At 35.4% G+C, this 72,089-nt stretch overlaps 3 protein-coding genes and 1 pseudogene across 3 annotated transcripts; 1 reads left to right on the top strand and 3 right to left on the bottom strand.

The window, feature by feature from the left end:
- Nucleotides 1–4,646: 4,646 nt before the first annotated feature.
- On the bottom strand, nt 4,647–8,281 carry LOC124982900 (olfactory receptor 12-like). The gene is made up of 2 exons (XM_047549779.1): nt 8,175–8,281; nt 4,647–5,613 (listed from the first exon to the last, which is right to left on the bottom strand). The coding sequence occupies exons 1-2, from the start codon at nt 8,279–8,281 to the stop codon at nt 4,647–4,649; spliced, it is 1,074 nt and encodes a 357-aa protein (XP_047405735.1).
- A 23,596-nt stretch (nt 8,282–31,877) lies between these two features.
- LOC124983996 (olfactory receptor 9K2-like) lies at nt 31,878–32,884 on the bottom strand. The gene is given in 2 exon segments (XM_047551735.1): nt 31,878–32,673; nt 32,675–32,884. Coding segments are annotated over 2 exon segments (939 nt in total). The 5' UTR covers nt 32,818–32,884.
- Nucleotides 32,885–44,138: 11,254 nt separating this feature from the next.
- Nucleotides 44,139–49,694, bottom strand: LOC124982899 (olfactory receptor 9K2-like). Its single transcript, XM_047549777.1, has 2 exons — nt 48,783–49,694; nt 44,139–44,321 (listed from the first exon to the last, which is right to left on the bottom strand). Exons 1-2 carry the CDS (start codon nt 49,692–49,694, stop codon nt 44,139–44,141), a joined length of 1,095 nt encoding a protein of 364 aa, XP_047405733.1.
- Nucleotides 49,695–57,309: 7,615 nt separating this feature from the next.
- Nucleotides 57,310–62,408, top strand: LOC124982898 (RNA-binding motif protein, X chromosome-like; annotated as a pseudogene).
- Nucleotides 62,409–72,089: the final 9,681 nt, after the last annotated feature.

Here is a 72,089-nt window from a genome sequence, read left to right as displayed (position 1 = left end):
CGGTAGGGGGCAGGGGAGTTGAGTCTGAAACAAACAGATATAAAATGCTATATTAACAATTAAATATCAAAGTTTTAGCAAAAGCATGGTGCTAAGCAACTCAGTGAGACCCTGTCTCTAAATAAAATACAAAATAGGGCTGAGAATGAAGCTCAGTGGTTGAGTGCCCCTGAGTTCAATCAGACCCCATACCAAAAAAGAAAAAAATCTTTTAATAAAATATGCCACACAATATTTTTTAAATTAGTTAAGTATCATATTGATATTCAATAAAGTAGAATTCAGTCTAGTACACTTATGATAAGGAAATGTATGTATAGTAATAAAATACATAACTAAATGGCATATATTAAATAATAAGGTGAAGCAAAGAATTATTACAGCATAGATGATCAAAAACATACAAATAATACTTTAGCACATTCAGCTTGTGACACATCAAGAAAGCAAAACATTAATAAAGTTAGAGGAATTTTAATAAAATTCTAAATACATTTGAGATAACAAATCCTTTTACAATCCACATAGAGGATAAAATTTTGTGAGCCACTGCCACATAATTTTTATCTGTGTAACCTTTAGAGTAAAAAAGTTCTGTATTCCTGTCAGTCCTGACCATTTTTGTTACTTTATTAGACCCATAATAAATTTTTTCTGGGAAACAATTAATAAACTTGTAAAATATATCAATTTAAAGTATTCACTTAATATACATGATATTGACTTTACCATAAGTGTGATTTGAAGATTAAGGAACTATATATGCACTTAATATAGTACCTGGCATACATATAAAGTATTTTTAATTTATATCAACTCTTTGAAAAAGTGCCAAAAAAAGTCTTCAAAAATTAATGGTTTACTTAGGTTTTAAATCTGATACTTTGTTGCTGGCTCTTTGCAGTACCAAATCCGTGGATATTTGTCACTGCCTGCAGCAACAATTTGCATGGGTCTTTATGGGTGGTGGACTGGAAACTAGCTACTTCTATTTCTGAGCTGCTTTCTTACTTGCTTGCTTATTTATAAAGGATAGATGAAATGAGGTTTACTTGCTTTGAGAGGAGAGAGAGAGGCTTTGTTTATTGGAGAGAAAGAGAGACTTTGCTTAAGAGAGAGAGAGACTACACTTTCAGAGATCCATGTCTTCTTAGTTCTGCTGCTTCTTCTTAAAGGTGCATCCTGCATCCTGTGAACTAAGGGTACATCTACCTAAGGTGCTTTAGTGATGTGTCCCGCGTACTGCCATCTGTGATCTGCAACCTAAAGATGTGTTCTCAGTTCTCCGTTCTGTGATCTGCCTTCCGCCACTGCCCCTACTCGCTGCTTCTATCTGCTTGCCGCTTCTTCTTCCTTTCTGCTAATGGCTTCTCTGCTTCTTTCTGCTAGCTGCTGCTCTTCATCTTCCTTTCTACTGCCCACTTATATTCCCTCCAGGAGGTGGAGGGCGGGGCCACGCCAGTTGAGATCAGGCGAGGAGCCAGCTGTCCAATCAGGAGCAGGCGCGAGCAGGAGCACTAGGAGGTACACCTGTGCACGAGTACCTCCTATGTGATCAAAACAGCTTCTGGCTGGCTACCAGGCGCCATCTTGGCGCGCACGCATGGCATAGCCCCCAACGATACTTAATTTTAAAACTCTAAAAATGGAATGAAAGTTTATTAAACATGTAAAATAAATATATAGTATTTTTTAAGGTTTTCTGTGTCCAATAATTATTTATTAGAAAATAGAAGCCAATAACACACCAATAAAAAATTTTAAGAAAATATGAGCTAGTAAAGATGTTTGTAACAGCAACAAATATATAAAATGTGTAGAAACATGTTTGCTAAAAATTGTGGCTCTCAAATATATAAACTCCATGACACCGATAAAACATAGTAATATTAATTAAGAAATTTTTGAAAAAGATGTAGCTCTTTCAGTCATTAAATCCCATTCTAACAAGTACGTAATAGCAGCATAAAGACAACCACTCAGTTGGAATAGCTATAATCCAAAATAAAAAAAAAAAAAACATGTGCAGGTGAGGAGGCAGAGAAAGGGGAAACTTCTGTGCTTTCAGTGGGAATGCAAAATAATATAGTCATTAAGGAAAATGCAATGAGAATTTTCACATAAAACTAAAAATATGACACCATATAATTCAGATACTCCTGCTGGGTATATAGCCAAAGAAAATGAAATCAGCATATCAGAGAAATATCCACACTCCCGTGTTTACTGCAGCACTATACACAGTGGCCAAGATACGAAGTCAACTGAGGTGTCCATTAATGTACAAATGGATAAAGAAGACAAGTAGATATAAACAATGGCATATTATTCACACATTAAAAAGATTAAATCATGTCATTGGTAGCACTACAGATAAAACCAGAGGACATTATGTCTAGTGAAGCAAGTCAGGCTTGGGAAGACAATACCACATGTTCTCATTCATGTGTGGGTGTGCTAAAAATATTGAGTACATTGATGGTCACTGGAAGTCAGGATGGGTAGGGGGATGAAGGTTAGAAGTAGGTTGGATAATGGGTACCAAAATACAATTAGACAGCAGGAATAAAGTCTATTGTACTGAAGAATAGGGTGACTGCAGTGCACAACAATGTCTCATATATTTTATAATGATATCCAGAAGGGAAGTATTGAAAGCTTCCCAACACCAAGAAATGACAACATTTCTCTACAAAGAGAGAAATGCTAATCCTGACATGACCATTACACATCACACACATTTATCAAATTTCCACACCGTACACTGTAAATATGTACAATTATTTTGTCAATTTAAAATAAATATATATATGCATATATATATATAATACAAGCAAAACAATAAAACAAACTCCAAATACAATCTAGTTTGTATAAAAATACTATATGATCACAATAATAAACTTCATAAACCAAAAAATGATGATTAGGATACATTAGGAATTTTGTTATAATTTAAACCTTATTTACTAAGAAGACCAGTAACTTCTTCATCCTGCTTTAGCATGACAGTCCTTCCTATATGAATTGGTTTTGAAATTTATCTGCCTGAAATAACAATAAAAATTGAAAGTATGATATCACTTCATTTTAATTAGCTGGAGTTAAGTGTCAAGTTGAACTAGAGTATTTAAGGAACTCATGAAGTCTTGGGAGTCCAAGACTTCCTCTTCTACCTAAATCTAATCATTGATACCAGTTAAGAAAATTTTTAAATCCTGCTACAATGGTATTAGTTATAACCCACATTTAGAAGAAGAGAAATTAAAAAACAAATTTGCTGACCTGGTCTGATATAGATGTCAGAACAGTAACATACTATGCTGAGTATATTTTTAAAGCAAGTGACTTTATATAACCAATACATCTGACTCTATTAGGTGCCTAGATTCTTATTTAGTGTTCATACACCTTTAAAGAAACAAAATAAAAGCACAAAAAGTAGGGCAAAATCTTTCATTTCTTCTCTCTGCTTTAGAAAAATTAGCTAATAATGGGAGGCCCTTGAGATAGGGCCTCTATCTAGATCATGTAAGAAAAAAAAAAAACCTTTTTTATTAACTAAAACTTAAATATAACATATAAAAACATTAATATTAAAATGTTCTGAATTTTATTGGATAGGTATATGTAATAAATATTACAAAGCCAATAAGCAAAATTATATTCAAATATTATACTGCTCCATATCAGAATTAATTAAAATGTTAAAAAGAAAATAGAAAAAATATTTTTACTAGCAATGACAGAAGATGGATTAAATTTGTTACATTCCCGGACTGATCTTACACCTCCATTCAAAAATGACTGTTCCTAGGACATACAATTACAATTTTAAACTATTCCATTTGCAGTGTAATATGCATTCATATTTGGATATTAAAAATTTTGGAGCCATACTGGTGTTGAGTTTGACTCCATCAAGCTACTTAAGCTCCTGGAGCCTCAATTTCCTCATATAAAAATGGTGATAAAAACCATCTATGGTATATATTATATCTTCTTCATATATGAGCTTTCATTATATTGTATTTTATATTTATATTTTATTTTATTATATGATGCAATAATTTATATTAGAGAAAATTAGGGAAATAAAACTTAGCAGAATATTGTTGTCACAATGTCTATGTTAAGAATGGCTATTTGAATGATATAGTCAAGGGTCCCTTTTTTTAGAGACATAGTAACTCTCTGCATGACAGTCCCCAGAATGTATACCTTAATTTTTGAGAAACATTAACACTTTAACTCAAAAACATTCTTTGTAACCTCTCCATTTTCCATTTTGCCCTCAATACAATATGCTTCATCTTGTAAACAAGATTAAAAAAAAACACACAGAGATTGACTATTATGTTAATGCTTATATAGTGACAATTTCTAATATTTACTTCTTAAAGTAAGATTAAAATGAAAGTTTAATTAGCATATCATGAAATTAGAACATAAATGCTTTTATATAATCTAGGTAGATAAAATAATGCCATGTACCTGTATCATTAGAAATGTTATTTTATCAAACTTAGAACATGATATTTTTTTCTGTATAAAAATACCTTTGACATACTGTCATTTTACGAAACCAAGAGTAATTAGAACCGTTAGAAAACAATTTTGTACAATACATGATGGTGTCCCAAACATCACAGAAAAGACCATTTCCCACATAATATTCTTTTCATTGCATCTTTCACATCTCTGTTTCTCAGACTGTATATTAGCGGGTTTAGCATTGGTGTTATAAGAGTGTAGAATACAGCTACAATCTTGTTTTGCTGTGGTGAGGAGATGGCTCCTGGCTGGGCGTACATGAAGAACACAGATCCATAGAATAAACTCACCACTGCTATATGGGAGCCACAGGTGGAGAAGGTCTTACTCCTGCCCTGGCTGGAGGGGATCTTGAGGATAGTGGAGAGGATATACCCATAGGAAACCAGGATGACGCTGGTGGTGGTGATAATGATGAGCGCAGAGAGAACGAACAGCACAATCTGGTTCACAAAGGTGTCAACGCATGCGATTTTGATCAGGGCCGGGACGTCACAGAAAAAGTGGTCCAGTCTGTTTTCTTGACAGAAACGCAAACTGAAGGTGAAACCTGTTTGGATCATGGAGTTGATGCATCCGCAGACGTAGGAGCCAGTTACCAACTGAACACAGACTTTCTGTGACATGTGCACAGGGTAAAGGAGAGGGGAGCAAATGGCTGAGAAGCGATCAAATGCCATCACAGCCAGAAGAAAACCTTCAGTTGTGACAAACAGGGCAAAAAAGAAAAATTGGGTTGCGCAGCTGTTGTATGAAATTTTCTTGTCGCTAGTTAAGATGTTGGCTAAAGTTTTGGGAGCAATGACTGTGGAATAGCAGACATCTAAACAGGACAAGTTTCTAAGGAAGAAATACATAGGAATTTGAAGTCTGGAGTCCATCTTAATGACCGCTATCATGCTGACATTCCCCACCAGGATGACCATGTAGATCACCAAGAACACTAGGAATAAGAGGGTCTGTAAATGTGGAGGGGTTCTGAATCCCAACAGAATGAACTCGGTCACCTGGGAGGAATTCCTACGCAGTTCATCCTTCAGAGCTGAGATATAGGCAGAACTGGAGGAATGTTAAAAGTGAAAGAAATGAGTGATCAATCCATGAACCATGGAAGAAAAGTTGCTTTATCATATTACTCCCAATATTTCATAAAACATGAGTGAACATAAAAATTAGATTACAGTTGAAAATAGTTTTATTGAAGAGTTTAATCTGATTGGTAAACTTTTCCAAATACACTTACCTGCAAATATTGGAGAATGACCTTGTACTTTGGGAAAATAGTGACTCCATGAAAATGTCTAAAACCAAGAGAGGGATGGTTTGGAATTTTGTTTTTACTTGATTTTTCCCCCTTGATTTTTTCATCGGTTTACTTTCATTAAAAGTTGCATCTCAGTGGAAGATATTTCTCACAGATATTATTATAATCTACTTCAGAAGATGCAATCAGCTGAAGATATTATAGTATATAATTTTAGAAGGAAACATCATTTCAATTGATAGTCTTATTTTATTTTTAATGGTTATTTGGGATTTTTTTCCAAATTTGCTCCAGTAGAGTAGCACCTAACATTAAATCTGTCTTCTTATGTAAAAAGGAATTCTCAAGATTCTGGCAAAAGCTTCATTCTCTTGCACATTGAACTCATATCATTATTTCTTCCATTATTTTTATTCCCCTGATGACATAAATTCTTAGTGGGACAATATATCTGCTAAGAACTGAAAGTTTTACTTGTATTTCTTAAACACAAGAAATTTTAATTTTACTTTTCTTCCTCCCTTCCTTCCTCCTTCCCTTTCTTCTTTCTTTCCTTCTTTGTCTTCAACCTTTCTTTCTTCTTTACTCTTTTTGAACAATACAAGTGGAAAAATTTTAGAACTTGAACAGAGTTAGTTCTTTTTTTTTTTTTTTTTAGGAGAAACCTAATTACAAATGCACATAGAAAGTAGAAGGCACACAGAACTAGCTAAGACTCTACAGATGAAAAATACAAAAGGAAAAAAAGCATATTTAAACAAGCTTCATTACATTTATTTAGACATTTACTACTATGACTATAAAATATTCTTCAATACAGTGGAGGATAGAGAAGGAAAGAGATTTTAATTTTAATTTTATGATTGCATAAACTAAAACATTAAAAAGCAGATTTAAGTGACTTAGAGTTATACTAAGATTAAGCAGCATAGTAGTTTACAATTTAATAATCTATCATGAAATGGAAAAGGATACTGACACTAAAGTCAATAAATTACATACAAAGAAAATGCCTTTTGTAATTGTATAAATGTGTTTATATTAACCATAATTGTAATGAACAAGCTAAATTATAAATTTGTAATTATAAAATGTATTTTATAATTTTATTGCATTGCTGGTGGTTTCATTAAAGTTGATGTGGTTTTAAGGCAGATAGGAACTTTGGCCTCAGTATGATAGTCTACATTCTTAAAAACAATAAAAGATTATCAATATTGACCAATGAATTTTAGAAGGAAGAAGAAAAGTCAAAATAACCTTTGACAGGGCAGATTAACCACAGAATTGCATGTTTTCCTTAAATTCATAGTTCACATTAAGAAGCTCCTGGTTTCAGCAGAAGTAATAAAAAGAAGTAAAACATGTAAAGTTTCCCTTTTCTATCCCTCCTTTAAAAAAAGGCTGTGGAGAATAAGCAAATTAATTATGATGTATTTTCAAGAATGAATACTTTTTTAACTTTTCTACCTTAGTGAACACTACATTTATATGTAAGATTGAGTATATTCACAAAGAAACAAAACATGAAAAGAAAGAAGCAAACCTTTGTTTGGCAGGAAGTTTTTCTGCAACAGATTGCATTTCTTTGCTGTTCAGATCATGACTCAAACTTGATAACATGAAAAAAATACTAGCAAGAAATTGCAACTTATCTCTTATTATTATGTTTAACTTCACTGCACTTTGTCATTGGTTAAACTAACAAATAAACTTGGAAGGGATCCTAATAGAAATTCCCTCAAGGGGAGGGAAAAAGAAGTGGTGGGCAATCCCTGTACAAAATAATCACTGGGGATTAAAGGTCTCCCTCTCATGGGTAAGATATTCTGTGCCATAATGCAAAAAGATAAAAAAAGAGAAAAAATTATTAACTAGCAAAGTTATCAAACCTTTGGAAAGTTAAAGGGACTTTCTAGAGAACATGAGAATTAACCTACTTACAGAACAAAATAGTAAAGCAGCACATTTGGATGAGAAATTGATTTTTCTATTTTCAAGATTTACACAGATGTTGAAATTTTGATGGATTACAATTCTTGCTTTTAGGGACTCATTTCCTACTGTATTGCAAATACATCATGCTAGTATTAAAGGAAAACTAACACAGAGCATAAATAACAGTCAATAGAAGCGCTGGAATAAAAAATGGGGAAAGTAGCATAGAAGCTAACAAGAGAAGACAGTCTTACCACTACCAGTGATTTCAAGATTCAGACAGAAGTGTAATTGAAAGAGTCTAGAATCCCAGTGATTGTGAGAATCACAGTGGGGTTTGCCCACCAAATGTAAAAACCAAAAAAGAAAACACTCCAAAGCGGAAAGTCAAAGAGAAAGAAGGACCCTATCTTCATACTTCCTCAACTGCATTTGTAGGGTAAAAGCAGCCATGGCCAATAAGAAATGAGCAAGTGCTTGTGAAAACTGAGGGGAGATCAGTGGAGTAGAGGAAGGGTACCCCATCCGTAAGGACAGGAGGAAAAGGGGAAATGCTGGGGAACGTCACCAACAAGTTAGATTGTTCACATGTACAAATATGTAATAATAAATCCCACAATTATGTATGATTGCAATGCACCAATAAAGAATATGGGGGAAAAAGAAAATGAGTAAGAGCATAGTTTGCTGTTACTGCAGAATACACAAAGATTATACAAATAGCATTTTGGGAAAGAAATTAACATAAAATTTTTTCAAGACTTTCCACCATTAAATTGTGTGATTTCATAGAATTTTGACATTTTTTATTGTATTGGCTCCCAACTAATAACAGAATAAGTTTAATTTGTCCTGAGTAGTTTGCATGTTAAAACACTATAAAATATTGTATAATAACATTGTTCTACAGTGATATCCAATGAGAAGATAGCAGGTTACAAAAACAAATTTATAACAAATACTGATCTTTAATTGAACAAACACAGAGCAAGAAGGTAAGTCGTTTCAGTATAATTGAATAAAACATAACATTTTTATGATTTGATGATTCCTCAAATATTTACAGATCCAGTGTTTCTTGATTCTTTATATAAGTTCACTCTCTCATACATTAACATGATGCTATACAAAATCTCTTATATTTTGGACAAGTGACTTTTAAAAATTCTGCAAAAAAAATGAATAATTCAACAAGTAGTTCATAGTAATGGCATCCTAAAACCATTCTGCATCTCCTATATATGAATCAATGACAAAACAAGTGTTACCATCTCAATTTGGAAACATTCAATACTCTTATGTTTTAGAACTGTTTAAATAAATCCATTGAATTTTGCTACACTTAAATGTATTATTGTTATATGGTTAGTGTAGGACTAAATATATACTCCTAAGTTTTCACAAACTATTTGTGTTAGTAGTGCATAACTTCATGTTAACTACAGAAACCTCTCAGCTTTATAGGTGCATTATTCATATTGCCACTGTCTTTAAGCTACAATTGCCATTTGTAGAGCTAGATAAATTATAAACTCCAAAACACAGTTTTAGAGTTTGGTCATTAAACAGTGATAAGCATTTTAAAAAATGAAAGAATTCTGAAAGTTTATATAGATTTTCTCAAATTTCAAAGCTTTTCAAAATATTCTTAAAGATCCTAGTTTATGCTGGTAGCATTTCATTTAGCTAAAATAAAAATTCCATCAACATTTCTTACAGCACAGAAGTGACATAATGCATTCTCTATTTGATAAATGATGTGATATAAAAAAATACATTCCAGACTGTGCTATATTTCAATAACATTTTTCCTCAGAAATTTAGAGCTACACACTGTACTGTTAAAATTTAGGGTGTATGCATTCAAAGAAAATTTTTAAATTACAACAATGCATTTTATAATTACCATATATGAGCCATTTTCATTTCTTTTCATCCCTTTGTGTAGATCCTACTTCTAGGCTATATACATTTCCTTCATCCTGAGGAACTTTCTTTAATGGTTCAGTTATGCTAGTCTAATGGTGACAGATACATACTGAAAGGAAGAAATAAAACTGTCTTTATTGGCAAATGGCATTTCCTACAAAGAAAAAAATCAAAGGAATATACCAGTCTTCCAGACTTGTAAATGAGTTTAGCAGAATATAACAACACACAAAAGGCAATCATATTTCTTTCTAAAAGCATTGATGCTTTCTAAAAGCATTGGAAGCTACAACCTGAGTATTTTATAACATGCTTAGATATAAATCTAACAGTAGACATGCATCACCTACAAAACGTTGATGAAACAAAGAAGACCACATAAATGGAGAGACAAGCTGTGTTCAAGCATTAGAAACCTTAAAAGAGCATAGATGCAAATTTTTCCCAAAAGATCTCTAAATTAAAAGCTAATAAAAATTCTAGTAAGACATTTCATAGATACAGGCAAATTAGTTATAAGATTAGTATGGACAAAGAAAGTAATTAGAATAGCCAAAAACAAATTGAAGTTTAAGAGGGAATGAAGAAGGAATTGAGGAGATATTGACCAAAGATACAAAATTTCACATGGGAGGAAAAGACATGAGTCTTGCAAAATAGTGACTATAGTTAATACGAATGTCTTGCATACTTGAAAACTGTGAAGACAGATTTTAAACACTCTCACAACAAAAGATAACTGGGTGACAACTAGGATACAGATGACAACTAAGGTAACTAGGTGTGCTAACATGCCTTAGCACACGTTAGTTTGATTTACTTATTCACAGTATATGCCTATTTCAAAATATTATGTTGTCTTCCATAAACACATGTCTTATCAACCAAAATACATAATATGTTTAAAGAAAAAATATAAAATTATAATTTAAGGATCAAATGTACCAATAATACTTATAAAAATTTTAAAAATAAATGAAAAACAAAAAGAAAGAAAATAAACAATGCGGGGAAATCCTATTACCCAATTTTATGGCTTACTTTAAATTGGCAATTTAGTATTAGGAAAGAAAAACACAGAGATCAATGGAATGAAGTGAGATCCTGACAAGACTCACAAAATTTAGCCAATAAATTTTAAACACAGAAAATTAAATTGATAAAGGATGCACTTTCCAATAAATTCCAATAAATTGAGTTATAACATTTAGAATATAAATGACTCTTACTCTAAATTTCACAACTTATTTTAAAATTGACAGAATGGATTATAGAAATAAATATAGGTGCTGAGTAGAGCTACTGTGCTGCGGGCTCCCCATCTACCGATGCAGTCGCCCACCATCACTGAGCTGCCTGCTGCACTGCCTCATCTCCCAATGTGGCCGCCTCCATCTTGATACACTGCAGCCACCCCCTTAGCCACCTCAATGTGGCAGCCTCCACCTTGGGACACCAGCCAGGGCCCTGAAGCCCAACATCAAGGTACCTACAGGTTTGCCACCACCACAGACACCATCTAGGTCTGCAGTGGCTTCCATCTAGGGACACCAGTCAGGGCCTGGAAACCCATCACAAAGGTGCCTGCAGGCTTGGTTACACCTGAGGTCTCCCTGCCGAGAGTGCTAATAGTCACCACCTTGCTGCAGAGGCAGGAGAGAGCCTTCCATGAGGCCGGTAGATTGGAAGAGGGTGTGAGGACATCTTGTTCTTGGCTTGCCCAGTCAACCAGTCGGGCGCCCACTGGGTTTCTAGAGCTACTAGGGCTGGCACTTGCTGGGACCTGACACCAGCCAGTGCCTGACTCCCTGGCCAATTCAACATTCACCTATCTCCTGGTCTGCCAGTTTGGCAATCAACTGGACCCTCCAGCTCCCCAATCCCCAGTCTCCCAAACCCTACATAGCCATCATCCCAAACCAGCACTCACAGGTACATAAATGGCCCACAGCTCTCAATGCCTGGTCCTGATCCACCCAATACAGAACAGCTTTCCAGGACAGGCACACAGGTCTCAGTGCTCAACCCTCAGGACCTCTAAGGAAAGAGGTGCCTGTTTGGGAAGTTGAAAAGGTGGGGGTGGGAGAGATACAACTTAGAGACTAAATTAGACACCAGGAATTGTGGTGTTCTCAAGGAACACAAAGGGCTAATATCGGGCTCCTACATCACACCAGTGGAGCCCCAAGAAGATTCCTGGAGTGCAGTCTTCCAAAGGGGATTGGCAGTTGCTATACCCCGCATCCAGAAGTTATGCCTATAAGACTAACCCTCCCACCCTAATAACCCTCACCTTAGTGAGGATGGATAAACATCAAACTCCAGACAACCCACCTGTCAGTTGAGAAGGGAAGCAGAGAAACTACTGAACTCCAAAAGAAACAATTGTTCAATTTTCCTTTGAGATTTTTTTCTTTTCTTTTCTTTTCTTTTCCACTTTCATATCCTCACCACCTTTGAAACCAAGTACTTTTCATGCATCAGGCTATTAAGGACTGGGATGTCTGAATAGCATATTATGGTTTTGTTGTATTCTTTTATTTTTATTTTTTCTTTTTCTTTTATTTTTTTCTCTTTTTTCTTGTTTATTTTAATTCATGTTTTTTCCTTTTCTTTACTTTCTCTCTGTATTTTCTTCTTATTTATCTGTTTCCCCTGATTCTCTTTCTCTCTTTTCTCATGCTAATGACCAACCTACTGATTTCTCTTTCACTCTTCCTATGATACTTCTATTTTCTCCCCAGCTACCTCATAAACATCAGCCTACACCACCCCTGTTCTCTCTTAGTCTACCATTAGAAATTATGGACACTTTTGCACACCTACTATTTATATTGTAGACAGTAATTGAACACATCATTTCTGCTTATTATGACAAAGTTGTAAACATCTTAATACGAGCTATTTGGTTTGAGACTGCATAATGTTTAAATTGGGTGTTGTTAATATTGATCTCCCCCTTATAGGGGTATTATTGGAAACCTGCAAGGGCACTATAAATCTGTAGGGTAGAAACTGTAATACCTTGAATTCCCACTGCTAGATGGGAAGACACACAACAACATAAAAAAAAGGGAAGAAAGCACCCCAAACGAACCAAGATTCTACAATAATGTAATTCACTGACAACACAGTAGAAGAAATGTCAGAGAAAAATTTCAGCATGTACATAGTTAAACTGATCTTCAAGATAAAGGATGATGTAAGAGAACAAATACAGGTAGCAAAATATCAATAAGGAGATATAGATTCTAGAAAAAAATAAAAAAGAAGCCCTTGAAATGAAAGAAACAATAAACCAAATTTTAAAATCAATAGAAAGCATCACCTACAGACTAGATCACTTGGAAGAGAGAAACTAAGGCAATGAAGACAAAATATATAATCTTGAAATTAAAGTTGACCACAGAATGAAGATGGTATGAAACCATGAACAGAACTTCTGAAAATTATGTTAACATGAAAAGACCAAATTTAAGAATTATCAGGATAGAGGAAGGCACAGAGATACAAACCAAAGAAATGCACAATTTTTTCAATGAAATAATATCAGAAAATTTTCCAAACCCGAAGAATGAAATAGAAAATCAAATACAAGAGGCTTACAGGACCCCAAATGTACAAAATTACAATAGAACCACACTAAGGGGCATTTTAGTGAAAATGCTTAGCATACAGAATAAGGGTAGAATTTTAAAGGCCTCAAGAGAGGCCTTTACTTATCAGAATTACATAAAGGGGGAAACCAATTCAGATCTCAGCAGATTTCTCAAACCTGACCCTTAAAGACAGGATGGAACAATACATACCAAGCTTTGAAAGCAAATGGATACCAACCAAGAATCTTATATCCAGCAAAATTATGCTTCAGATTTGATGATGAAATAAAAACCTTCTGTGATACACAAAGGCTAAAATAATTTACAACTAAATAGCCTACACTGCAGAACATTTTCAACAAAATACCCCCATGAGGAGGAAATGGGGAAAAAATTAAAAAACAATGAAAATCAGCAAGGGGAGAAACTACACTAAAGAAAAATCCAATCAAAGGAGAAACCAAATCAAGTTAAAATAAAAAATAAACCAAAATGACCGGGAATACAAATCATATCTTAATAATAATCCTGAATGTTTTTTTTTCTTTTTTTCTTTTTTTTTTATTGTAAACAAATGGGATACATGTTGTTTCTCTATTTGTACATGGCATAAAGGCATACCGTTTGTGTAATCATAAATTTACATAGGGTAATGTTGTTTGATTCATTCTGTTATTTTTTTTCCCTCCCCCCAACTCCTCCCACCCCTCTTTTCCCTCTATACAGTCCTTCCTTTCTCCATTCTTGCCCCCCTCCCTAACCCTAACTCTAACCCTAACACTAACCCCTCCCACCCCCCATTATGTGTCATCATCCACTTATTAGCAATATCATTCGTCCTTTGGTTTTTTGAGATTGGCTTATCTCACTTAGCATGATATTCTCCAATTTCATCCATTTGCCTGCAAATGCCATAATTTTATCATTCTTTATGGCTGAGTAATATTCCATTGTATATATATACCACAGTTTCTTTATCCATTCATCACTTGAAGGACATCTAGGTTGGTTCCACAATCTGGCTATTGTGAACTGAGCAGCTATGAACATTGATGTGACTGTGTCTCTGTAGTATGCTGATTTTAAGTCCTTTGGGTATAGGCCAAGGAGTGGGATAGCTGGGTCAAATGGTGGTTCCATTCCAAGTTTTCTAAGGAGTCTCCACACTGCTTTCCAGAGTGGCTGCACTAATTTGCAGCCCCACCAGCAATGTATGAGTGTACCTATCTCCCCACATCCTCGCCAACACCTGTTGTTGCTTGTATTCTTGATAATCGCCATTCTAATTGGGGTGAGATGGAATCTTAGGGTGGTTTTGATTTGCATTTCTCTTACTACTAGAGATGTTGAACATTTTTCCATATGTTTGTTGATTGCTTGTAGATCTTCTTCTGTGAAGTGTCTATTCATTTCCTTAGCCCATTTGTCGATTGGATTATTTGCATTCTTGGTGTAGAGTTTTTTGAGTTCTTTATAGATTCTGGAGATTAGCGCTCTATCTGAAGTATGATTGGCAAAGATTTTCTCCCACTCTATAGGCTCTTTCTTCGCATTGATGATAGTTTCCTTTGCTGAGAGAAAGCTTTTTAGTTTGAATCTATCCCAGTTATTAATTCTTGCTTTTATTTCTTGTGCTATGGGAGTCCTGTTGAGGAAGTCTGGTCCTAAGCCGACATGTTGAAGCTCTGGACCTACTTTTTCTTCTATAAGATGCAAGGTCTCTGGTCTGATTCTGAGACCTTAATCCATTTTGAGTTTAGTTTCGTGCATGGTGAGAGATATGGGTTTAGTTTCATTCTGTTGCATATGGATTTCCAATTCTCCCAGCACTATTTGTTGAAGAGGCTATCTTTTCTCCATTGCATATTTTTGGCCCCTTTGTCTAGTATGAGAAAATTGTATTTATTTGGGTTTGTATCCATGTCCTCTATTCTGTACCATTGATCTACCTGTCTATTTTGGTACCAATACCATGCCGTTTTTGTTACTATTGCTTTGTAGTAGAGTTGAAGATCTGGTATTGTGATACCCCCTGCTTCACTCTTTCTGCCAAGGATTGCTTTAGCTATTCTAGGTTTTTTATTCTTCCAGATGAATTTCATAATTTCTTGCTCTATTTCTGTAAAACCCTGAATGTTAATGGCCTAAACTCATCAATTAAAAGACAGACTGGCAATCAAAATATATTGATGTCAATAAAAAGTAGATGGGCGAATTGGATTTTTAAAAAGAACCAACAATATGCTATCTTCAAGACAGTCATCTCATAGGAAAAGACATCCACAGATTGAAGGTGAAAGGATGAGAAAAAACATCACTTGCATGGAATACATAAACAAGCAGGGGATTCCACCCCCATATCAGATAAAGTGGACTTCAAGCCAAAGTTAGTTACAAGGGATAAGGAAGGACATTTCATATTGCTTAAGGGAATCATATATCAGCAAGACATAACAATCACAAATATTTATTCTGCAAACGATGGAGCATCTATGTAGATCAAACAAACCCTTCTCAATTTCAAGAATCAAATAGACAACACAATAATACTAGGGGACTAACACATCTCTCTCACCACTGGATAGGTCTTTCAAACAAAAACTAAACAAAGAAACTTTATAATTCAATAATACAATCAATAATTTAGATCTAACAGATATATATAGAATATTTCATCCATAAATGAGCAAATAGATTTTCTTCTCAGCAGCACATGATTCCTTCTCTAAAATAGACCATGTTATGCCACAAAGCAACTCTCAAGAAATACAAAAAAATAGAAACACTATCCTGCATTCTATCAGATCATAATGAAATGAAACTAGAAATCAATGATAAAATAAAAACTAGAAGCTACTCCAACAGCTGGAGACTAAACAGGATGCTATTGAATGATGAATGGCTAGCAGAAGAAATCAGAGAGAAAATAACAAAATTCTTTGAGGTAAATGAGAACACTGTTACAATATGTTAAAATCTCTGGGACACTAGGAAGGCAATATTAAGAGGAAGGTAGATTGCATTGAGCTCATTCATTAAAAGAATAAAAAGTCAACAAATAAATGACTTAACATTACATCTCAAAGTCCAAGAAAAAGAGCAAAGCAACACCAAAAGTAGTAGAAGACAGGAACATATTAAAATCAGAGTTGAAATCAATGAAATTGAAACAAAAGAATTCGAAAGAATGACAAAACAAAAAATAAATAAAATTGGCTAACCCTTAACCACATTAATGAGACAAGGAGAAAGAAAACTCAAATTAATAAAATTTGTGATGAAAAAGGAAATGTCACAATGGACACTACTAAAATACAGAAAATAATTAGAAACTATTTTGAAATTTTATACTCTAAAAAATAGAAAATCTAGAAGACATTGAAAAATTTCTAGAAACATATGATCTACCCAAACTGAATTGGGAGGACATATACAATTTAAACAGATCAATTTCAAGCAATAAAATATAAGACACCATAAAATAAAAACTAAAAAAGTGCAGAACCAGACATATTCTCAATCAAGTTCTCCAAGACCTTCAAAGAAGAATTAACACCAATATTCCTCAAATTATTCCATGAGATAGAAAAGGAGGGTACCCTTCCAAATTCATTCTACAAAGCTAGTATCATCCTAACACCAAAACCAGACAAAGACACATCAAGGAAAGAAAACTGCAGACCAATATCCCTGATGAACATAAATGCAAAAATTCATAATAAAATTCTGGCAAATCCACATACAAAAATATATTAAAAGAATGGTGTGCCATAATCAAGTAGGGTTCATCAAGTAGGGATGCAAGGTTGGTTCAATATATGGAAATCAATAAATATAATTCATCACATCAATAGACTTAAAGATAAGAACCAACAATGATCTCATTAGATGCAGAAAAAATATTTGACAAAATACAGCAACTCTTTATGTTCAAAACACTGGAAAAACTAGGGATAGTAGGAACATACCTCAACACTATAAAAGCTATTTTCAATAAGCCTAATACCAACATCATTCTAAATGGAGAAAAATGAAAGCTTTCTCTCTAAAAACTGGAACAAGACAGAGATGCCCTTTTCACCACTTCTTTTCAAAATAGTACTTGAAACTCTAGCCACAGCAAACAGACAGATGAAAGAAATGGGACATGAATAGGAAAAGAAGAACTCAAAACTATCACTATTTGCTGATGACATGATTCTATATTTACAGGATCCAAAAATTCCACCAGAAAACTTCTAGAGCTAATAAATGAATTCAGCAAAGTAGCAGGATATAAAATCAACACCCATAAATCAAATGCATTTCTATACATAAGTGATGGATAATGTGAAATAGAAATTGGGAAAACTATCCCATTTGCAATAACCTCAAAAAAAATAAAGTATTTTGGAATCAATCTAACAAAAGAGGTAGGTGAAAGACCTCTGCAATGAAAACTACAGAAAACTAAAGAAAGACATTGAAGAAGACTTCAGAAGATAGAAGACCTCCCATGCTCTTGGATAGACAGAATTAATATTGTCAAAATGGCCGTACTGCCAAAAGTGTTACACAGATTTAATGCAATTCCTATTAAAATTCCAATGTCATTCTTCATAGAACTAGAAAAAGCAATCATGAAGTTCATTTGTAAGAATAACAGACCCAGAATACCCACAGAAATCACTGTTAAGAAAAGTGAAGCAGGAGGCATCACAATACCAGACCTTAAATTTACTACAGAGTTGTAGTAACAACACCTGCATCATATTGGCACCAAAAAAGACATGTTGACCAATGGTAAAGAATAGAAAACAGAGAGACAAACCCACATAAATATAGTTATCTCATACTAGACAAAGATGCCAAAAACATATTGGAGAAAAGATAGCCTCTTCAACAAAGGGTGCTGGGAAAACTGGAAATTCATATGTAGCAACATGAAATTAAACCCCTATCTCTCTCACCCTGCATGAAACTCAACTCAAAGTGGATCAAAGACCTAGAAATTTTACCAGACACCCTGTGCTGATTTTAGTTCTTTTGAATATATACCAAAGAGGGGGATAGCTGGAATATATGCTGCTTTCCAAATTTGTACTACTTTGTAGTACCACCCACAATGTATGAGTGTAACTTCTTACCCACATTCTCACCAGCATTTATCATTATTTGCACTCTTGATCATTACCAATCTAACTGGAGTGAGATATAATGGGGATTTTTGTTTTTTTGGTTGGTATTTTTGTTTGTTTGTGTTTGTTTGTTTGGCACCCCAGGGCCCAGGGGTGCTTTACCACTGAGCAACATCCACAGTCTTTTTTATTTTTTATTTTGAGACAGGGTCTCAGTAAGTTTCTTAGGTCCTCTCTATATTGATGGCGCTGGCTTTGAACTCAGGATCCTCCTGCCTCAGCCTCCCAAGCCTCTGGGATTATAGGTGTGCACTGGTTTCAGTATAGTAGGATTTGCATTTGCCTGATTACTAGAGATGATGAATACTTTTTTATGTATTTGCTGGTCTTTTATATTTCTTTTCAGAAATGTCTGTTTAGTTCTTTTGGTCATTTATTTAAAGGACTATTTGGGTTTGTTTTTTGAGTTCTTTATATATTCTGGATATTAAACCCCTGTCATAGGCATATCTGGTAAAGATTTTCTTGTTCTGTGGGCTTTTTCTCCAAGCTATTAATCATGACCTTTGCTATGTAGAAGTTTTTTGAATTTGATGCCATTCACTTCTTGACTTATTGATTCTTGATTTTATTTCTTGAACTTTAGTTATCTAAAATTAAGGAAGCCAGTGCCTCCACCAATATGTTGGAAAGTTGAGCCTACCTTTTTTTTCTAACAGTTGCAGGTTTTCTAGTCTAATTTCTATGTTTTCGATCCACTTTGAGTTGAATATATTTTGCACGGTGAAAAGGTAGGGTTCTCATTTCATCTTCCTACCTATGGATATCTAATTTTCCCAAAACCATTAGTTTAAAAGGTTATATTTCCTCCAAAATATGTTTTGGGGACCTTTGTGGAATATCAGTTGACTCTCTGTATGGGCTTGTCTGTGTCTTCTTGTAGGGAACATTCCTCAAGTTTATCTGACAGCAGTTGCTGACACAATGGTCTAAGTAAGCCAAACAGTCTGGACAGAGAAACTGAGGTAATGGTAAAGACTCACCATGGAATGAAGGTCTTTGCAGCTGTTGAGGCTGAGTTAGAAGCTGAGGGGAGGCCTTGCTCTGTCAAGCATCCCAGCAAGTGTGATGTGATCTCACCTGCGCTGCCTTGCCTCACGCTGCGTGCAGCTTACCATTCCCCCAGCGCTTTGTCTCAGACCTGTTGCTGGGCAGAATTACTTAGGCATGCTTGGTTTGTTTACACTACCTTGATATACAGTTCACCTATAGGCTGATTCTGTTATGCTTTAATAAGTGTGTAACCTGATTGGATAATGTGCCTATATGTCTTGTACAATGCTAAGTAAAATTAAATCTGTGCCTTCAGAGCCCGGTCTCTGATGTCTGAATGAACTGGGTATACATCGTTGTCCTCACCCTCAGTGGGACTGCTAGCCACCAAACATCTACATCTTTTATTCTATTCCATTTGTCTTCAAGTCTGTTTTGAGGCCAATAATAGGCTATATTTTTCCTATAGTTCTGTAGTATAATTTAATAACCGGTATTGTGATACCTCCAGCATCACTCTTCTGATTCAGTATTCCTTTGTTGGCTATTCTACACCTTTTATTCTTCCAAATGAATTTTGGGATTGTTTTTTCTAGTCCTGTTAAGAATGCCATTGATATTTTGATGGGGATTGCATTGAATCTGTATAAAACTTTTAGTCATGTGGCCATTTTGACAATATTAATTCTGCCTGTCCAAGATCAGAGGAGAATTTTCCTTTTCTAAGGACTTCTTCAGTTTCTTTCTTCATTGTTCTGTACTTTTCCATGCAGAAGTCTTTCACTTCCTTGCTTAGACTAATCCCTAAGGATTTTTATTTATTGCGAATGGGATAGTTTTCCTGAATTTTTTCTCATCAGATTTATTATTGGAGTATAAGAAAGGTTTAGAATTTCTTGTCAGCAAGTCTAGGTGTGAGGAACTTTCTCAACTTTTGTTAATCTTGGAAAGATTTTATTTCTCCTTTACTTTTTGAATGAGAGTTTTGTAAGACACACTATTCTCCCCGCCCCCCCCCCTTGGTACGGGGACTGAACCAAGAGTGCTTAATCACTAAACCATATCCCCAGTTCTTTTTACTTTTTACTTTGAGACAAGGTCTCACTAGTTTACTGAGGCTGGCCTTGAACTTGTGATCCTCCTTCCTTAGCCTCTTGAGTTGCTGGAATTACTGGCATTCACCATGGTGCCAGGTCAAACATACTATTTTTTAATTGATGTCTTTTTTTTCAACACTTTAGATATATTATTCTTACTTACTTTTGGTCTATAATGTGTCTGCTGAGAAATTCACTAACAATCTTATGAAGGTGCCCTAATATGTGCTGAATTGATTTTTTTAACTTATGTTGTACTTTTAATTTATTCTGAAATTGACATACATACCATGTCTATTTGACTGATTCTATGTTGCTATGTTCTGGTGCTTAACATAGAACCTGACCCATAGAAAGGCTCTATGAACATTTGCTGAGAAAAAGCAAAAAGGTTAACACTACTTTTGAGTTCACATTCTATTGATGCTTTAAATTCTTTATGTATTTGACTTTTGAAAATTTAATTATATGTGTCTCAAAGTATATTGCTTTGAAATCATTCTGTTTGTTCACTGGAATTCTTGAATCTAGATATTCATTTTCCTCCCCAGAATTGAGAAGCTTCCTGCCATTATTTGTTTAAATAAACCAGTTTCTCCTTACACTACTGTCCCTCTTGAACTCCCACAATGCACATATTCTTCTCCTCAATGAAGTTTCATAAGTATTTTAGGAAGTTTTTCTCCTTTGGTTCTTATGATTACATAATTTCAAATGATTTATCTCAAAGTTTGCTAAAACTTTCTTCTACCCAACAGACTCTGCTGTTGAATTCCTGTAGTGATTCTTTCCATTTCAGTTCATTTATTCTTCAGTTCCAAAATTTCTGTTTTGCTATCTCTTCTTTATATTTGTCAACTCTATGTTAATATTTTTGTGCTAGTTTCAGGAGACTTATTTTGTTCCAATGATTAGGTCTTGTTTTTCAGTCTCCTTGTGTGTCTCATAATTTTGTCTTGAAACACATGCACCTCTCCCAGTCTTTACAGACTGATTTTTTCTGAGAAAGACCCTCACTAATCAACTGAACTATAGATTAAGTACAGATTTGGGGGAAATATGACTTCTCTAAACCTGTGCATGCACTTTGTCAGAAAGGTTTTTTAGAAGTTTATAAACACTTTCTCCATGTGCTGTTTGTCTAAAAAAATGCAAGTTCCTTAGTTTTCTTACAAAAAGAAAATCCCCTATTCTACTTTAATCCCAGCAATCACCATACAAATATATGTTGCTTCCCTAAGTAATGTGATACTGACACCCAGTCCGTCAGAACATCTTCCAAAAAGCAAAAGTGCTGAATGTCCACTCAACTCCTCTCCTTCCTCCAGAAATAGGAAGTTAAAATTATTCTGATTTCATCAGCACTCCAAATGTAGCAAAACACACATCAGTCCTTCATGTGGTCTTCTGAAAAGTCAAGCTTTGGATGTGACATTCACTCTCATCTCTCCACACGGGGTAGAAGTCGTGAGCCAATGTGCTTTCCTATGTCTGAACTGAGACATGCTGGGGAAGTATCTCACATAGAAAGAATGAAAATGCTCTTCTTACGCATGATAACTGTTCTTGATTTTATGGGTGTACTGCAACTTTCTAACTTGATTCTGGAATTTTCATAAAGTTATTTTGCTCCATATGTTATTGTTAAATTTGTGTTTCTCTAAGGGAATTGGGAATGGAACTTTTTATTTCATCATTTCCAATGTTGTGTTTTTAATTTCAATTCCCCTTGTTCATTGCTAATATACAGAAAAGAAATTAATTTTTGTATTTTAACTTTATGTCAAGAAAGCTACCTATAACCAATTATTAGTTTCATAAGATTATTCCTGTTGATGATGATGATTTTTTTGAGTTTCTATATATAATCATATTATATGCAAGTAAGAATAGTTTTGTTTTGTTCTTCTCAAACAGTATATCTATTTGCATGATTTTTCTAGGCATATCATAACAATCTGGATGTACTTAATAGCATATTTTATTTTCTTATAGTTTGGGAGGCTGAAAGTCAACACGAAGTTACCGTCAGAGTTAATTTCCTCTGAGACCACTCTTTTTGGTTTACAGATGACTGTACTCTTGTTGCTTCTTCCTATGTTAAAGTCTCTGTGCACATGGCACCTGAGGTGCTCCTCTGTGCCTCCTGTATTCTCTTCTTACAAGTACACCTGTGATATTGAATTAGGGCCCACCTATGATCTTATTTTAATTTTATTACATCTTTAAAAGGAATATCTTGAAATACAGTAATATTCTTCAGGAAAGGAAGTTAGGGCTTCAACATAAAAATTTTAAGGGAAACAATTCGGCTCATAAATTTTCTTGTATTGCATTAGCTAATGTTATCAGTTCAAGATTTAAAAGGTGTGAGAGATAAAATCCTTAGCTTATCCCTAATTGTAGAAGGAAATCTTTTAGCTTCTCACTATTAAGGATGATGTTAGCTGCAGATTTATAATACATGTTCTTTATCAAGTTGAGGCAGTTTTCTTATAATTTGCTAAGAGTTTATCTACTGTTCATCTGCTTTTGCCATCATCACAAAAACTCATTAAAATTTCAACAATGGGAAGATACAACTCCTGTATAGTTTTTGCTTATTAATCAGTTAATTTGTTTTGTATATACTACCTATAGGTTTTCAAATCATCCTTTCTTTCCTTTAACATTAATAGACTTTAATGAACTACTGTAGCATTTTCCCTGACTTTAAGTTTATTTTCTTCAAATGCAACTTCCACAAAGCCCAAGAAGAGTTTCCCTGATTACAGACCACTTGATGGCACTCCATGTTGCTATCTCTAAGAATATCTGCAGCATAGCCCTCTGCATTTTAATTGTCTGTCCAAAGATTTGACTCTCATTAACTTGTAAACTCCATGAACAATATAGTTATCTATTCATGAGCTCAGCATACCAGGACATTTATACAGGTAGCCAATAAAATTCATCAAATTTTTCAGAGTGGTATTTTCATAGTCATGTATTTAAAATACCTGATTATCACAGATACAATTTGTATTATGTGAAAAATCCATGCATATATTATTGAAGATTAAAAGCAGGGTTTCATGGAGGGTTTTGATTAAGGTTTCTTTTTCATGTCTGTCTTTAATCCTTTCTTTTGGATTAGTATTTATTCTTTGCCCAAAATACACACTCCCTTCCTATTAAAAAAAATCATCAAATTTAAATAAATATACCCAGAGGCGTAGAAGAGTAAATTTAGGATCACATTCTGTTTTGATGACTTCCTTGCTTTTATTTATTCACTAAATATTCCTCAGTGCTAATTAAAACAAGACAAATTGTAAAGATCTAGGTGAGGGAATGAGTACTCCCAAATGTTTGCAGTTGTCTATTTTCCACTTTAGTTCTTTGAGTAAGGATCCAGCAACCACCAATGCCTCAAAGCACTCCACAATGCTGACATGCTCAAAATATAATTTTCCAAGTTAACATACATAATGAAGACTATTTATTTCTGTATCATATTTATTGCTCCTCTCTGTGTAACACATACAAAATATTTGATCAATGTGAACATTTCATAACCATTACACATGTTAATGAAACTAGTCATAAAATTGGGAAAATATTCTATTTTAAAAAATGGACTTTGGGGCTGGGGATATAGCCCAGTTGGTAGAGTGCTTGACTCACATGCACAAGACCCTGAGTTTAACCCCAGCACCACACACACACAAAAAAAATGGACTTTACTGTCAATTGCTGATGATTACATGTGGAAGGGAAGGAAAACCCAAAGACAAACACTAGGCAAGGATTTGTTTGCTTTTATTTGCTCTTTTAGTTATACATGACAGTAGAATGTGTTTTGGCAAATTATACATACATAGAGTCTATTCTATGTAGGCTCCCATTTTTGTGGTTGTACAAGATGCAGAGTTACCCTGGTTGCATACTCAAATACAAAGCTAGGAAAGTTATGTCTGATTAATTCTACTGCCTTTCCTATTCCTCTCCCCACTCACTTCCCTTTGTTTCCCTTTATCTAATCCAATGAATTTCTAATCTTCCCCTCTCAGTCCTACCCTCCCTTATTTGGGATTAGCATCCACATATCCAAGAGAACGTTGGCTATTTGGGTTTGGGGGATTGGCTTATTTCTCTTATCATGATATTCTTCAGCTCCATCTATTTGTGACAAATGCATTATTTCATTTATCTTTATAACTGAGTAATATTCCCTTGTATATGTATATCACATTTTCTTTATCCATTCTTCTGTTGAATGACACCAAAGTTGTTTCCATAGCTTGCCTATTCTGAGTTGAGCTGCTATAAACATTGATGTTGTTGCATCACTGTAGTATGCTATTTTTAAGTTCTTTGGGTATAGAACAATGAGTGGGATAACTGGTCAAATGGTGATTCCATTTCAAGTTTTCTGAGGAATTGCCATACTGCTTTCCAGAATGATTGCACCAATTTGCAGTCCCACTAACATTGAACCTTTCTCCCCCACATCTTTGACAACTTTTACTGTTGTTGAATTCTTTATGATTGTCATTCTGATTGGAGTAAGATGGAATCTCAGTGTGGTTTTGGTTTGCATTTCTCTAATTGCTAGAGATATTGACCATTTTTTCATATATTTTTGACAATTTGTATTTCTTCTTCTGTGAAATATTTGTTCAGTTCCTTTGCCCATTTATTGATTGGGTTATTTATTTTTCTGGTGTAGAGTTTTCTGAGTTCTTTGTAAATTGAGGGCATTAATGCTCTAGCTGAGGTAAGTGTGGTAAAGATTTTCTCCATCTATAGGATCTCTATTCACTTTATTGATTGTTTCCTTTGATTAGATGATTTTCAGTTTGATACCATCCCATTTATTGATTCTTGAATTGACTTATTTGCTTTAGGAGTCTTATTAAGGAAGTTGGTTCCTAAGCTGACATAATGGATAGTTGGGCCTATTTTTTCTTCTACTAGGCAAAGTATCTCTGGTATAATGCCTAAGTCCTTGATCCACTTAGAGTTGAGCTTTGTGCAGAGTGAGAGGGGTTCAATTTCATTCTAAAACATTGATTTCCAGTTTTCCCAGCACAATTTGTTGAAAAGGCTATCTTTTCTTAAATGTATGTGTATAGTGCCCTTTTCTAGGATGAGATAGCTGTATTTAGGTGGGTGTGTCTCTGTATCTTCTATTCTGTACCATTGGTCAACATGTCTGTTTTGGTGCCAAGACCATGCTGTTTTTGTTGCTATAACTCTGTAGTATAATTTAAGGTTTGGTATGGTGATGCCTCCTGCTTCACTTTTTGCTCTAAGGATTGCTTTGACTATTCTGGGTCTTTTATTCTTCCAAATGAATTTCATTATTGCTTTTTCTATTTCTATGAAGAATATCATTGTTATTTTAATAGGAATTGCATTAAATGTGTATAGTGATTTTAGTAGTATGACCATTTTGACAATATTAATTCTGCCTATCCGGGAACATGGAAGATCTTTCCATTTCCTGAGGTTTTCTTTAAAGTCTTTCTTTAGTGTTCTATAGTTTTTCCTTATAGAGGTCTTCCATCTCTTTTGTTAGGTTGATTCATGTGGGGGCCTCCCTGCCACTTCCTACATGGATGAGAAGAGAGTTATCAGTCTGAGGAAGATGTTGGCTGTTTTTCAATCTATTTACCCAAAAACATATCTACTCAATAAACACACAAGAGCCAATACTCTTTTTAAATGAGAGGGAGCATGATGGGTCTGGCCATACCAGCTCTGGCCATACCAGCTCTGGCCGCTAACAACAACAACAACAACATGGAGTCGCCCAACTCTCTTTTACTTATGGACACACATGTAAAGGGGGCAAGACTGGGAGGAGTTTCTTCTGTGATGGACAACATAGGGTGGACTTAGGGGAGCCTTTCTCTCAGGGAGAATATTCTAGAAGAAGAGAAGGAACCACTCCCATGCAGCACCACATTCTTCCTGGCAATCTGGGACAGACCTCTGTGGCTGTTAGTTCCTAGAAGCCAGGCCTCTGCATCCCATGGCTCAACCTAGTCTGATTCTGCTAAATAAGGATGGCTTCCCACAAATTATGTTTATTGAATTCTGTATGTTGAACCAAGTTTGCATCCCTGGGATGAACCCCAATTGATCATGGTGCACCATCCTTTTAATGTGTTTTTGAATGCAATTTGTCAGTATTTTATTGATAATTTTGTGTCAAAGTTCATCAGGGATATTGGTCTGAATTTTTCTTTCCTTGATGTGTCTTTGTCTGCTTTTGTTATCAGGGTGATACTAGCTTCATAGAATGAGTATGGATGGGTTCCCTCCTTTTCTATTTTCTGCAATAATTTGAGGAGTACTGGTGTTCTTTGAAGGTCTTGTAGTGCTCAGCTGAGAATTCACCTTGTGCTGAGTTTTTCTTTGTTGGTAAGTTTCTGATGGCATCTTCAATTTCATTGCTTGAAATTGATCTGTTTAAATTTTCTTTGTCTCCTTGATTCAATCTGGATAGGTCATATGTCTCAAGAATTTGTTGATGTCTAAGATTTTATATTTATTGGAGTGCAGATTTTCAAAGTAGCTTATAATTATTGTCTGTATTGCAGTGGAGTCTTTGGTGATATTTCCTTTCTCATCACAAATTTTAGTAATTTGAGTTTTCTCCCTTTGTCTTTTTAGCGTGGCTAAGGGTTTATCAATTTTGTTTATTTTTTCAAAGAATTGCCTTTTTGTTTCATCAATTTTTTGAATTTTTTTGTTTCAATTTCATATCTGATTTTTATTATTTCCTGTTTTCTGTTTTTGATATTGGTTTGTTCTTCTTTTTCTAGGGCTTTGAGATGTAATGTTAGGTTATTTGGTGATTTTCTGTTCTTTTAATGAATGAGTCCAATGCAATGAACTTTCCTCTTAGGACTGCCTTCAGAGTGTCCCAGAGATTTTGATATGTTGTCTCGCTATTCTCATTTACCTCTAAACTTTTTTTATTTCATCCCTGATTTATTCTGACATCCATTGGTCATTCAATAGTATATTATTTAGTCCCCAGGTGTTAGAGTAGCTTCTATTTTTTATTTTATCATTGCTTTCTAATTTCAGCCCATTATGATCTGATAGAATGCAAGATATTCTCCCTATTTTTTGTATTTGCTAAGAATTATTTTATGGACTAAGATGTGGTCTATTTTAGACAATGTTCCAGGTGCTACTGAAAAGAATGTTCATTCATTCACTGATGGGTGAAATATTATATATATATATATATATAATCTGTTAAGTCTAAATTATTAATTGTATGTTTTAGTTCTATGACTTCTTTAGTTTTAAATCTGAAGTTCTATTGATAGGTGAGAGAGGTGTATTGAAATCACCAAGTGTTATGACCTATTTGATTCTTGAGATTTTGAAGGGTTTGTTTAATGTATTAGATAATCCATTTTGGGGGGCATAAATATTTAAGATTGTTAGTCTTATTGATGTATAATTCCCTTAAGCATTACGAAATATTCTTCTTTGTTCCATCCGATTAATTCTGACATGAAGTCTACTTTATCAGATATGAGAATAGAAACCCCTACTTGTTTGAGTAATCCATATGAATAGTAAGCTTTTTCCCCATACTTTTACCTTCAGTCTTGGAAAACTTTGCCTATGAGGTGGGTCTCTTAGAGACAGCATATTGTTGGGTCTTATTTTTTTACTAGTCTGCCAGTTTGTCTTTTGATTGATGAGTTTATGTCATTTACATTCAATATTATTATTGATAAATGATTCTTATTCCCTGTCATTTTGAATTATTTCTGGTTTTTAATTTGAAATAGCTTCTTTTTGATTAACTATTCTTCTAGCATAGTTACTCCCTTTTCTGGTTTTCCCTTTTATTTTTCATTTCTTCTTCTTGAAATATTGTATTGAGTATGTTTTGTAGTGCAGGCTTTCTACTCATGAATTTTTTTATCATTGTTTATCTTGGAAGGTTTTTATTTTATTGTCAAGTCTGAAGCTTAGTTCTGCAGGATATAGCATTCTTGGCTAACATCCATTTTCTTTCACAGCTTGGTATAGATTATTCCAAAATCTCCTAGCTTTGAGGGTCTGGGTTGAAAAATCAGTTGAGATCTGAATTGGTTTCCCTCTAAATGTTACTTAACTATTTTTCTCTGGCAGCCTTTAGAATTCTATCCTTATTCTGTATTTTAGGCATCTTCATAATAATGTGCCCTGGAGTGAGCCTGTTGTAATCTTGTATATTTGGGGTTCTGTAAGCTCCCTGTCTTTGATGTTCCAATTTGTTCTGAAGGTTTGGGAAATTTTCAGACATTATTTCATTGACTAGATTATACATTCCTATGTTTGTATCTCTGAGTCTTCGTCTATCTTGATAAATCTTATGTTTGGTCTTTTCATGTTATGCTCTATTTCTTGGAAGTTCTGTTCATGGTCTCTTAATATTTTTTCTCCCACTCAATTTTATTGTCAGGATTATATATTTTGTCTTCATTGCCTAAGACTCTGTTCCAGGTTGTCTATTCTGTTGGTGATACTTTCCAATGAATTTTTTATTTGATTTATTGATTTCTTCATTTCAAGGATTTCTGTATTTTTTCAGAATCTGTTTATTGAAGTGATTTTTTGTAACCTATATTTGTTCTTTTACATTGTCCTTTACCTCACAGATCAGTTTAACCATGAACATTCTAAATTCCTTTGCTTACATTTCTTCCACTGAGCTATTGATGGATTCTGTTTTTGACATATTTTGATTTGTTTGAGGTGATTTGTTCACTTGATTTTTCATGTTGTTTGTATGTTTACTCATCTGACAGTTGATTGTGAGACAGTAAGGTTTCTATCTTGTGGAAGGTTTATGGTACCTCACAGTTTGGGGTAAGGGGCAGTGGTCAAAGAGTAACAAGTGTTTCAAACAATTTGCAGCATTAAACCAAATAGCCCTTTCAATGAAATCTACAATGTTGATTGTTACAATACTCAGAAATTACATTATCGGTTATGGCCCATGGTAAAAACAGTAAGTTTATCTAAAGGTTTATGATTTCATGTGATGACCAGAGTTGTATGATGCTACACAAGTGATATATGATGTGATGATTATGAGAAGGAACAAAGACAGAAGTAAAAAATTTTTAAAAAAAGAAAAAGTGGAAGAGAGAACAATGGAGGTTTGCTATTGGCCAAGGAAAAAAGAAAAGAGAGTCAAAGTAGAACAATAAATGAAAGAAAAAATAATGAAAATAAAGATAAAATAAGAAATAGAAAATTTAAGAAATTAAAAGAAATATTAAGGAAAAAATAAAATATACAGAAAAGAGATAAAAGTTTCAAGAACAAAATCAATATATACTAATCAAACATCTTAGTCTTTGAAACATCAATCCATAAAAAATAACTGCCTTTAAATAAAATAGTAGAAATGAGAAAAAATAAGGATATATGAATATATACAAGTATTTAGTTTAGAGATGAAGTTCTTTAAGAGGAAAAGAAGAAGACATGAGGGTATTAGAAAAGGATTTATACATTCAAGAGGTGAATGGGGTATATGCAAGGGCAACATAGATGTTTTAAGAAGGGAGAACAAAAAAGAAAAGAACAATAATTTTAAAATAGAAATAAAAGAGATAAAGGAACAGAGAGAAAGCAGTCAAATTTGACTGTTGGGAAGAAAAAAGAGAGAAGTAGAGACAAAGGAAAACAGAGTTGTCAAAGAGTCAATAGGAAGTCAAGCCAACATATACTAATCAAATACCTAATCTTCCAAAAAATAAAAATTAATTTAAAAAAAAAATTACAATACAGAGCATGAAAAAGGAAAAAAAAAAGCTACCTTAAGGAAATGCTAAAAGCTAAAAAAATAAAGAAAAGAAACAAATATGTACATGTGCAAATGCATAAATGTCCATCACTTGTCTATCAGCACACATTCAAAAACAAATCAAAACATAACAAAAGCAAAAACAAAATAGCAAAATAGTCAATGAAAGTTTTTTGTTTTGTTTTGTTTGTTTTGTTTTTGCCTGCTGTCTGTGCCAAACTGCCTTTCCATTTCTCACCTTCCATTCTCAGAGTGATGGTGTGAGGAGCTGTGGAAGATGCTGGCAGCTTGACTTCCTGAGTATTGTCTTTGGAATCTCTGTGATGAGATGCAGCAAGTGAAGCTCCCAGGGGCAGGGATTTGGTCTGTTATCTTCCCAGGTGTTTTTTATGAAGAGTGTTAATGAATGAATGTGCTTCTACGATTGTATCCCAATGCTCTTCGAAGGGCACCACCCGTGAAATGGGGAAATCTGACCTTCACCGATTCTGTTTCTTGGGGATACTGAGGTTTCTGTTTGTTTCTGGCTTCTCAAGGGGGGGTTTTCAAGCACTAAACTCAGTCACTCTGCCCCATTCAGTTTCTCCCTGCTTCTGGTTCTGTGTGCTGTTGGCTGACAGTTCAATGGAGGGAGGGAGGGACGGCAGGCACGGACTTTCTCTGGTCTCTGATCCGTATTGTCCCCAGGCAAAATGATCTCTGTGCCAGAGATTTTCCTGATTTGCTAGGCTCACTTTAGATCTCTTGGTTGGCGTCTGCCAGAATCATGTGTTGGTTTCAGCCTGGATTTCACAGATCTAAGCTCCTGGTCTGAGTTCTCACCACATTCTCATGGACACATTTAAGTTTGGGCTCCCTGTGCATGGTTGGCAGACTGTGACTTTTATGTACACACAGAAGTTTATTGGACCAGTAGCCTCTGGGTGGCCCAGGGTGGGCTGCCCCTCTGATCCTGGGGTTCCCCACACCAAGATATTCCAGCACTTACAGATCTTCTCAGACCGTGTATTTCCCTCCACCCCCAGCTCCCTCCTGGAGCTAAGCTTCTGTTCAGTTCCTTAGCCTTGTCTGACGTACTCCAACTTTTCCAGTGCTCAAGGCTTTCAGTTGAATATTGAGTATCACTGGAGTGTTTTTGCTTTCACTCACCTCCCAGAGAAGTAGTTTCCTGTTTGAGTCCTGAGTCACGGAGCTGTGAGAGCCAGGATGTGTTTGAATGGTATAATAAAATATGGAAACATTGTTCAACACTATGGCATACACTTTGATTCTGTGAAATAAAATGATACTCAAGATCAGTGAAAAAGTTCATTGTTAAAAATTCTTCCCTAACATCCAGAACATCTCCCATATCTGGAACTTTCAGGATTAATGTAACATTTGGCAAGGGTACATGACCTGGAAAAAGCTACTAACAGTACTTTTGTTATATTTGGGAGAATAACATTAATGGTCACAAGAGGTATGAAATAAATAGCGACAGTACAACTGATATTAAAGAAATAATAATCATAGAATAGATTTTTTCTTCTCTAGAAGTTTTTTAAGAGCCTCTTTGACATCTTTGTTTCTCAAGGAGTAAATCAGAGGGTTCAACATAGGTGTGACTAAGGAGTAACACAAAGAGGCCACTTTACTCAGTTCAGGAAACCTGTCAGGGGTGAGGTACATGAAGAAGACAGCCCCATACAGCACACTCACGACTCCCAGGTGAGAGCTGCAGGTGGAGAAAGCTTTCTTGCGTCCCTCAGTGGAGCGAATCTTTAAAACGGTGGAAACAATATACATGTAAGAAACAATAATGACTATGATGGTTGGCAAGATGATGACGCTAGATAAGGAGAAAGAAACCATTCTGTGGATAAAGAGGTCGGAACAAGATAATCTCTGAAGTGGTCGAATATCACAGTAAAAGTGGTCAATAGCCCGAGAAGCACAAAAGGATAAAGTAAATGTCATGCTGGTTTGAAGAACTGAGCTTATGCAGCCACAGAAATAGGAGCCAGCCACCAACTGAGTGCAGAGACGTGCTGACATCTGAACAGAGTAGAGGAGTGGGTTGCAGATGGCGATGAAGCGATCATAAGCCATGGCTGCCAGAAGGAATCCCTCCGTCACAATGAAGAGTGCAAACAGAAAGACCTGGGCCACACAGCCTGCAAAGGAGATGGACTTGCTTTTAGACCAGAAGTTGGTCATGGCCTTGGGTGCAATAACAGACGAATAGAAGAGATCGACAAAAGATAGGTTGCCTAGGAAGAAATACATTGGTGTGTTCAGCCGGGGGTCAGTCATGATAATGGCTCATCCCAACGTTCCCTAGAAGGATCATGACATATACAAGCAGAAATATCAGGAAGAGGAGGAGATGGAGCTCATATTGCAATCTGAAGCCTATGAGAATGAAGTCAGTCATTTCTGAGTGATTGTTTGTTTCCCTGTCACCCATGGAAGACACCTGATGAGAGGTAATAAGGCAAAATAAACAAATGAACTATTAACTTTGATATTAGCATTATAAATAACCTACACAGTATTCAAATTTACAAAATTATTCTGAAATCATTATTAATTTTGTCCTTGTAGAAAAACTGTGACTTAAATAGAATTCATATTATAAAGATGCATATAAAGGAATTGTTAATTCCATTCTTATGTATCCTGAATTCATCTTCATAACTACTATTAATTGGTTAGACAGCTTAAATAGATTTTGAACTCCTTATATTAACAAAATCCATGCAATAATAATATGAGGTAGGTACTGATATATTTTCATGTCTACAGGTAAGGTACAGAGAAATAAAGTCTGTTGAAATCCACCTTCTGGGGCAGCATTGTAATTCAAAGTTAAGAAACTTGTCTCCAGAATCCATTCTCCTAATTCTTCTTAATGGTTTATTACTACCATTGCCTCTAAAAAGGAAATCTTTCTGTTCCTTTACCTGACTTCTAGTTGTACTTTAATGTTAAATTTTCCTATCTTGAAAATAAATTTCTTAGTTCTCCAACCTGAGTCAAAAATACCTCCCAAGGATAATCACTATTATCACCATATTTTCATATTAAATATTAAATATTCCTCACATGATAATACCTTGCTTAAGACAGGACATAACTTGGTCTCCAATATTGTCATCATGATATATTCTGTGCCTGGCAAAGCTAAAACTTGAATGATAATTGAGCATGCAGAATGTAAGGAAAGTGGAATACTGTGGTGGACAGTATGGGTTTTAGGTTAGGCAGGTTTATGTTCCACTTCAGCTTCTCTCACTTTCTGAATGAGACCTTGATAGAGTTAGTTTCTTATTGTGTAGAGAGCATAAGGAACTCTCTATGAGTCCTCAAACAGGAAAAGGCAGACAAGAACAATAGAATTCTCAACGTTTTCTTGTGAAGATAAATGATGTATATAGATAAATCATTTGGTACCATTTACAGCAAAATATTCAATAAATGTAGCCATTATTCTTTTAACTGTAATTTCCAAAATAATCAGTACTAAAGCAGTTGAAAAATAAAAATGGACAGATGGGTTTTTGGGGATAAACCATTTTATGTTGTGGGAAGGAATCAGAAATCGTTTAAAGTTTAAAGAAAATGAAGAAATCTATGGGAAATATGTTTTCCTGAGAAAAAATATGACAAGGAGAAAAATGGAATGATATGTTATCATGATTCAAGACTGTTTTAAAAATTAAAAATAAACTATGCACCAGTCCCATCAAAAATTAGGAATGCAGATGATTTTATCATAAAGAAGCAAGATTTTGATTTAGGTCATACTTCATGGTCTGGGAAGGTGTGGCTTACTTAAGTAGTGAAAGAGAGCCTCAGTAGTTACAAAATATCATTTTTTGAAAACAGTATATTTCATTTATCTTCTTTAATTTTACCTAAATTATTTTAATTTTCAAGATTCATTCTTATTACACTCTTTCAAACACCATATTTTAGTATTAATATTAAATATTCATTATTCCTCACCTGATAACAACTTCCTTAATATCAGACTTGACTTGTTCTTTGCATATTTATTATCAGCAGAATGTTCTGAGTCTAGAAAATGGTAATTAATCAATTCATGCTTATTTTATAGATAAAATATATCTAATGAGCATGCAGAGTCAGAGAAATGTTTAATAAATTTACATCATAAATATCATAAATGTTATAACTATCATAAGCAGTAGTAAATGTATCGCTAAAGACATTGTACCTGGAAAAGAGTTCTTCCCAAAGCAGCCAACAAACAATCAGTTTGTGACTAATTATTTGCCAAAAGTTCAAGTGTTTTGAAAGTTACTTTTTACCTAGTGTTATTTGGTAGTTTGTCAGATCTGTTAAAGATGAAGAAGTAGAATACAAGGTTTCCCTCTTTTTTTAATTCTAGAAAAGGTAAACATAAAGTTAATTAATTGCTATGTCACAACTACAAACACTGAAAAATGATGACTTTGAGATAAAATAAAACTCTTCCCCCAAAGGCATGTTAATTATGTTAGTTTCAGATTCTTCCCATACAGAAATATCACCTATTTTTCTGAGCTATATTTAGTAGTTTATTTCTTAAAAACTTATGTAGTTTTTCTTAGGAGAAAATCAAGGTGAATTTTCTAAATGATGCTCTGCCAAAATTGAAATGATAACAGGATCCATATTCTGTAGTTATATAAAGTGAACCTGAAGAATCGAACAGCAGAATAGTTTCTCTCCTGTATTCTTAGGTGTTCATATAGTTTTAAGGAAGGAGAATATATAAGTAGAGGCCCTAAACCATCTGGAATCTAATAATCCACCAAAATATCAGTCACAGTTATTCTTAAGGGCTTTGGATTTATTATAACAGTGTAACTTTTTCAAATAATTGCAGCATTGAGATTTCTTTCACCTTCTGGGAGATGGACACCTTTGGGAGGGAAGGAAATCTAAGTCAATTATTAAGATGTCTAGGTTCCAGGACCAAGTCAATGAGGACCACAGAGACTTTAAATAAGAGAGAGACAGCATAATAGGACTTAAATGATACAAAGGTTTTACTCTTTCTTTGTGTAAATGCTTTGAGAGGGACCAAAAGGATCTTTCCATTTTAATTTCTACATTGAAAAGAAGTATTTTCAATTTAAAATCATAACTAATTTTTGGTAAACAAATAGAAATAGATATAAAAGAAAATATTATATTTCATAATGTATAGGGAAATTTTTGGTCTTAGTTTTAAGTTTTCTCTAATATGAATATGTTTTCTCTAATATCTAAATTATGGAACATTTTTCACATATTTATTGTCCACTTGTATTTATTCTTTTCAGAAGTGCCTGTTTAGTTCATTTGCACACTTATTGTTTAGGTTATCTATGGTTTTGGTGTTAAGTTTTTGAGTTCTTATATTTTCTGGATATTAATTCCCTTTTGGAAATTATTTTCTCCCATTCTGTCCCTCTTGGAAATTATTTTCCCCCATTCTGTAGGATCTCCCTTTATGCTCTGATTTCCTTTGTAGTGCAGAAGCTTTCTAATTTAAGGCCTCCCATCTGTTAATCTTTGGTATTATTTCCTGAGTTTTAAGCATTCTATTGAGGAAATCATTTCCTGTGCCTATATGTTTGAGTGTTGACACTGAGATTTCTTCTACCACTTGCAGAGTTTTTGGTCTAATTCCTGGCTCTTTGATTCTCAATAGTTGACTTACATGAATAGAGAGAGAGGGGAGAATCTAGTTTCATTTTTCTGCATACATATATTCAGTTTTTCCATGACCTTTTGTTCTGAAAAGGGATGTCTTTTCTCCAGTGTAGTTTTGTACCTCCATAAAGCATCAAATGACTGTTTGTGTGGGTTTGCCTGTGTCTTCTATTCAATTAAATTTGTCTCCATGTCTGTTTTTCGGGCAGTGCCACTATTTTTGTTACTATACCTCTGTAGTATAATTTGAAGTCAGGTATTGCAATGCCTCCAAGCATTGCTTTTTTTGCTCAGAATTGCTTTGGTTATATAAATTTTAGAACTGTGTTTTCTAGTTCTAGGAAGAATGCCATTAGTATTTTGATGGAACTGCATTGCATCTGTAGATCAATTTTGGAACATAGTTATTTTAACACTACTAATCTGCCTACTCAAGAATATGAGAGATCCGCTCATCTTCTAATGTCTTCTTCAATTTTGTTCTTAAATTTACTATAATTTTCATTGTAGAGGTCTTTCAACTCCTTGGTTAGATTTCTTCATAAGTGTTTTGTTCTATTTTATTTTTTTCCTGAGGCTATTTTGCATGAAATTATTTTCCTAATCTCTTATTTAACAGAGTCACCATTCATGTGTAATAAAGCTATTGATGTTTATATGTTGATTTTTGTATCCTTCCACTTTGCTAAGTTTTTTTAATGTGCTCTAGAATTGTTGTCATAGAACTTTTTGAATTTTCTACATATAGGATCGTAACATCTGCAAATAGTAATAATTTGACTTCTTTTCCTTTTTGTATCACAAATATGTCCTTTCCTTGCCTAATTTCTCAGGCTAGAATTTTAAATATTACATTGAATAGGAGTGGTGAGAGAGGACCTTCTTATCTTATTGCTGAATTTAGAGTAAATGCTTTCAGTTTTTCCCCATTAAGTATGTTAGCTTTAAGTTTGTTGTATATAGCCCTTATATATCCCTGAGCCCTTGAGGTAAATTCCTACTATCCCAATTTCTTTCAGTCGTTTTGTCACGAAGAGGTGCTGGATTTTGTAAAAAGAGTTTTCTGCCCCTATTGAGATCATCATGTGATTCTTGTCCTTAACCATATTTACATGGTGAATTACATTTACTGATATGCATATATTCAACCAACCTTGCATACCTGGAATGAGACCCACTTGATCATGTATACAATATTTTTTAAATTTTTTAATGCAACTTGATAGTATTTTCTTAAGGATTTTTGCTCATCAAAGATATTGGTCTATAGTTCTGTTTCCTTGATATGTCTTTGGTTTAGGTATCAGGGTAACACCGGTATCAGAGAATAAACTTGAAAGTATTCCATCAATTTCTAAGAAAATTACTTTTAATTCCTTCTCTACTTAGTTCTGCACTTAAAAATCCTAGAGTATTGCCAGCTACTGTCTACTGTAGTCTGACATCCCCTACAATTGCCTTTGAAATGTTATTTTACATGAAGTTTAATTTCCACAACCTATAGCATACACTAATATGCACCTTGCATAACATATAAAATCAAGAATCTCAATTTAATCCACTTTGAAAAATAAGACATAGTGAAATTTAGAAGCTTTCCCGGAAACTGATGATTTTTTCCATTATGAAGAAGAGATAATTTTTTTCTTTGAATATGGGATTATTCACATTGAATGCATCTTTTATAAGTAATATCAGAAGTGGAACTAAGATTGAGTGTCTGCATTAAAAAAAATCCTAAATAAATAATCTAATATTATACTTCAAGAGAGACATGAAGAGACACACAGTAGAAAGACAGGAAGTATGAAATGAGTAGAAGATAGGAAATAAGATTGGAGCTGAAATTATCCAATATAATAATTTAAACTCTAGCCAGAGCAATCAGGCTTGAGAAGGAAATTAAAGGGACACAGACAGGAAAAGAAGTAGTCAAATTTTCTCTGTTCACTGATGACATTATCCTATAAGTAGAAGAACCAAAAATTCTAATATAAGACTTATAGATATTGTGAATGGAGTGGTTTCCTTAGACTGGCAGAATGGATTAAAAAGAAAGACCCAACAATATGCTGCCTGCAAGAGACTCATCTCATAGAAAAAGACATCCACAGACTAAAGGTGAAAGGATGGGAAAAAACCTACCACGCACATGTACTCAGTAAAAAAGCGGGAGTTTCCATCCTTATATCACATAAAGTGGACTTCAAGCCAAAGTTAGTCAGAAGGGATAAAGAAGGACATTTCATACTGCTTAAGGGAAACACAAATCAGGAAGACATAACAATAGTAAATATTTATGCCCCAAACAATGGTGCATCCCTGTACATCAAACAAATCCTTCTCAATTTCAGGAATCACATAGACCACAACACAATAATTTTGGGTGACTTTAATGCACCGCTGTCACCACTAGATAGATCTTCCAAACAAAAACCAACAAAAGAAACTATAGAACTCAATAACACAATCAATAACCTAGACTTAATAGACATATATAGAATATTCTATCCATCAATGAGCAGATTCACTGTCTTCTCAGCAGTACATGGAACCTTATCGAAAATAGACCATGTGTTATGCCACAAAGCAGCCCTTAGGAAATGCAAAAAAATAGAGATACTGCCTTGTGTTCTATCAGATCATAATGGACTGAGAGTAGAAATCAATGACAAAGTAAAAAACAGAAATTACTCCAACACCTGGAGACTAAATAATATGCTATTGAATGAAACATGGATAACAGAAAACATCAGGGAGGAGATAAAAAAATTCGTAGAGGTCAATGAGAATGATGATACAACATATCAAAATCTCGGGGACACTATGAAAGTGGTACTAAGAGGAAAATTCATTGAATGGAGCGCATTCCAGAAAAGAATGAAAAGTCAACAACTACATGACCTAACAGTACAGCTCTAAGCCCTAGAAAAAGAATAACAGAAGAACAGCAAAAGTAGTAGAAGACAGGAAATAATTAAAATCAGAGCTGAAATCAATGAAATTGAAACAAAAGAAACAATTCAAAAAATTGACAAAACAAAAAATCGGTTCTTTGAGAAAGTAAACAAAATAGACAAACCCTTAGCCACACTAACAAAGAGAAGGAGAGAGACAACTCAAATTACTAAAATTTGTGATGAAAAAGTAAATATGACAGACACCACTGAGATACAGAACATAATGAGAAGCTACTTTGAAAATCTGTATTCCAACAAAATAAAAACTACTGAAGACATTGAAAAATTTCTAGAGACAAATGCTCCTCCCAGACTGAACCAGGAGGACATACACAATTTAAACAGATCAATATCAAGCAATGAAATAGAAGAAGCCATTAAAAACCTACCATCCAAGAAAAGCCCAGGACCAGACAGATTCTCAGCCAAGTTCTACAAGACCTTCAAAGAAGAACTCATTCCAATACTTCCAAAGTATTCCAGGAAATAGAAAAAGAGGGTACCCTACCAAACTCATTCTATGAAGCTAATATCATCCTCATACCCAAATCAGGAAAAGACACATCAAGGAAAGAAAATTTTAGACCAATATCCTTGATGAATATAGATGCAAAGATCCTTAACAAAATATTGGCAAACTGTACCCAAAAACATATTCAGAAAATCGTGCACCACGATCAAGTGAGGTTCATCCCTAGAATGCAAGGATGGTTTAACATCCGTAAATCAATAAATGTAATCCATCATGTCAATAGACTTAAGGATAAGAATCATATGGTTATTTCAATTGAAGCAGAAAAAGCATTTGACAAAATACGACACCCCTTCATGCTCAAAACACTAGAAAAAATAGGAATAGTAGGAACATACCTGAACATTGTAAAGGCTATTTATGCTAAGCCCATGGCCAACATCGTTCTTAATGGAGAAAAACTGAAACCATTCCCTTTAAAAACGGGAACAAGACAGGGATGTCCTCTTTCACCACTTCTATTCAACATTGTCCTCGAAACTCTAGCCAGAGCAATTAGGCAGACTAAAGAATTAAAGGGATACAAATAGGAAAAGAGGAACTTAAGCTTTCACTATTTGCTGATGACATGATTCTACATTTAGAGGATCCAAAGAACTCCTCCAGAAAACTTCTAGACCTCATCAATGAATTCAGCAAAATAGCAGGCTATAAAATCAACACGCATAAATCTAAAGCATTTTTATACACAAGCGACAAAACAGCTGAAAGGGAAATGAGGAAAACAACTCCATTTGCAATAGCCTCAAAAAAAAAAAAAAATACTTGGGAATCAATCTAACCAAAGAGGTCAAAGATCTCTACAATGAAAACTACAAAACACTGAAGAAAGAAATTGAGGAAGATCTTAGAAGATGGAAAGATCTCCCATGTTCTTGGATAGGAAGAATTAATATTGTCAAAATGACTATACTACCAAAAGTGCTATACAGATTCAATGCAATTCCAATTAAAATCCCAGTGATGTACCTTACAGAAATAGAGCAAGCAATCATGAAATTCATCTGGAAGAATAAGAAATTCAGAATAGCTAAGCAATCCTTAGCAAGAAGAATGAAACAGGAGGTATCGCAATACCAGAACTTCAACTATACTACAAAGCAATAGTAACAAAACGGCATGGTATTGGCATCAAAATACACAGGTAAATCAATGGTACAGAATAGAGGACACAGACACAAACCCAAATAAATACAATTTTCTCATACTAGACAAAGGTGCCAAAAATATGCAATGGAGAAAAGATAGCCTTTTCAACAAATGGTGCTGGGAAAACTGGAAATCCATATGCAACAGAATGAAACTAAACCCCTATCTCTCACCCTGCATAAAAATCAACTCACAGTGGATCAAGGATCTTGAAATCAGACCAGAGACCATGCATCTTATAGAAGAAAAAGTAGATCCAAATCTTCACCTTGTTGGCTTAGTATCAGACTTCCCTAACAGGACTCCCATAGCACAAGAAATAAAAGAAAGAATCAATAACTGGGACAGATTCAAACTAAATAGCTTTTCCTTAGCAAAGGAAACTATCAGCAATGTGAAGAGAGAGCCTACAGAGTTGGAGAATATCTGTGCCACTCATACTTCAGATAGAGCACTTATTTCCAGAATACATAAAGAACTCAAAAAACTCTACACCAAGAATACAAATAACCCAACTGACAAATGGGCTAAGGATAAGAACGGATGCTTCACAGAAGAAGATCTACAAGCAATAAACAAACATATGAAAAATGTTCACCATCTTTAGTAATAAGAGAAATGCAAACCAAAACTACCCTAAGATTTCATCTCACTCCAATTAGAATGGCGATTATCAAGAACACAAGCAACAATAGGTGTTGGCGAGGATGTGGGGAAAAAGGTACACTCATACACTGCTGGTAGGGATGCAAATTAGTGCAGCCACTCTGGAAAACAGTGTGGAGATTCCTCATAAAACTTGGAATGGAACCACCATTTGACCCAGCTATCTACCCCACTCCTCAGCCTATACCCAAAGGACTTAAAATCAGCATACTACAGAGATACAGCCACATCAATGTTCATAGCTGCTCAATTCACAATAGCCAGATTGTGGAACCAACCTAGATGCCCTTCAATTGATGAATGGATAAAGAAACTGTGGTATATATATATATATATACAATGGAATATTACTCAGCTATAAAGAATAATAAAATTATGGCATTTGCAGACTCATGCTAAGTGAGACAAGCCAATCTCAAAAAGCCAAAGGTCGAATGATCTCGCTGATAAGCAGATGATGACACATAATGGGGCGTGGGGGGGCTAGAATGGAGGAAGGAAGGACTGTATAGATGGAAAAGAGGTGTGGGAGGGGTGGGAGGGGTGGGGGGAGGAAAAAATAACAGAATGAATCAAACATCATTACCCTTTGTAAATGTGTGATTGCACAAATGGTATGCTGTTACTCCATGTACAAACAGAAACAACATTTATCCCATTTGTTTACAATAAAAATAAATTTAAAAAAAGAAAAAAAATTCATATGGAAAAATAAAGGATCCAGAATAGCCAAAACAATCCTCAGCAGTAAGAAAAAGTTTGGAGGCATCACATACCCAACTTCAAATTATACTACAGAGCTATAGTTTTAAAAAAATCTTCATAGTATTGACATCAAAACAGACATGAAGAACAATGTAGTAGAATAGAAGACACAGAAAACTCCACACAAAAATAGTCATTTTGACAAAAGTGCCCAAAACATATGTTGGAGAAAAATATTCTTTTTAACAAATGGTGCTGGGAAAACTGGAGAACAATAAACTTAGATCCCTATCTTTCATCCTGCATAAGAGTCAGGTCAAAGTGGATCAAAGATCTAAAAATTAGATCAGAACACTACAACTGCTAGAAGAAAAAGAGGGTTCACACTCCAACATATTGGTGCAGGCACCAACTTCCTTAATAATAGCCTTAGAGCTCAATACATAGAACCAAGAATTAATAAGTGGGATGGCATCAAATAAAAACCTCTGCACGGCAAAGGAAATGATAAAGAGCATGAAGAGAAAACCTACAGAATGGGAAAAAAATCTTTGCCAACTGCTCCTCTGACAGGGGATTAGTAGTATCAGAATATATAAAGAACTCAAAAACTTAACACCAAAAAGAAAAAAAAACCCAATCGATAAATGGGCAAAAGAACTAAACAGACATTTCTGAAAAGAAGAAACCCAAATGTCAATAAATAGAATAAAAATGTTCACTATCCCTAATAATTGGGCAAATGTAAGTCAAAACTACATTGAGATTTCATCTCAGTTCAATTAAAATGGCAATCATCAAGAAGTCAATAATAAATAATAAATGCTGGTGAGAATGTGTGGGGAAAGATACACTCATACATTGTTGGTGGGACTGTAAATTAGTACAATCTCTTTGGAAGGCAGTATGGAGTTTCCTCAAGAGACTAGGAATGGAACTACATAACACCCAGCTATCCCACTCCTTGATATTTATCCATAACAATAAAATCAGCATACTGCACATTGATGTTTACAGCAGCTCAATTCACAATAGCCAAGTTGTAGAACAAATCCAGGTGCCAATCAACAGATGAATAAATAGAGACAATGCAGCGTATACATAAAGAAATGTTACTCAGTCATAAAAAATAAATTTGTGATGTTTGTTCTTCAATGGGTGGAACTGGAGAATAAAATGTTAAGTGAAATAAGCCAGACTCAGTAAGTCAAAGGTCAAATATTTTCTCTCACATGTGGAAGCTACAGCAATATAAGCAAATAAAAAGAGGGGAGGGTTTTCTCATGAAAATAGAAGTGACATCAGTGGAATAGAAGAAGGAAATTGAGGGAGAGGGAAAAGGAATGGGATAAGGGAGAAACTGCAGAATAATATTGACCAAATTATGCTACATACATATGTGACTATAAAATAATGAATTCCACTTTTATCTGTATCGTTAAAGCCCAAATTGAAAAAATAAATAAATAAATAAAATGATAAATAATTAGGTCGATCAGTATTGTCCAGAAAGGAGAACAGGGGAAGGGAAGAGGGGAGGGAAATCAGAAGTACTAAGGATTCAAATAGAACAAATTATATTCTTTACATGAATGAATAGGTTAAAATAGACCCCACTATTAAGTATAGCTGTAATGCACTAATGAAAACATTTTTTAAAGGAGAGAGCTAAGAAAAACAATTTTGTAATAGAATTGTTCAGTGGTTTCAGTGTCAATTTCCTAGGCAGTATTTAAAAGCATTGGATTACAGTTTTTTAAGAGAGTCAGCCTTGTCTTAATTTCCCCTCCTAAAAAAAAAAAAACTAATTTCTTTATTCAACATTTTATTTAAATGGAATTTATATTTTTGAACAGTTTCTGTTTAAAAGAAAGTTTCCAGCTAGTACAGCAAGGTCCTGTAAATTTCTTTCCCAACATTCCCCCAATTTCCCATCTTACGTTATATTACTGTGAAGTGTTTGTGAAAACCCAGAAAGCAGTCATGCTGTCTACCACTAACTAAACTCCACAGTTTCACATTTCAGTAATTTTTTTTCTCTAATGTCTGTTTTGTGTTCCAGAATACCATTTATAAGTCTATCTGGTATAAATTTAGTTCTGATCTCTTCAAGGCACTTTTGGATTTTGACAGCTTCTCAGGTTTTTCTGGTTTTGTTTTAGATCCTCTTAAAAGCATTGAGGAGCATTTGACAGGTATTTTGTATGCTGTCCTTCCATTTGTTTTGTATGAGATTTTTCTCATAGATAAAGTGTAGGTATGGGTTTTGAAAGTCAGAAAGATGAAATCACTCTCATGATACTATATCGGTAGATATATTTTACCAACAAGGCTTATCAATGATGATACTAACTTTGATCACCTGGTCTAAAGAGTGTTTTCAAGGTTTTTCCATTATCAAGTTATTCCCCACAACTTCCATACTAGTGTATGAAAGAAATAAATTATAAGCAATTCATCATGTCATCTATACTCAAGTAGGCAGGTGTTCTACCTCTTTGAGACTGGAAGATCTTTCATAAATTTGGAGGACTTCTGGACAAAATGTCTCTTCTTGCCCATTTATTTATTTAGTCAACCATTATTTATTATAAACTAATACATATTTACTATTTTATTTGGATTATAATCCTATATTCTTTAAATTATTGCTTAATGTTTTTCAGTTTTGGCCATTGGAAGCTCTTTTAAATTAATTTGTGTATCCCTTTAAAATGTCACAACTGTTTTGTTTTCTAAAGGCTCCATCATGCTTTGACGTGCAAGATCCTTAAGACTTTTCTTGACTGCTCCATGCCTGGTCATAAAATCAGTCATTTTGGCAGTTTTTCCTGTTTTGTTTTGTTTTGTTTTGTTTAATTGGGAATGGTATTAGAAACCACTGTTGAGATGCTTGGTGGTGTGCTTGTTGCTACTAGGTGACATTGCTTCTAGGATTTCTCAACAAACATTCAGAAAATATACATGCTAAGCCATGTGTGTGTGTGTGTATATATATATATAACTATTTCATCATTCATTTTTGTCTATATTAACCTAAATAGGAATTCACACTTGTCTCCAGTTCCTATTCCATATCTTGTGATTCACTCTGGACTTTTCCTTTACTAATCTGTAACTTCTCATTCTAACAGTGAGAAACCTGTGATCTCCAATATCTACTGTCCATTTACTCATTTTTTTTTCAATTCCAGATGCATGCACAGCAGTTGAAGATTGTAAATCTGTTATCTTGCAGAACCACAATTGCCAACAAGTGTGCTATGTTGTGCACTATTCCTTTAGTATTTAGTTTCATTTTTCTAATAATAAAAACACTGTTTTCAAAAGTTATTTAGGTCAGCACTTTTTCCCCAATTGCTTCAGTGAAATTAGGCTATATATTTTATATTTTTTATTTGTTCTTTTTAGTTATACATGATTGTAGAACCCATTTTGATATATTTATACAAGTTTGGAATATATCTTATTCTAATTAGGTTCCAGTCTTGTGGATGTACATGAGATGAGATTCACTGTGGTATATTCATACATGTACACAGGAAAGTTATGTCCTATTCATTCTATTGTCTTTCCTATTCCCACTGACCCTACCTTCCTTTCATTCCTCTTTGTCTAATCCACTGAAGTTCTATTCCCTGCCCCACCCCCTTGTTGTGTGTTAGCATCCACATATCAGAGAGAACATTTTTATGATTGACTTATCTCACTTAGCATGATAGTCTCCAGATGCATCCATTTACTTGCAAGTGTCAAAAATTTGTTCTTCTTTATGACTGAGTAATATCCCATTGTGCATATATACTACAATTTCTGTGACTATTCATCTGTTGATGGGCATGTAGGTTGGTTCCATGGCTTAGCTATTGTGAATTGTGCTGCTATAAACATTGGTGTTAGGTCATACATTTTTTAACATAGTGTGATTCTTTTGTCAGAGTCTTCATTTAATTTTTTAAAATTTACATGCATAACATTTACTCTTTATGCAGAGAAGCTATATGGGATCCAACAAATGCTTAATTTATGTCTCTGCCTTTACAGCACCATATAGATTAATTCTACCACCCTGAATATCTCCAGGGCCTCCTCTAGTCAACACTCAAAATCCCTTGAAATACTGATTTATTTTCCTTCATTATAGATTTGCCTTTTCCAGAATACTATATAAATGCAATCATATGTTCATCTAGCAAAATTCTTAAGTGGTTTATCCATACTGCTATGTGAATTAAAACTTTATTCTCTAATTTCTAAATAATATTCCCTTGTATGAATATACCATTCACCTAACAAAAAATCACGATTGTTTCCAATTTGGGGGAATTATGAATAAGGATATTATAAACATTCATGTATAGTTTCCATAAGAACATAAGTTTTTAATCAGTTTTTTAAATATTAGGAACATGTATGCTGATCTACAGAGTTAGTCTGTGTTTAACTTCGTAAGGAGCTAGCAAAGCATCTGCTATAAGATTTTATATCCATGCCATCAATGAATGAGAGGACCTACTACTCTGCATCATCACCAGTATTTGATGTTGTCAGGTCTGGGGAGAGACATAGCCATTTCAATAACTATACCATTACACGTTGAAGATTTTCTATTTTTCTGGTTAGATAAGGTCAAGTCAAGGAATTTGCCATCATTAGTAAAGAGGCTTACATGATATCATGCTGCCTATCAGAATTTAAATTAACAGAAAAGGAAAAAAACTGAAAATATTTGAAGTTCACCTATTGCAAAAGTAGCACTCAATAAGGCTGGATGTACATAGGCAACTCTTGAACAGTGTTGCTTCTTCATTCTTTGGGGTTCCTTGGTTCTTACCCAATAGAAACCTTTTTCTCTAGCACTTCTACTAATTCAGTGTGTTCCACATATCTTTCCAATATATTCCCCTTCTTACCTTAAGAAAGTGATTTTCATCAAGTAAGCCCATCTGGCATTCATCAATAAAACAAATAAAAAAGGGATACTTGCAGTTAAAGTGCAGAAGTGGAGAAATAGTATTAACTGATTTATTGGGAATATTCATAAGGAGTGAGTAAAACCCAGTTTTTAAATCTAGAATCACATTCAGAATAATACAAAACCACTTTTTTCTTATGGGGAAAAAATAGTAAACATCTTTGATTAAAGAATTTTTTCTAATTATAATACATAAGGCTAGAAGCCTATTTTTACAAGACTGTCTTAAATACTAGACTCCTTCTGTTCTACCACTCTCCATCCCACCATAGTGAGTCCTCCTTTTCTCATCTATCAAAAGAGTTGCATACTTCCTATGATCACTGGGGTCTTCTGAGAAGTTGATTTGAATTTATTGATACATTCTGTTAGTTTGGAAGTAGGCAAACATGCATAAAAATCAATTGGGTAAAAACTAGGAGTGCACCATCTTTTAAAACATTTCCTCATTTGTACATTTTCTCATCAGCATTAAATTTTATACCGTAACACACAACAAAAAGAAATAATAAAAGCAAACAGTTGACATTTTCTTCAGTATCTTTATCATTGATTTTATCATATTTGGAGATACCAAAATATTTCTCAAAAAAAAGTGGAACATCAATGCAAATGTTGGAAAGACAAAAAAATCACATATGATTTAAATATCAAATGCATTACAGAAAAATTGTGAACATATATATGACAATCATCAAGGAAAACTAAATAATTTAATAAGGCACACTGGTGAAAATAGTTGAAAGCATCTAATTCAATTTGCTTCAATTTGCACCCTCATAAGAGGACACCCATACTAAAGACTTTCCTTTTGTGATTTTTTTAAGTATTAAGATTTTAGAAGATTGGATACAAAATATTTCTAAACCTCTTTGATATGACAAGGAATCAGTGACAATCCATACAAAAAATAAAAAACAATTAAATGCAATTAAATATCAATATAATTAGTTGAGTTACTCTGTTAAAATCATGATGGCACAGAAAATAATCTTTCAGCATGAATGTTATTTAAGGAGAACAGACTGAAAGAAAGTCATTGTGAATACATTTCATAAAAGAATCAAGTGTTGCAACTAATAAAGCATCCTGATTTGGGTTGGTATTTCTGCAAATCACAGAAGTTTATGTGTGAATTTAAGATTTTACCAAAGCAATTTTTCTCCCACATGCCAATAAACCCAAAGGGAAAAAAATAAAGTTAAATCATCTTTTCTCCCACTGTCATAAAGTTAAAACAAGAGTGAAGAATGTATTTCTATTTATAAAATGACTGCAAATTTTATTGATGTCTAAGATACCCAGATATAACACTGCTCTCTTATAGAAGAATGAATGATGGCTTAATACTACCCCTTCATTAAAAATTAATCACTTGTGCCTGGCGTAGTGGCACATGCCTGTAATGCCAGCAGCTTGGCTTGGGAGGCTGAGGCAGGAGAATGGTGAGTTCAAAGCCAGCATCAGCAAAAGTGACATGCTAAGCACCTCAGTGAGACCCTGTCTCTAAATCAAATACAGAGTTGGACTAGGGATGTGTCTCAGTGGTTGAGTGCCTGAGAGTTAAATATGTGGTACCCAAATAAATAAATCCTTTGTGAGATGGTCAGCTTAAAGAATACCTGAATGACTCAAACGTGATCCCACATCAAAAGTCCAGGATAAAACAATCAGTGGGTCTCTCATGAGGAAGCCCCAAGAAAGGAGAATTAGGGTAAAGCTTTCTAGTTCCCCAGGATTTTTCTCAAAGCTTGTTTGACATCCTTGTTTCTTAGAGAGTAGATCAGAGGGTTTAACATGGGTGTGACCAGTATGTAAAATACTGAGGCCACTTTGCGGAGTTCCGAATTGCTGGGAGGTGTGAGATACACGAAGGAGACAGTCCCATACAGCACACTCACGACCCCCAGGTGGGAGCTGCAGGTGGAGAAGGCTTTCTTTTTGCCTTTAGTCGAGGGAATCTTCAAGACTGTGGACACAATGTACACGTAAGATACTACAATAACAACTATCGTGGGCAAAATAATGAAGACCGCCAAACTCAGAGATACCATCTTATTGACAAAGAGGTTAGAACAGGAGATCTTCTCAATTTGGTAAGAATCACAGTAGAAATGATCAATGACTCGGTAGGCACAAAAAGACACTGAGAATGTCACACTGACTTGGAGGGTGGAACTGACCCAGCCACAGAAATAGGAACCAGCAACTAGTTGACTGCAAAGGCGTCTTGACATGTGGACACTATAAAGGAGAGGATTGCAGATGGCACTGAAGCGGTCATAGGCCATGGCTGCCAGGACAAACCCCTCTGTTACAATGAAGAGTGCAAAAAGGAACAGCTGGGCAGCACATCCTCCAAAGGATATGGTTTTTTCCTCAGACAGGAAGATGCCCATGGCTTTAGGAGCAATAACAGTGGAGTAGGAGAGGTCAATGAAAGACAGATTGCCTAGAAAGAAATACATTGGTGTGTTCAACTGGGAGTCAGTCACAATGACTGCCATCATGCTAATGTTCCCCAAAAGGACCATGCCATAGACCAGCAGGAACAGGAGGAAGAGGAGAACGTAGAACTCGGGACGCACCCTGAAGCCTGCAAGAATGAAGTCGGTCACATCTGAGTGGTTGCTGCCTCCCTTGTCACTCATGGCAAGAACCTGCTAAGAAGTGTAAGACGAGGTGAAATATTAAATTTTGTACCTTTACTCTGTTATAAAATGCCCTTTTTTCTTGGAGAAAACATCGATATTTGGTTTTTCATCTCTTTTATGCCACCCAATTCTCTTAGGTGTGAATTGCTATATCTTTTTTAGGAACTGAATCTGAGTTAGATTGAAATTGCTGGTCAACCTGTGAATCCCCAAACTCCTGGCTTTCTAATGTATGCCTTGGAACCCAGTGCTCTTCCCAGTGTACCTCATGTGCCGTTCACTATTGAAGAACCCTTCCCTTATACCTGTTCAGGTCACAGCTTTATTTATGTGGTAAGTTTAACTTATCTGACAGTTTTGATAAATGTATAAATATTTTCCCATCTTTAACGGGTAATTTAAACTTTATTTTATACTCAAAAATGCTTCCTTTTGTGGGGCTGGGGAGATAGCTCAGTCGGTAGAGTGCTTGCCTTGTAAGCACAAGGCCCTGGGTTCGATCCCCAGCACCCAAAAAAAAAAAAAATGCTTCCTTTTGTAATAATAATTTTTGTAATTTTTTGTTAAATAAATTTCGTAATAAACAAAAATTATGATTACAGAAGGAGGATCAAAATTAAAGGGTGATTTAAAATTCCTTGAATAGACAGGAGACATTATTAGAGGTCAGTATAGTATTTGTAATTTCTGAGAATTTTAAATAGATTTAGTTATGTATTATGAACTAAAAATCTTAAAAATAATATGCATCTTAATTTCTTGACACAGACAATGTCCCCATGTGCTTCCAGAGGAAGAGCCTATGATTGTTACAAATCTCCGTATAAATTTGTCAAAAAAGCTAGGCTGAACGTGTGTGCAACTGAAAAAAATAGAAATTTTAAAACAGTGTATCTATTAAATTTTCTGGTTAGGAAAAAGCCATATCAGTTGTGAAAGCTAATTTTATGATCTCTGACATTAAAGATTTCTAAAGGTATTTAAATGGTCATAGTCATTGATTTGAATCTTTCACAATTAAGTACTCTAATTTGTTTGTCCTATAACTTTCTTTTTTTCCACAATAAAATGGCATGGTCATTTATTCATTTTATTTAGATCTTAAAAATCTTCATTTAATTGTCCCTTCCTCAGCAGAGTGGAGAGATTATGTCCAAAGCAGCCAAGAATTTAGAATTACTCCAGACTTCAAGAATGGCAGGTGCCCTGTACTTTGCCAGTGGCTCCCATCCTCCCTGTTCAGGTGACCATTCTGCCTTCTCTGTCTTCTCTCCAAACCCTCAACTCCTGTTGCTAGCACCACCTTCTCAACACTTGATTTTTCTCCTTCTCTCTCCTCCCAACACCAGCTTTTCTAAAAAAATTTAGAAACAGAATTCACAAGAGGGCGTCGAATGGGTAACAACACAATTGTATGATTCTTAGAAATCCTGCCTACCCCACTGCTACCATTCCACATTGAAATCCACCCGAATGGTCTAAAATTAGTTTTTGGAAAAGGCAGTGGATGTGTATGAACAATTCCATTCCAATACTATGGTAAAACTGTGACAATAGAACAGGAAAAAATATTATAACTTTTTAGAGAAAGTAAGAAGGCCTTGTCAAGGTACCAACCACACAAATGGACATTTGACAATGTTTAACTGTACACTTTTGTTTTATTTCCAGTTCCCATTTTTATGATAAAAGTGACAGCATGTTATCTGAAACTACACCAGCCAGCATTCAGTGACCAGGAAATTCTTATTTTGAGATCACTATTTTTTCAAGAATAATGTATATTCATCCAATCATTCATTTAATCAGTAAACACTTGTGGCCTCCTACTGTATACCAACCAGGATAAGAGAACATGCAAGTATTTGCAACAAGTTTATTCTCAAAGTACAGAGGCAGGGTTGGGGATGTAGCTTAGAGGTAGAGCACTCACCCAGCATGCTCAGGGCTAGGGTTCAATCTCCAGAACTGCAAAATAATTTTTAAAATGTACAAATGCATTTCTTTTTCTTCTGTATCTACCTTCATTTAAAAATAACCAGAATGTAAGCATCTGCCCTCCAATAAAAATGATATTATTTTCTAAAGTGAGTACTGATTTTTTTCTACATGGTTTGTAGAAAACTCATGGATGACTAGCCATTTGACTAAAATAAATAAGTTGATGTTATCTCTTACCTGAATATTTCTTCTTTCCTTACAGATTCTGAGTAGTAATTTTGTGATAGTAGATGCAAGGATACAAAAGTTACTGTATTTAATTCTAGAAAGGCAAAAAATGTTGGGTAACTATAAAAATGTATTTAAAGACAACTTCAAAATTAAGCATTATAAACAAAAATTTAGCACACAATATTAAAATCTAGGCATCATTTTAATCTCAGTTTTAGGCTCCACTCATAGATTAATAACTCATTCTTTAACAGAGTGGTTCTTTTACATTTTTCTTAGTATTGTGTCTTTGCCTGAAAATCCCTTTTAAAATGTGCACCCCTTTCTACAGACAAGAAATTGAAGAGTTGACCTATAAAATCCTCTTCCAGGCCTTTGAACATTTCTTTTTCAAGACAAAAAAGAAAATGCAACTGAACCTTTAAAATCACACTCTGTGAGCATGACTCTCCTGCATTAGGGTATGTTTTATAGGCCTGAAAATGAAAACAATGGAAGCAAAATAGAAATTTAAGTAAGGCAAAAAATAAAACCACCAGTGAATAGAGAGATTCCCTACTGACCTGTCGGAATAGAGCAGGAGAAATCAATGATATCTTTAGTTAGCTCTATTGCAACAATCTCAGGTAATTACAGCATAGACTGGGTGGGAAGGTGTCCCTCTGGGTGAGGATAGGAATAAGTCAACCATGAGTGATTAGAACAGAAAAGTCCAGGTCCATCCCATGTGGGCCAACTGGAAGAGGCAGTAAGAAAGGATGATATCTACCCTTATTACTCACTTAAATTAACACAGGGTCTTTTGGGATAGTACTCCTTGATAGAAAAACTTGCTTGAGATTGAGAAAAATATATTTTTCATTCTTCAATTTACACCTGCAACATTCACAATGAATTTATCTTTTGCTTCTTTTACCTGACAGTTTATAGTTCATTTCTCCTCCTTTTTCACAGGGTTGTAACCTCTACTAGATTTCTACTTTGCATATTATACCATAAAATATATTACCGAGCATGTTCTTAAGATAGCCAAAATTAAAATTAACATCTACAAAAAAAATATTTAAATATAAGACCCTGTTGCCACTGGTGAACTTAATACTGTGACTCTAGCTACAACTCAAGTTTGAGGATCCAGGTATCAGAATATCGTTTCTCCTTAAAATATAAAAAACAATCAAAGAAGTAATCAGTCAGAGGAAATAAATATGTAGAACTGGAGCTGTTCTTACTCTACAATATACTCAATTTTAGTTGTTGAAATCCATACTCATTTCCATAGTGGTTGTATTGATTTACAGTCCCACCAACAATGAATAAATGTACCTTTCCCCCCACAATCTTGTCAGCAGTTATTGTTATTTGTATTCTTGATGACAGACATTCTAACTGGAATGAGATGAAATCCCAATGTAGTTTTGACTTGCATTTGCCAGACTACTAAGGGTGTTGACCTTTTTTTCCTACATTTGTTGTCCATCTGCTTTTCTTCTTTTGAGAAATGTCTGTTTAGTTCAATGGTCAATTTATTGATTGTGTTATTTGGGTTTGAGCTTTAAGTTTTTTGACTCCATTATATGTTCAGGATATTAATTCCCTGTAAGAAGGATTGGCAAGGATTTTCTCCCAATCTGTAGACTCTCTGTTCACTCTATTAATTTCTTCCTTTGCTATGCAGAAGCTTTTTAATTTGATGCCATCACACTTACCGATTCTTGGTTTTATGTGTTGAAATTTTGGAGTCTTAATAAGAGAGTTGGTGCCTGTGCCTACATTTCAAGTGTTGGTCCTGAACTTTCTTCTAGCAGTAGCAGAGTTTCTGGTTTAATTCCTAGGTCTTTGACTCGCTTTGAGTTGACTTTGTGCAGGGTCACAGATAGGGATCTAGCTTCATTCTTCTACACGTGGCTATACAGTTTTCCCACCACCATTTTTTTGAAGGGCTATTTTTTCTTCAATGCTTTGGCACCTTTATCAAGGATCAGATAACTATAACTATGTGAATTTGTCTCTTTGTCTTCTATTCTGTTCCATTGGTCTGTGTGTCTGTTTTGATACCAGTACCTGCTCTATTTGTTACTATAGCTTTGTTGAAGTTGGGTACTCTGTTACCTCCAGCATTGCCCTTATCATTCAGAAATACTTTGACTTTTTAAGCAAGTATTTAATTATGTCCATTTTAATTATGTCCATTTATGAATTCCTAATTATTTTTATTTGTGTCCATGTTTATTTTCTCTCTGTACTTAGATTGTTATTATTTCTAACGTCTTGTGCTCATATTGTGCCTCTTCCATTAACTCTTCCCCAAATCCAAGCCACAAGTTCACAATAATGAAACTCTCTAGGTGTCTCTTCCCCAAGTAGTACCCACTAAGATTTTTTCGGATATTATTTACAAAGATTTTCAGTTTACCATTATTTTTAAAATTTTTATTAGAGCATTTTATAATTATACATAGTAGTTGGGTTCATTTTGGCAAAAATCATACAGTCATGGAATCTGATTTCAATCCCCTCCCCGCGACATTCCCACCCCACTTCATTCCTGCATTCTCCTTTCTCTTCTCTACTGACCTTCCTTTCACTCATTTATTTATTCATTTCTGAACTGGTACTTTCTACATATACATAAAGGTGAAATTCCCTGTGGTATATACATACATGCCCATAATGTGATTTTGTTATATTCATTCCATCCCTCCTCCCCTTGTCCATCCCTCCCCCCTCCCTTTAGATCTCCTTCTTCTATTCCATTGATCTTCCCTATATCTTTGTAATATCTAATCCCCCCACATACTCCACCCGACTTCTTTCCTTTATTTTGCTCTAGTTTCCACATATGATAGAACACATACGTCGAAAATTTGACCCTTGATTTTCTGAGTCTGGCTTAATAGCAAATAACATAATTTCATTCTTCTTTATGGCTGAATAAAACTCCATTGGATGCGTATACCACATTTTATTGATCCATTCATCTATTGACAGGCACCTGGGCTGACTCCATAATCTGGCTTTTGTGAACTGTGCTACTATAAACAAACCTTTTGGATAAATTCCAAGGGGTAGAAATAGCTGGGTCATATTATGGTTCCATTTCTAGGTTTTTGTTTGTTTGCTGTTTTGTGGTTTTTTTTTTTTTTAAATCTGCACATGCCAGGTTGCTTTTATTAATCCAGAATGGTATGCCACAGATACTGTACATCATGAACATTTATTCATTACAAAAATGGCCTCCAACCCATTAAAAATGAACTTGGAAAAAAGCATAAAACAGAACAGTGATATCACAACTGTTAGAAAACATTCAAAAGTATTCACAAAAAAAAGTTATAGTTAGCATTTTAATAAACCAGAGAAAATTTGGAGACAGTTTTATAATCGCTTCATGTCAACTACAATGACACTGAATGAACAGGCTTCCACTTTATGCAGCATTTTGCAACATCAACATGCCTAGGGTTTTGTTTTTAAAGTTCATTACCTACTCGTATGTCATGTGTATACATAAAAGCGGCAGATGGTTTGTAGTTTAAGAGTAATCTAATATTCAGCATTTTGGCCCTTATGGGTTTATACCTCTTCATTTAACATGCTTTCTGGAAATCTGCTTCCAAACACGTTTCGTTACAGGTGACATTAAAACTACATACAATCTACCTACATAACATCACAGCAAAACATGATGAACAAAAAGTAGAGCATCATAAAGGAGAAAGCTAAAGTCACTGAGAATTGCGGCACATCAAGTTTTGTACATGGTCAGTCCATGCCCTAAACACAGGGCATTTGACTAGGAGGTCAAAGGGGAAACAGGCAGTTCCCACAGTCGCTCAGACTGCTTTGCTAAGATTCCCTCAGTAATGTTCAACTCTTGTTTTACATTATGGCTTTTAAAGCAACTTCCTTCCATTAATGCTACTCACCCTTAATGCAACTATGACTCTTCATTTGGAGGCATCAGGGTTTCATACACAAAAAATAAAAAGAGTTAAAAAGGGAAACAAAATATATACATACACATTTTATACATAAACTGAAGAACCTTGTACAAATGAGTCATTACATACAATATGCTTATGTTAAGGAGGAAAAAACTTTATACAGTTTCAAGAAAAAAGAAAACATATTTTAAAAGGGACATTATACAGGTACCACAAGTGATCTCTAAAGTAATAAATAAATACTACTGGTCCAACAGCTTTCTATTCCTTTAATTGTTGAGTAGCATACCCCTGCCCCAAAAAGAACAACACCATGGAACGAGGTAGATAATACATTTTAACCTTTTCTTTCTATACATTTAAACAATAACAAGTAGCATCACAGTGTTTCTTCACCCAGGAAAAAAAAAAAAAAAGTAATGGCACTGCATTAATCGTGCCCCTGTGGTTTAAAAAATCAGGTGTGAAATGATTGGTTCACCAGCTCATATTTAATACAAATAATATAGAACCAACTCCGTCTGGAGGGCTGCTTCAAAACAGCTTCTTTTTTTTTCCTTTTTATTTTATAATCATTGTTTTAAACTAAGCCATCTGAACCACATAACTGTGTGCCTGCATGTGTGTGTGTGTGTGTGTGTGTGTTTGTGTGTGTGTGTGTGTGTGTTTTAACCCCAGAAAGACTAAATAGCTGTTGATAAAAATTTAGGTAGAATCATGAGATTCTTCTCTACTCTACATATTCAAAAGGACAAAATTGATATAAGAATGATAAAAATGGGCCAAATATTGACCAATGAACTCAATAAACATCCACTCATACAGTAATGTTGCACAAAATTATGAGCACAAAACAAAAGCTTTCAGGTAGAGAGAGGGCAATCTAAGGACCAGGAGGTACAGACACCAAGAGCTATTCTAAAGTCTTGGTAGGAGGGACAGTGGCTGGGGCTGTGTCCTGGCCAGAGCATTGTGGGAATGTAAGGAAGACGTCAACAGCTGTGCGAACACTGAGGGGGCAACGGGCAGCTGCAGGGAGGTAGGTGGCAGGTCCAGGGCCCGTTGGGACGGAGGGTGGATGCCTTGTGGTACAGTGCTTATGGTGTGGGCATGATGACCAGGTGGGCCAGGGGGTCGGTCTCAGCTGCCTACTTGTCCCATTTCCTTTTCTTCCCATAGTTTCCACTCGAGCCAGCCAAGGTACAGTTGTATGCTACAGTGCTTTACTCACTCTTCTCTGAATAGCGCATGCCACCTGCACCAAGGATTCTGCCATCTTAAAACACAGAAGACTCCATCTAGGGATGCCAGCCAGGACCTGGAAGTCCAACATCAAGGTGCCTGCAGGTTTGGTTATACCTGAGGTGCTCCTGCTAGGTGTCCCAATAGTACCATCTTGCTGCTTCTTCACATGGTCACTCCTTATGTGGGCACATCCATGTTAGTCTCTCTAATTGCAAATTTAAACAACACTGAGATCTTGGGCCTACATCATGGAAGAGCCTACAGAAACCGAAACCCAGATCCATGAGTTTACAGTTAGGTCTACATGGGCTTGTCTACATGGGCAATCCTGTGGAAAGTCAGAAATTGGCAGCATTTGCCTCCAGGGGAACACAGGTTAGAGAGGCTAGAGAGAGCTCGGCTCTCCCCAGCTCTAGTCTTGAAGCACAAGGGAATGGACAGGGCAGACTATACTGGGTTGGAAAGTTGGGAAAGGGTATGAGGGTATCTTGCTCTCAGCCAACCCAGTCAGCTGGTCTGGACCCCACTGGGTTCCCAGGGTTCACTTGGGCCAGCACTCTTGGGATCCCCAACTCCCTCTCAGTTAAGCATCCACCAAGCCCCTGGTCCCACCAGGTCCAGCACCCAACAGGGCCCTCCAGCTCCCCAATCTCCAGACTCCCAACCCCTCCCTAGCCACCAACCTGGCCCAGCACTCATAGCTACATGGCAGCCCACATTTCTCAGCTCCTGGTCTTGATCCACCCAATAACAGAACACTTCTTTGTGATAGACACACAAGTCCCATCACTCAGCCCTCAGGACTGCCTGGAAGAGAAGTGCCTGGCCTGGAATTCAAAAGGGTGGGGGCAGGAGAGATTGAATTTGGAGAGTAAATCAGAGACCAGGAATTGTAGGGTCTGCAGTCTACATATGAGACTAAGATAAGGTTCCTACATCACAAAGGTGGAACCCAAAGGAGATTCCTGGGGTACAGCCTTCCAACATGGCCCAGAAATTACTATACCTCTCCTCCAGGACTAATCCTTCCACCCTAGCAATCCTCACCATCCTGAGGGTGGAACTAACATCAAACTCCAGACAACACCACCTATCAACTAAGGAGGGAAGCTGAGAAACTTTTGAACACCAACAGAAACAACTGTATGACTTTCCATTGAGATATTTTTCTTTCATTTTTTTTTCTTTTTTTCTTTTCTCTCTCTCACATCTCTACCGTTTTTGAAACCAAATATTTTTCATGCATCAGTTCATTGAGGACTGGGATGTCTGAATAATATATTACAGTTTTGTTGTGTTATCCTTTATTTTTACTTTTTTATTTTGTCTATAATTTTTGTTCTTTTTCTTTTATTCATTTACATGCTTTTCCTCTCACTTATATGTTTTCATGGATTATCTTTCTTTTCTCCTGCTAACAGCCAACCTCTACTGATTTCACTCTTCTTATAATCTTTTACTTCTGTGTTCTGTCCTGTTTCCTCATAAACATCACATCCTACACCGCTTCTGTTCTCTCTTTATCCACCATTAGAAATTTTAAACCCTTTCACAAACATACTGTTGATATTGTAGACAATAATTGAACATATCATTTCTGTTTATTGTGACAAACTATAGACATCTTAATAGGAACTATTTGGTTTAAGGCTGTATATTGTTTGCATTTGGGTGCTATTAATATTGTTCTCCCCCTTAAAGGCAAGGTATTGGGAACCTGCAGGGACACTGTAAGCCTACAGGGTAGAAATTGTGCTGCCTCATAGCCACATGGTTAGATGGGAATACACACAAATAATATGAAAAAAACAAGAGAATACAGCACTCCAAATAAACCAAGAGGCCTAATACTAGAATCCCTTTATAACAAAGTAGAAGAAATGTCAGAGGAGTTTAGAAGGTACATAGTTAAACTGATCTCTGACATAAATGACAACATAAGGAGTGAAATCAGAGATAAATTTCAGGAGGTGAAAGATCACTTCAATAAAAAGATAGAGATTCTGAAAAGAAATCAAGTAGAAATTCTCAAAATGAAGAAATCAACAAACCAAATTAAAAGTTTTATGGAAAGTATCACCAACAGACCACGTGGAAGACAGAACTTCAGGCAATGAGGACAAAATGTATTATCTTGAAAATAAAGTTGACCACACAGAGAAGATGGTAAGAAACCATGAATAGAACTTCCAAGAACTATAGGATAACATGAAAAGATTAAATTTAAGATTTATTGGGATATATGAAGGTGTGAAGATACAAACCATAGGAATGTACAATCTTTTCAATGAAAAAGTATCAGAAAATTTCCCAAACCTAAAAATGAAATGGAAAATCAAATACAAGAGGTTTAAGGGACCCCAAATGTACAAAATTACAATAAACCCACACCAAGGTATTATAATGAAAATGACTAACATATAAAATAAGGTTAGAATTCTAAAGGCTGTGAGAGAAAAAAACCATAATACATGTAGGAAGAAATCAATTCAGCTCAACTGATTTTGCAACCCAGACCCTCAAACTTAAGAGGTCCTGGAATAACATATACCAAGCTCTGAAATAAAATGGATGCCAGTCAAGAATTCTATATCCAGCAAAATTAAGCTTCAGATTTTAAGATGAAATAAAAATCTTCCCTGATAAACAAAAGTTAAAAGAATTCACAACTAGAAAGCCTGCACTACAGAACATTCTCAACAAAATATTCCATGAGGATGAAATGAAAAAAAAAGTGAAAATGAACAAAGTAAGGAACTACACTAAAGGAAGAGTCAATCAAAGGAGAAAGTAAGTCAAAATGACTGGAAATACAAATCACATTTCAATAATAACCTTTAATGTTAATGGCCTAAACTCATCAATCAAAAGACTGGCAGATTGGATTAAAAAAAAAGACCCAACAATATGCTGTCTCCAAGAGACTCACCTCATAGACAAAGACATCCATAGACTGAAGGTGAAAGGATGGGAAAAAACATATCACGCACATGGATCATGTAAGCAAGCAGGAGTTTCCATGCTCATATCAGATAAACTGAACTTCAAGCCAAAGATAATCAGAAAAGACAAAGAAGGACATTTCATACTGATTAAGGAAAAGATACATTAGTAAAATATACCAATTGTAAATATTTATGCCCCAAACAATGGAGCATAGATATACATCAAATAAACCCTTCTCAATTTCAAGAATCAAATAGACCACAACAAAATAATACTGGATGACTTTAACACATGTCTCTCACTACTGGATACATCTCCCAAACAAAAACTAAACAAACTATAGAACCAAACAATACAATCAAGTAATTTAGACTTAATGAACATTCATAGAATATTTCATCCATCAACAAGTGAACACACTTTCTTCTCAGCAGCACAAGGATACTCCTCTAAAATAGACCATATGTAGGTCACAAAGCAACTCTTAAATACAAAAAAAAAATAGATAACACCTTGCATTCTATCAGAACATAATGGGCCAAAATTAGAAATCAACAATAAAATAAAAAATAGAAGCTACTCCAACACCTGAAGAGTAAATAATATGCTATTGAATGACGAATTGATAGTAGAAGAAATCAGGTATGAAATAACAAAATACTTAGAGGTAAGTGAGAATACCAATTCAATATATCAAAATCTCTGGCCTCTATGAAAGCAGTGCTAAGAGGAACATTCATTGCATTGAGCTCATTCATTAAAAGAATAGAAAGTCAATGAATAAATGACCTAACATTACATCTCCAAGTCCTAGAAAAAAAAAAAAAAAAAAAAGAACAAGTCAACACCAAAAGCAGTAGAAGACAGGAAATAATTAGAATCAGAGCTGAAATCAATGAAATTGAAACAATGAAAAAATTGACAAAACAAAATGTTGTGTTCACCCTCTTTGCAACAGTAGTCCTACCAACTTCTCTGCTCTGTTCCTGAATCTGGCAGCTGTCACTCATGCTGAGCTCTTGAAAGGCCTTGTGGGTGAGCTGTAGGAGCTTGAGACTATCACCACCCCTCTGCTTCATCAGGGGGTAAAAAGGTTGAAGCAGATGGCCCAGGAAAGTTCTTCATTGATGGGCTTAACACAGAAACAAATGAGAAATCCCTTGAAGCAGTATTTGGCAAATATGGAAGAATAGTGAAAGGGCTCTTGATGAAAGATCATGAAACCAACGAATCAAGAGGATGTACTTTTGTCACCAATGAAAGTCCAGCAGATGCTAAGGATGCAGCCAGAGACATGAATGGAAAGTCCTTAGATGGAAACTCCATCAAGGTGGAACAAGCCACCAAACCATAATTTGAAAGTGGTAGTCATGGCCCACCTCCACCTGCAAGAGGCAGAGGCCCTCCCAGAGGTCTTAGAAGAAGAGTAGGAAGTGAGGAGCTAGAGGACCTCCCACACGTGGAGGGCACATGGATGATGGTGGCTTTTCCATGCATTTTAACATGAGTTCCTCCAGGGGACCTCTTCCAGTAAAGAGGACCACCACCAAGAAGTGGGGGTCCTCCTCCTAAAAGGTCAGCCTCTTCAGGACCAGTTCTCAGGAGCAGTGGAATGGAAGGAAGAGCTCTCATATCACGTGGAAGAGATAGTTATGGAGGCCCACCTCCAAGGGAACTCCTGCCCTCTGGTAGAGATGTTTATTTGTCCCCGAGAGATGATGGATATTCTACTAAAGTCAGCTATTCAAGCAGAGATTACCCAAGTTCAAGTTCTCATGACACAAGAGATGATGCACCACCTCCAAGAGATTGTACTTACCGTGATCGTGGTCATCCCAGTTCACATGACGACTATCTATCAAGACACTATAGTGATAGCGATGGATGTGGTCTGGATCATGATTATTCAGATCAGCCAAGAGGAGGTTCCTACAGAGATTCATAGGAGAGTTACGGTAACTCAGTAGTGCTCCATCTACACGATGGCCCTGCCATCTTATGGTGGAAGCAGTCACTTGTGATGATCACAGCTGTTCACGTGACTCATAGGGTGGAGGTCCAGAGAGTTACTTCAGCAGCTGAAGTGATCTCTACTCAAGTGGTGGTGATCAGGCTGGCAGATGAGAATGAGGGCTTCCCCTTCTCTGGAAGGGGGTACCCTCCTCCACATGATCCCTACAGCAATTCAAGCCATGAAGCACCAAGAGGTGGTGGCTGTGGAGGAAGCAGATCTGATAAAGGGGAGGCAGAAGCAGACACTAGAAACAAAACTCTGGACCAAAATTCCCCTTTCAAAGAAACAAACAGAAAGTGGAAACCATTCTGTTATAACTACCCAAGGACTACTAAAAGGAAAAATTGTGTTGCCTTTTTTAAATTACCTGTTAAGTCCCCTTCATAATTTTTTTTAATGCTTTTGTGAGGGGGGAAAACGTCAACATGTTTAATTTCATTTGATTTTGAGTTGTTTTCAAGAAGCAAATGTTAAATGTGTCACACTTGTTGAACTAGTGTTGCAATTTTCCAAGTAAAAGTGCCCCTAAAAACCACTTCCTATCTAGTTTTTCCCAGTAAATGAGGCAAGCAATTCTAAGATTTCCACTACATTTAGCCATCTAGATGTCCATTAATCTCCACTGAGAGATGAATCCTTCTGCCTATACAAAGAAGTCAGCTAGTGGAGGGTGATCAGGGTATGCTACTCTTAGGATTTCAGGGTGTCTTCCAACTGAAATCTCAATGTTCTCAGTATGCAAAACCTGAGATCAGATATCTACATAAGGAAAGTGCTGTTCACCCAGTAAACAACCCCCCCCCCAAAAAAAAAACACAAATGAATAATGCTGGCCATATTCGCCTTTCTATAAGAACTTCCCTTTTCTCCTCCCCCCAAAAGATCATTTAAGTTCGTGTTAAACAACTACAGAATACTAAATAAAAAGTTTGACCAAAACCAACCATGAAGCTGCTCTTACTGTTTCAAATTTTTGCAACTCTGTAGTGTCTCACTTTTAAAGGAACAGCTTGATTGCAAAGGAGAAAATAGATAAGCAATGAAGTTATCTCCAACTTCCTAAAGGCTTATTATGACTTCTAAAGAGTGAATCTACCAGCATTTCACATCAGATTTAAAGAACCAAATACCTGTGAAACAGCAAAGATGGTTGAGGATTTATGGTCATTGTGATCATGGAGTGCTGATGTATTCACAGTAGATAAAGTTGGCAGCAAGAGAAATAAAATGCTGAGTTGTTGAAGCAGAAGAATGCTGATTGTCGATCAGTCACAGCGGTCCCTTAAGTAGTGCTCATTGAAATTGGTTTGGTGCAGGCAATAGATTTTTGTCTTCAAGGGTTCTTGTGGATCTGAGGAAGGCATTACTGTTGGTTAACAACTCTTAACTAGGGATTGGTAGTTATTTAAAATTGATGAAATGGAGAAAGGGAAACAAAGAAATTGGCAAGTGGAGGTACTCAAGAAGTTATTGTGGCTATATAGAGAGAGAATTTATAGCTTTGGCTTTCATTTCATTTGGCTGAAGCAACTCTGCAATTTAGAACTAAGTATCACTGGATATCAGAAAGTTGAGTTTGGGGCTGAGGATGTAGCTCAGTGGTGGAGCACCTGCCTATCATACCTGAAGGCTCTGGGTTCATCCCCAGCATTGCAAAAAAAAAAAATAGTTGACTTATGATAGGCATTAAATGATAACTTGTAACTCTTTTTTCCAGAAGTGTCTTGATTTTCAGCAAGTGAAACTTATTTTGGCATTAGTTTATCAGGTTCAGTTTTACAGCAAAACTAAAGCAAGGAGTAACATGGGGAAAATGGAAATAACAACTGGAAACATTGCTAGAAAGGTGGAAAGCCAGTAAAACCAGTTTATTGCTTTGGAGACCAGAGCCAATAATTTAAGTATCAATGTTCTCAAAACAGAATTGTTGGGTTAGAGGAAGCAGCTCAACTTCTGAGAATTTTTGCATGGTATAATACTATCATGTTTAACATTTGTGATTCAGGAAAATAAATTTTAACTCTCATTGGTCGCATTTTTAAGTCACAGACCATGAGGATACTGACCAATAAAGTAGTTGCACTTGAATAGCTGTCTTAGCTCAAGTCTTCCATAATTAAATTACCTGAGTTGCTGCTTCTGTGAGGACCTTTTGGTTCTTGAGATTTTATTTAGATTTCTTGAAGATATTATAGAATACACTAATTGTAGTATGAACACTAAATTCAAAGTAAGGAGTATGCTTAAATGACCAGATACTTTTATAACAAATAACTTAAAGACCCAGAAGGTTTAGTTTTTCCATTGATGAAAGAGTTGGTCTTGATTTGTCTTGCTTTATATTAGTTGTAAAAGAAATGGAAAGATAAAATGTTTTCTCATTTTACTGGTAGTTGAATATAGAACTTAGGTATTATAGATCATTTTCTCTTTTTGGAATGTTTTGTATCGAGACAATAAAACTTTAATGTTCAAAGAAAACAAAAAAGTTGTTTTTTTTTTCAAAAAAATAAACAAAATTGATAAAACCTTAGCCACCCCAACGAGAGAGAAAACTCAAATTACTAAAATTCATGATGAAAAAGGAAATATCATGCTAGATACTACTGAAATAAGAAGATAATTAGAAACTATTGTGAAAATTCATAATCCAATAAAATAAAAAATCTCAAAGACATCAACAAATTTCTAGAGGCATGTGACCTACCCAAACTGAATCAGGAGTACATACACAATTATACAGATCAATTTCAAGCAATGAAATAGTAAATGACATCAAAAGCCTACCAACAAAGAAAAGTCCAGAACCAGACAGATTCACATCTGAGTTCCATAAGAACTTCAAGGAAGAACATACACCAATACTCCTCTAATTATTCCATGAAATGGAAAAGGAAGGAACTCTTCCAAATTCATTGTATGAAGCCACCATCACTCTGATACCAAAAAAAAAAAAAAAAAGACAGAGACACATCAAGGAAATAAAACTTCAGATCAACGTCCCTGATAAACATAGATGCAAAAATTTTCAATAAAGTTCTGGCAAATCACATACAAAAATATATTAAAAAGATAGTGCACCATTATCAAGTGGGGATCTTCCCAGGGATTCAAGGTTGGTTCAATATACAGAAATCAGTAAGTATAATTCATCACATCAATACAAGTAAAGACAAGAATCATATGATCATCTCAATAGATACAGGAAAAGCCCTTGGCGAAATATAGCACACCTTCATCTTCAAAACACTAGAAAAACTAGGGATAGTAGGAATATGCCTCAACACTGAAAAAGCTATATATGCTAAACTTAAGTCCAATATTAGTCTAAACAGAGAAACGTTGAAAGCATTCCCTCCAAAAACTGGAAAAAGGCAAGGTTGCTCTCTTTCACCACTTCTATTTAATATATTCCTTGAATCTCTAGTCAGAAAAAATTAGCAAAAGTAAGAAATTAAAATGATATAAATAGGAAAATAAGAACTCAAACTATCACTACTTGCCAATGACATTATTCTTTATTTATAATACCCAATTCCACCAGAAATGTTCTAGAACTAAAAAATGAATTAAGAAAATAGCAGGATATAAAATCAACACCCACATATCAAACACATTCCTATACATCAGTGATGAATACATCAAAAGAGAATTAGGAAAAGTATCCCATTCACAATAGGCTCAAAAAATAAAATAAAATACTTGGAAATCAATCTCACAAAAGATGAGAAAGATCTCTGCAATGAAAACTAGAGAACACTTGAAGGATACCTTAGAAGATGGAAATATCTCCCTTGCTCTTGGATAGGCAGAATTACCATTGTCAAAATGGCCATACTACCAAAAGTGTCATACAGATTTAACTCAATTCCCATTAAAATCCCTATGACATTCTTCATAGAACTAGAAAAAGGAATCATGAAATTCTTTGGGAAAAAGAAAAGACCCAGAATAGCCAAAGCAATTCTTAGAAAGAAGAGTGAACTAGGAGGCATCCCAATATCTGACCTTAAACTACAGAGCCATAGTAACAAAAATGGCATAGTATTGGCACCAAAACAGACACATAGACCAATGGAAAATAGAAGAGATAAAGGCACCAAAAACATACGTTATAGAAAGGACAGCCTCTTTAACAAATGAAAGTTAAATTAAACCCCTCACCTTGCATGAAACTCAATTCAAAGTACATCAAAGACTTAGACACTAGAACAGAGACCCTGCACCTAATACAAGAAAAAGTAGGACCAAATCTTCACCATGTCAGCCTAGCATTTGACTTCCTTAACAAGACACCTAAAGTGCCAGAAGTAAAATCAAGAATCAATAAATAGGATGAATTCAAACTAAAAAGTCTCTTCTCAGCAAAAGAAATAATTAATAACATGAAGATAGACTATAGAATGGGAGAAAATCTTCACCACATGCACCTCATATAGAATATTAATCTCAGAGCAAAGCAGGGGGTATCGCAATACCAGATCTTCAACTCTACTACAAAGCAATAGTAACAAAAACGGCATGGTATTGGTACCAAAATAGACAGGTAGATCAATGGTACAGAATAGAGGACATGGACACAAACCCAAATAAATACAATTTTCTCATACTAGACAAAGGGGCCAAAAATATGCAATGGAGAAAAGATAGCCTCTTCAACAAATGGTGCTGGGAAAACTGGAAATCCATATGCAACAGAATGAAACTAAACCCCTATCTCTCACCCTGCACAAAAATCAATCACAATGGATCAAGGACCTCGGAATTAGACCAGAGACCTTCATCTTATAGAAGAAAAAGTAGGTCCAGAGCTTCAACATGTCAGCTTAGGATCAGACTTCCTTAACAGGACTCCCATAGCACAAGAAATAAAAGCAAGAATCAACAACTGGGATGGATTCAAACTAAAAAGCTTTCTCTCAGCAAAGGAAACTATCAGTAATGTGAAGAGAGAGCCTACAGAGTGGGAGAAAATCTTTGCCACTCATACTTCAGATTGAGCACTAATTTCCACAATATATAAAGAACTCAAAAAACTCTACACCAAGAATACAAATAGTCCAATCAACAAATGGGCTCAGGAAATGACCAGACACTTCACAGAAGAAAATCTACAAGCAATCAACAGATATTATGAAAAAATGTTCAACATCCCTGATAATAAGAGAAATGCAAATCAAAACTACCCTAAGATTCCATCTCACCCCAATTAGAATGGCGATTATCAAGAACACAAGCAACAACAGGTGTTGGTGAGGATGTGGGGAGAAAGGTACACTCATACATTGCTGGTGGGGTTGCAAATTAGTGCAGCCACTCTGGAAAGCAGTATGGAGATTCCTCAGAAAGCTTGAAATGGAACCACCATTTGACCCAGCTATCCCACTCCTTGGCCTGTACCCAAAGGACTAAAAATCAGCATACTACAGAGATACAGCCACAACAATGTTCATAGCTGCTCAATGCACAATAACCATATTGTGGAACCAACCTAGATGTCCTTCAATTTGATGAATGGATAAAGAAACTGTGGTATATATATACAATGGAATATTACTCCACCATAAAGAATGATAAAATTATGGCATTTGAAGGCAAATGGATGAAATTGGAGAATATCATGCTAAGTGAGATAAGCCAATCTCAAAAAACCAAAGGACGAATGATCTCGCTGATAAGTTGATGGTGACACATAATGGGGAGTGGGAGGGGTTAGTGTTAGGGTTAGGTTTAGGGTTAGGGTTAGGGAGGGTGGCAAGAATGGAGGAAGGAAGGACTATATAGAGGGAAAAGAGGGGTGGGAGGGGTGGGGAGAAGGGAGAAAATAACAGAATGAATCAAACAATATTACCCTATGTAAATTTATGATTACACAAACGGTACGCCTTTACTCCATGTACAAACAGAGAAACAACATGTATCCCATTTGTTTACAATAAAAAAAAGAATATTAATCTCCAGGATATATAAAGAACTCAAAAAACTTAACACCAGAAAAATAAATAACCCAATCAATAAATGGGCTAAGAAACTGAAGAGACACTTCACAGAAGAAATACAATTGATCAAAATATATATTAAAAAGTGTTCGACACCTGTAGCAATTATAGAAATGCAAATCAAAAAACACTGAGATTCCATCTCACTCCAGTCAGAATGATAATTATTGAGAATATAAGCAATGATAAGTAATGGTGAGGATGTGGGGGGAAAGGAACACTAATACCTTGCTGGTGGGACTGCAAATTAGTGCATTCACTATGGAAAGCAGTGTGGAGATTCCTCAGAAAATTTGGAATGGAATCATCATTTGACCCAGCTATCCCACTCCTCAGTTTATACCCAAAGGACTTAAAGTTAGCAAAAATGGCATAGTATTGGCACCAAAACAGACACATAGACCAATGGAAAAGAATAGAAGAGACAAAGGCACCAAAAACATACGTTATAGAAAGGACAGCCTCTTTAACAAATGAAAATTAAATTAAACTCCTTGTAACCCTGATTTCATATCCCCCATCTGTCAATTTTTCCTTTTTTAAGATATTGAGGTGGAGCATAAGCTTACTTTTGGGTGGATCGCTCTAATCTTTTAATATAGGTACTCTGTATGATAAAATTTCCTCTTAGTGTTGTTTTTATAGCAGCTCAAATCACATTAATTAAACTAAGGAACCAACCTAGGTGCTCTTCAACAGATGAATGAATAAAGAAAATGTGGTATATATACATAATGCAATATTACTCAGCCTTAAAAAGGATGAAATTATGGCATTTATTGGTAAATGGATAGAGCTGGAGAATATCATGCTAAGCAAAATAAGTCCATCCCAAGAAACTGAAGTCCAAATGTTTTCTCTTATATGTGTATGCTAATTCACAATTGGCAGCGGGGTGGCTAGGGAAGAACAGAAGTATTTTGGATTAGACAGAGGGGAGTGAGGGAAAGGGAGAAGGTATGGGGTAGGAAGGATAGTAGAATGAATCAGACATTAATACCCTATGTGTGTATATGACTATACAACTGGTGTGATCCCACCTACATCATGCATATCCAGAAGAATGAGAAGTTATACTCCATTTATGCATGATGTGTAAGAATGCATTTTATATCCATGTATAACTAATTAGAGCAAATTTTTTAAAGGAAAAAAAAATCAATAACTTTGGGGAGTCATTTATGATCAGCAATTAAAACCAGTCTTGATGAACTGTCAGACATAGAAATCTGGCCTTTAGGAACTGGAATATCGAGAGATTGTTATAGATCACCTGAAGTATGTGATATCAGTGCAGTGACTGACCACTGGATAATTTGTTGATCTTATTGGGATGACCCACTAAAAGCAACTGGCTTCCTTAACTCCACCACATTCTGTTCCTCATACAAGAATCTCCTCCTGGTCCCCCTTTACCTGTATGACTATAAATAAAGGGAAGGTGGGCTCCTCCATCTTTTTAGAAGCCAGATCTTAGCGTGGCTCAATCTGTCGTGCCCCCTCTAACTTAAAAAAGATAATTGTCTCCCATGGTTATTTTATTAAATAAGTGTTTTAGTGATTACTGTACAGCTGGCTCATCCCTCCAACAGAAACCCTTTCCTTCACCCATACTGAATTTGGAAGAAACCCTATAAATAACCCAAATGATAAATTGGCAAAAGAACCAAACATACATTTCTCAAAAAAAAGAAACACAAATGGCCAAAAAGTACATGAAAAATTTTCAGCATCTCTACAATCAGGGAAGTGCAAATCAAAGCAACACTAAGATTTTTTTCTCATTCGAGTCAGAATGGCAATTATCAAGAGCACAAACAATAATAAATGTTGGTAAGGATGTGAGGGAAAAGGTACACTCTTACATTGTTGATGAAATTGAAAATTAGTACAACCACTCTGCACAAGAGCGTGGAGATTCTCAAAAACTAGGAATGCTGCCTGGCATGTATATGCAATGCCACGATAGCAAAAACTTCTAACCTTGATTTCTTGTCCCCCATCTGTCAATTTTTCCTTTTTTAAGATATTGAGATCCAAGATGGTGGACTAGAGAGTGATTGCATCTCCCATAGCTCCAGAACTCAGGATTCATGAAGGGGAGGTATTGAGAGACTCAGACCAACATAGAGCCACTGGGTGAGTCTCTCCCACCGGATGAAGCTCGGCCCAGGCAGCCAGGCCCCGACAGGGGCAGCTTCTCAAAGCAGGGCAGGGCAGCCCTGCTCCCTCCCTCCAGCTGCAGGCGTGATCCACAGCCAGCTTCTAGGAGCAGGCCCACCCAGTAGGAGCTTTTCCGCACAGAGCCAACCGAAGCCCTGAACCCAGCAGCAGGCCCCAGCCTGCAGGAGGCTTCTGGGACCAGGGAAGGACAGCGAGACACTTACCCAAGCAACCCTGCTCTCTCCGGCAGCAGGAGGGATCCACAGTCACCTTCTAGGAGCAGGCCCGCCCAGTGAGACTTTTCCACACAGAACCAACTCCAAGCCCTGAACCCAGTGGCGGGCCCTGGTGCGCAGGCAGCTTCTGGGACCAGAGCAGGACAGGGAGAGGCTTTCCCAGAGCAGCTTGGCTCCCTCAGGTGGGGGCAAGCCCTGTCTATAGCAAGCTTCTAGGAGCAGGACCACCCAGTGACAGGATTTCCATGAAAAACCAGCCCCCAGCCCTGGACCCAGTAGCGGGCTAGGGGCAGCTTTCTTCAGAAGCACTGAATTATCAAGTTCCTCTAAGACTTCAGGCTACTGAAGGCTGGGAGGTGATATACTGGAAATCTACAGGGACTATAAGCCAAAGAGGAAATCTGCAGTATCTCAGAGTCCCACTGATATCTGACCAATATGAGAAAACAAGGGAAGAAAATGTCCCAAACAAACCTAGACACTATATCAAAAAAACCCAATGACAGCACAGCAGAAGAAATGTCAGAAAGGGAGTTCAGAATGTACACAATTAAAACAATCAGGGAAGCAAACGAGGAGATGAAAGAGCAAATGCAGGCATTGAAGGAGGAGATGAAAGAGCAAATGCAGGCATTAAATGATCACAACAATTAACAGTTAAAAGAGCAAATACAGAAAGCAAAAGATCACTTCAATAAAGAGTTAGAGATGTTGAAAAAAAAAAACAAACAGAAATCCTTGAAATGAAGGAAACAATAAACCAAGTTAAAAACTCCATAGAAAGCATAACCAATAGGATAGAACACCTGGAAGACAGAACCTCAGATATCAAAGAAAAAATATTTAATCTTGAAAACAAAGTTGACCAAACAGAGAAGATGGTAAGAAATCATGAACAGAATCTACAAGAATTATGGGATTTCATGAAAAGGCCAAATTTAAGAATTATTGGGATTGAGGAAGGCTTAGAGAAACAAACCAAAGGAATGAACAATCTATTCAATGAAATAATATCAGAAAATTTCCCAAATCGGAGGAATGAAATGGAAAACCAAGTACAAGAGGCTTATAGGACTCCAAATATACAAAATTACAACAGACCCACACCAAGACACATTATTATGAAAATACCTAACATACAAAATAAAGACAGAATTTTAAAGGCTGCAAGAGAAAAGAATCAAATTACATTCAGGGGAAACCAATAAGAATATCAGCAGATTTTTCAATCCAGACTTTAAAAGCTAGAAGGGCCTGGAACAACATTTACCAAGCCCTGAAATAAAATGGATGCCAACCAAGAATCTTACACCCAGCAAAACTCATTTTCAGATTTGACAACGAAATAAAATCCTTCCATGATAAACAAAAGCTAAAAGAATTTACAAAAAGAAAGCCGGCATTACAGAACATTCTCAGCAAAATATTCCATGAGGAAGAGATGAAAAACAACAATGCAAATCAGCAACAGGAAGAACTAGCCTAAAGGAATAGCCAAATAAAGGAGAAACCAAATCATGTCAAAAAACAAAAATGAGTCAAATGATTGGGAATACAAATCATATCACAATAATAACCCTGAATGTTAATGGCCTGAACTCATCAATCAAAGACATAGACTGGCAGATTGAGTTAAAAAGAAAAATCCAACAATATGCTGCCTGCAAGAG

Source organism: Sciurus carolinensis, chromosome 4 (genome assembly GCF_902686445.1).
Source record: "Sciurus carolinensis chromosome 4, mSciCar1.2, whole genome shotgun sequence".
In the NCBI taxonomy this organism is placed as follows: Eukaryota; Metazoa; Chordata; class Mammalia; order Rodentia; family Sciuridae; genus Sciurus; species Sciurus carolinensis.
The sequence above is the reverse complement of the archived record's forward strand: the minus strand, read 5'-3'. Positions and strand labels throughout refer to the sequence as shown.

Bases quoted from the DNA above. Each gene is read 5' to 3' on its own strand.
- LOC124982900 (XM_047549779.1), bottom strand. From the start codon at position 8,281: ATGGGGTACCCTTCCTCTACTCCACTGATCTCCCCTCAGTTTTCACAA. The intron at 5,614-8,174 runs GTATGAAGATAG...ACATTCCTCCAG, and splicing joins CTACAAATGCAGTTGAGGAA to TTCTGCCTATATCTCAGCTC.
- LOC124982899 (XM_047549777.1), bottom strand. From the start codon at position 49,694: ATGAGTGACAAGGGAGGCAGCAACCACTCAGATGTGACCGACTTCATT. The intron at 44,322-48,782 runs ATCCTGGGGAAC...ACCCATACCTAC, and splicing joins TCAAACAAGCTTTGAGAAAA to ACTTTATCTATGAGAAAAAT.